Here is a 72089-nt window from a genome sequence, read left to right on the forward strand (position 1 = left end):
AAAATATGTCATATTGGATTGCACCCCCAATAGGTGGTTTAGTTACATTTTGTGCTTGAATTCGAAGTAAACTATTTTTTCCTTGTTACCAGAACTATTGAAACTACCATGACATGTTTAGTATCATATTGCAACTGTGTTGGCAAGCTATTAGCCTGCAATGTTTCAATAATATAAGTCACACTGCCCCCCCCCCCACCACAAAAAAATAAAATAAAATAAAGTAGTAAATATATGAATGAATAAATACATAAATTTTAAAAATAAATATCTTGGCCCCTAAACAAGTTGTAGCCAATATATGATCTCGGGGGAAATATACCCTAAACACGTGTGGCTAGTCTTTAAAAAAAGCCTTGGGGAAAAACATACCCTGAATATGTTTGACCCTGCGATTGACCATTAACCAGTCTTTCAAAACCACCCTTTTTCTTGAAAATCTGTGTTTTTTATATCCTTAGCAAGTCCACGCGTGGACAGCGTCCAAAACTGAAAAAACACCCCTTTAAACGCGTTTTTTGGTCACGCGTGTGTACATCAATATGTTTGACTGTCCCCCCCCCCCCCACCCAGGGATCGGGTGAAAGGTTTTCTTTTTTTGTCAACAGGAATTTGGCTGATTAGGTAGTAGGTTTTGAACAAATTACCGGACAGGAAATTGACCCCCCCCAAAAAAAAAAATTAAGGGTTAAATTTTAAGTTCAAAGACAGTATTTATCCATTTATTGTTGTTAAAAACGAATTCCTTGTCCAAAATAACATAGAAATTGACACAACATTGTTTTTTGGACGGCCACCTTTCAATTTTTTACTGCAATGCTAAGTTATAATGTGATAGGATGTCAAAATAAACAAAATGTGCCTTGCACACCATTTGATTTTTAGAGATTATAAATAATTCAAGGATCCTGGAAGTGTTGCTCTCCGGTCCACAGTAGTCAACAATTCCGCCATTAATCTCCTCTTCACCCTAAAAGGCCGCGGGGGGGGGGGGGGCTCCACTGCCTTTTCCGTGGTAATTCCGCTGCCCGAAATTTTTTGACCGTGCTGCTCACAGAGATTATACTTTCAAATCTCGAGCACCTTTTGAGACCAAATTAAAAGTTCAACTAGTGCATTGTTTTACATCAAAGGGCTATTGTTTCGGGCTGCTTTTCTTATGTTTGCTATCCTTGCTTCCACAGTACCTCAAAACAAGAATACAAGATACTTACATATCCTGTGATTCCGTTGATGTCCTTCAAAATTTTGAATTGATCCACAAGGCTGTTCGCAAGGCTTCCCTTCACTTGTGATTGTGGGCTTTCAAAAAATAGGTGTAAAATAAATTGAATATACAAAATAAGATTTGAAAATTTGCCAAAAATATCACTAACATGTACTGAAAGTATGATCAGAAGTACAATAGAATAAAGAGGTAAGTCATATTAAGAGGTAGAGATAATGAACTGTATCCCCATTTAAACAATATGTTTAAACTTGAAAAATTGGGCTGGTTTGGACTTTTTGAGACTACATGTAAGTGGGTGGGCCTTCCAATCTCGTCTGCCAAAATCACAATCATGCTGATATCCGGCACCTGCATTTCATACGTGAACTACAAGTGGCAACAAACAAGTTATTAAACAAATTTAACCATGCAAATTTCTACACAGAAATCTCCATATAAACAAGTCCACCCAAATAAAAAGTTGATTGGAATAAATAGAGAAAGATTAAACAAGCATAATACTGAAAGTTTAATCAAAATCAGATGCAAAATAAGAAAATTTCAAAGTTTTACTTAATTTCACAAAACAATTACCTACATTATATGCACATCCTGGTAGATATACAAATTAGGCAACTGATGATGTAGGCCACTCACTATTTCTTTTGCGTTTTGTTACATGCAATATGGAATATTTTAATTTTCTCCTCATTGTCATGATAAACAAAGTTTTATTCCTTCCTGAACAAGTGGAACTGCCAGTGTTTTAACGTTTTGTGGCTCAACCAAAAGGGGCCTTATTGTAAAATCTGTGAAAATTGAAATATTACATTATTCATACAATAAAACAAAAAAGAAATAGTGACATCATCAACTCTCTCATTTGCATATCACTGAGTTGTGCTGTTTTGTGAAAAATAAGCAAAACTAAAATGTCATTATTTCCTTATTTTACAACAGATTTTGATGAAATTTTCAGTTTTATTCTTGTTTGATTTTTTTCTATTGAATCTGGGGATTTTTTCTGGGATGTACTAGCCCTTTAATTTCACTTGGTGCATTTCAGGATAATTAAGCAAAAGTCTGGGGTGCCGGATGAACTGCTATTTCTAATCACTTGAGTGAGGTTATTTCATGTTGATGGCAAGGCATGAGTGAAGGTTCCCTTCTTTTTAATCTGAGCTTCAAACAGGTGAGAAAAAAAAGAATTTTGAGCGTGCAGCAATCTATAGGGGACGTAATGACTGATCGAAGAGATATGCAGAGGAAATAGGCGCAAATTACTTCCACCAATGCTCTTCAATTAGATGGCTAACCAACACTTGGTTTGGTTGAGTTGAATTCTCTCGCTGTTGTTTAGAACCCGTCCTCGAGTTAATGCCTCCAGCAAGCCCCTTCCGTTTCTACCTTTCAAAATGATGCTTTCAACATCCTGAATAGAAATCAATTTCATAAATCTATTATGATTATCATCATTTTGATTGATATAGCTCAGCCAAACAGCCCTCTATGACCCATATAACATCAATGGGGCAAGATCTATAAACAAGTATGGTCAGTTCCCCCATATCTGCGCGTTCTCCCAAGTCTGCGCACCCACCTATCTGCACGATTCTAGTAAAAGATACACAACAATCATGAACTTTACACATGCAATACATAGACAGGTATTCATAAAAAATTCCTGAATCGTGTGCAAAGTGAATGAGTGCGCAGACATGTGGTTATACCATTTTTTTTCAATCTGAAAATGACTGCCCGAGGTTTTTTCAAGGAAATTCTATATTTTCTTTCATTTTTCAATGAGAAATTGGGTACACTTACTCTTTATAATATCAGGAACATTACTAACCAAAATATTTTGTGAAATAAGAAAAAATGTATGTTAAATCTTAACTCAAATTGTTAGGTGCACAGACTTGGGGCCCTCCATCATGTTTTACCGTAGGCTTAACCATTAAAACAATTTAAAAATAGTCAAAGCAATCAATCAATTGAATCATGTACATGGAATGATTTAGCTACAAACGGTATACATGTAGATCTAACACCCCACATTCATATATATAGTCTTAATTAAAAATACTTACAAATTCATAGGGGCATCTGACCCTCTTTCTTGGTTTTGGTGTCATTTTATCTTGCAAAACTGGATCCTCATCCTCACTCAGCGCCATAGGCCTCTGAAATTACAAAGTACAAAAATCACTTTAAAAGATATTTTACAGCTAAAGTGAGATCCATGCCATTTTCACCAAATTATGACAAGTAACAAAATATATTGCCACATATTTAAGTTTTCTACTTTATTCATGCCATCTTTAACTGTAACTCTAACGTTAGAGTAAAACAAATTTATCAAGAGATGTTGCAAATGCAATTCGGGAGCGAACGGCCGCGGCAACTTCTGGGTTGCACATCGCATGCGGTGCAATTCAGCAGCACGCATTGACTTTAATTTGAAAGTCAAATGAAAGGCGGGGGATGTCGAATGATGGGCGTAAAACATGGCGATTCATTTCAAGATTTTATTACCTATTGAGATAGAATTATAAAATGACCATTGCAATGAATTAAAAATAGACAAATATATTTAACAAATATTGCTGCAAACATCATTTTCTGAAAAGAAATTTTAGAACAAAAAATATTGCCTAAAAGCCTAACTTGATCTAGAAAAAACATCCAACTTAGGCGGCACATGTCGAATTTTGGCGAATCTTTAATGCTTGAAATTGAATCCTTGATTGTTTCTACACTTGACTAGTATCACAGTTTCAATCTAAGTAAGATTGGAACTGAGTGGCAGTGATAGAATTAGAAACAATTAAGGCTTCATCTTCAAGCACAGAGTCTATCCCCCAAAACAAGAGAAAATATCCCAAGCATTACCCACATTATTTCACCACACAAGGGATACTAATAGGCTTGGTCACATTTGCTCTACGGCGGCCGTACGGCGAGTCAAAAACAGCCGTTTTATTCATTTTTATTCAAAACACCTACCGGTATATTTAGCTGGTACAAAAATGTTAGAACGCCTGTTTTCGACTCGCCGTACGGCCGCCTTAGAACAAATGTGACCATGGTATAACTCAGAACAAAGTTATTCATAACCTTGTACACCGGAATAAGTGGTTCGTTCAACCATGCGGTAGGTAGAATACCACACCGCTGAATTCGTATCGCCGACCAGATGGGGACTGAGAAGGCCAGGTACCGGTACGGCGCCTGTATACGCGGTAGCCAATCAATCGCACACGCACCACTCGCACTCAGTCATGCACTGTCGATCCAACTCACTGCTCTCTAACGTTAGATCTGTAGCTAAAGCAAGCTTACTTAATTCCACATTCGACCACACTCGGATCCATCACAATCTACTTTACACTTAATAAAAATACTTCCAAAAATCACACTTACCCTCAAAATTTTTGACGGCTGACGTGACTCGAACCCCCAATCGCAAAGCAATTCCTTGACACTCTCCATTTAGGATATCAAAAGTTTGCGTAAAACTTTTATGACAGCTGATTGGCTGTCTCAAGTCACGTGGTAAATTTATGTACACAACTGTTGTGAAACGGGGTGCTTGGCGGGAATTGACGTGAAATCGTAACCTCTTATTGAAGAAAACTCTTTACGCAACCAATATTTAACGTAACTCGGGTAAGATTACGCAGGGCCGTTCGTACACAGCGGTCTAACAGTTTATCAGCACAGTACTTATTTTAGTCGGGTTGAATCAAGTCCGACTTTCCAGAAAATCAAAGTGAAATTGCTTTTTGTATGTTGCACAATGTAATTTGTTTACTCTCCGAAATTTTGAAACGTTTGCATGCAAGGTAATAATATACTGTAATCATCCTACCCCCGGATTAGGCCTCCTGTACATTGCAAAACTGTACGAGGCTGCATGCGCGTATTTGATACGCAGAATTGGCTGTCAACAATTTTTTGATCGCATGTAAGAAAGTACTTATCAATATGATCGATGGTTGCCTACAATGGAAATCTAAATCATCAATTGGACCAATGCGTAAATCATTTTTAAACATTATCAATAAAAAGTCGTTTCATGATACTCCTGGGTTATTGTGAAGTTGGTTACATGGACGTTTAAGGCCACGGGGAAAAAGGAGTTCAGCCCTATTATAAATTTCTTTAACATTATTACTATGTGTAGATCTATAAGGTGAAGAAATAAATTATCAGCAATCAGCATCAAACTAATTAGGAAACTATACTTGAAAAATGCAGTCGTGTTTTTTTTTCGAATAACTTATAGTGCTTGCCTTAGTGTCTCAGATGCATCAGACTCTGTGTTAGCTAGGGCGGAAATTTCTGACGTCAACTTGAATACCAAATTATATCAATGTTAAATTTGTTAATCAGAACCTAGAACGATATGCCTAAACCTGATAGTATTTTTGAAATTCATCCCTTCCAAATCATTAGAAAATAAAAGTCATATTTTTGTATCGAAATGTTATGACCAAAGCAAAAATAATTTTGGATGTACCCTTCTGATCGTTGGTCTGTAGGCCTATAGTTGGAAGATAAAAATGCGCTATATATAAGACTTTTTATGTATATTTGACAGTTCTGGTTTTCTGGCAATGAACTGGCCGAAATTATGGTTAGTCTTATTTCAGGCCTTTTGATTGAGCTGGGCAAGTACCTGATTAACATATCAGATCTTAATGTACTGTTCATTGTGACTGGCCAGTGAGGTCATGACCTCAGGAGGGGTATTAGAACCTGACTGCTACTGTGGCGTTACACTGATACACTCAGTGAGCCAGTACTGCCAGCAAACGCCAACGCCGAGCCCCAGGCGGCGGAAAATAACCTGGCCAACTCAGGTAACCTGAGAGGGTAGTGGGACCCTGATGGAGGAAATGCCATCTAAAGGCGGAGGAATCATAATTGATCAACGGCATCCACAACTCACCAACATGCAACTGTGGCCAGCATGGTGAGTCAAGGCCACACCCCCTCAAGACTATGGCAGCACAAAGAGAGAAATGGCTCTCAGTCCCCAGCAGCTCTGGATTGCCCAGCTACGGGAGCGGCTGTGGTAAGGATGGAGCAGAGGGTGCTAAGAATCTCTGGGCTAGGACAGGCTCCTTAAAGGATGTGACCATCTGTACATATAATGTACGTTCCCTTTTAGGAGAGGATAGGCTATATGAGCTGGAAAAAGAACTAGGCAACATCACATGGGACATAGTCGGATTGTGTGAGGTTAGACGCCGTGGGGAACATCTACAACAACTAAAAAGTGGTCATTTGCTGTACACAAGGGGAAAGGAGGAAAGTAGCATAGGAGGGGTGCGTTTCCTTATTCACAAGACCATAGCACCCAATGTCATTAGCTACAAGAGCACTTCAGACAGAGTATCCCAGATTATCCTAAAAATCTCCAAGAAACAAACCATGAAAATCATCCAAGTATACCTTCCAACTTCTAGCCATGCGGACAGTCAAGGAAACTCCCGCTTTTGCGAGAGCGACAGAATCTCGATTAACAGGGATTTGTGGTCGCATGACGCAATCTTTTCGGATCTCACCGAATAGCTTTCCTGTACAAAGTGAATGGGGTTTTTTGACATACCCTCACTAAAAAATTCATATAAAAAAAGCACCACGGTGGCGGATTTTTATTTTCAAATATGTTAAAGAAAACTAAATTTCTCATCTATATTCCAAAAAATAGAATTCGCCACCGTGGTGCTTAGACGCTATTGAAGAAAGAAGACACATTTATGCTGAAAAAATGCAAGCAAAAGTTCTCGTAAGAGGAGGTTAGTCTCTGCGTTCAGCCTTTGTGCCGCGATACTCCGTTGCATGTTGTAGCCGAACGCGTGGTGTGTGTGTGTGTGTACAAATTGTACAAAGTGTGCATAGAGCTATGGTACTACCATGGACATTCCATGATCATGCTGAAAGTTATTTTGGGTACGGCATTACGTAATATATGATAAGAAAGACTTGGAAAATATATTCGTTCCTATGGTAATAACCTCTAACCAGCTCTCCGGCGGTTTAGTGCTATGGAAAATGGTTATGCAGTTCTCGATAATGTTCATAATCTAAACCATTGATCTCACACCTGTTCACTGCTAGCATGGATCATGTCGAATGGAGAATGGTCATGATTATAATGACATCATGATATTCTCATCTGGGCTGGACGTTTGAGGGAAGTTTGGACATGGATCGAGCTGACAGGCAGACGTTTATAATGCACTTGATTTGGTGACCGGTATGTAGCCCCAATACTTTGCAATATGTATGTTTTGAAGGTGAATACAGTATACTTTCTTCCAATTTGTTGGCTTCGTTTTAGGACTGACCTGTATTCGGCATGTTTTGAAATTGCATATCGACGTAATAATTTCCATGATTTCCGCCGGCACTGGTAGTGGAAATAATATTATAATGAATTGATTATGGATTGTGCATCAGATCATACCCTTATAAAAATCGCCAATGGTATTTGAATGGTGCCGAATGGTAGTTGAATGGTAATCTGAATGGTAAATGGTACGCGAATGGTATTTAAGTGGTGTTTCAATGGTAAGTTCTTAATGGTAATTGGTAGTTTATTTAATGGTAAATGGTATACCATATACCGAATGGTGTTTCAGTGGTATGTGACTAATGATATGATTGGTATGATGAATGGTATACCATTTACCCAATGGTGTCTCAGTGGTATTCAATGGTGTCTCAGTGGTATGTGCTTGTAATGGTATGATTGGTATGATGAATAGTATACCATACATCCAATGGTGTCTCAGTGGTATACAATGGTGTCTCAGTGGTATTCAATGGTGTCTCAGTAGTATGTGCCTGTAATGGTATGATTGGTATGATCAATGGTATACCATACACCAATGGTGTCTCAGTGGTATACAATGGTGCTCAGTAGTATATGCCTCTAATGGTATGACTGGTATAATGGATGGTATACCATGCACCAATGGTGTCTCAGTGGTATACAATGGTGTCTCAGTGGTATTCAATGGTGTCTCAGTAGTATGTGTCTTTGATGGTATGACTGCATGGTATACCATGACATACCCAATGGTGTCTCAGTGGTATACAATGGTGTCTCAGTGGTATTCAATGGTGTCTCAGTGGTATGTGCTTGTAATGGTATGATTGGTATGATGAATAGTATACCATACATCCAATGGTGTCTCAGTGGTATACAATGGTATCTCAGTGGTATTCAATAGTGTCTCAGTAGTATATGCCTCTAATGGTATGACCGGTATAATGAATGGTATACCATGCACCAATGGTGTCTTAGTGGTATACAATGGTGTCTCAGTGGTATTCAATGGTGTCTCAGTAGTATGTGTCTCTATAATGGTATGACTGGTATGATGAATTGTATACCATATACCCAATGGTGTCTCAGTGGTGTCAAATGGTGTCTGAGTAGTATGTGCCTCTAATGGTATGACTGCATGGTATACCATTATATACCCAATGGTGTCTCAGTGGTATACAATGGTGTCTCAGTGGTATTCAATGGTGTCTCAGTGGTATTCAATGGTGTCTCAGTAGTATGTGCCTCTATAATGGTATGATTGGTATCAATATGGTGTCTTAGTAGTATGTGCCTAGTGGTATATAATATAATCATGTTGGATAATTGTAAAGCTATAGTGGCTTAGTGGTGTTTGCCTAATGAATGCCATTTGTGTTAATGCTGAATGATATGCCCAATTGCATTACCCATTAACATAATTCCGAAGATTTAAAGAAAATATATCAAAGATTAAAAGGTATTTAGAGTTAATTAAATATTTGACCTGTGACTTTTATGCGAGCAGCTTCCCCAAATCAAGTGTAATCGCTCATGATTGTAAACATGGTCTCTTGCATTCTTTTGAATTGTCTTTGTCCTTATTAAGTAAAAGGTATATATGTGTTTAAATATTATTGATCCAGTGGTTATGATACAATATTATAAATTTGTTATATTTTACTATTGTACATAAATTTAAATCTGATGCAATGGGTGCATGCAAAAATAAAATCAATCGGTCAATGAAATCTTTTTTGATAAAAAGGGTTTTAATTTTTAATTAATAAGTTTTATTCTATTTTTATAATCATTTTGCTTGTTTATGGCCGCTCTTTATAAAAAGAACTATATATTTAGTGTTCCAAGAAGATATTTGCAATCAATCCCAAAATTCGATCAGATGCAAATTTACAGGTGATGATACATTAAGTTTATCTAGAACATATCAATTTGGATTTTTTTATGGATCAGTTGCAAGTTTGCATTGAAAAGTATGACTCTCATGATTTTGGAGTCTGAAATTGATTTGCGTTCGATTGCTTCGATTGCAAGTTTCTTGCAATGCCCCATATTTTGCTAAAAATGAATTCACTGTTGGTTGTCTTGGTCCCCCAACCTCTATCAAATTCCCATCCGCAAACCCTGATTTGGTCTGTCTGCAACGTCAAAAGCCCCATCTGACCCATTTGTACGCTATTATAGCTGCTTCCAATCATGAATTATTTCACCCTTTTTTTACAAATGATATTTCCAAAATTCTAATTCTATTTTAGGCTCTAAATATTCTTTCCCACTTGTGGACGGCGTTTATAAAGAGGAGAGCTATTCTATAGGGCGGCATTACTTGATTGAAATGATTTATCCACATGGTCTTGCTCCCTCACCCCTATCAAAATTCCCTGCCGCCATACAAGGTATAGTACAATGTAACAGAAAAGAAATCTACTGAATGAAATCTCAATTTCAATCATTACAAAAGCAAATTAAAAGGGAAGAGGAGTGAGTAAAAAATATATATATAAAGGGGAAAAAACAAGAAAAGAAAAAAGGCAAAGAAGAAAAGAAAGATTAACAGAAAAGAAAAAAAGACAACGAAAATAAAAAAGAAAATAACATAGAGAACAGGAAAAAAAGTGAAGGGATCGAAAACTTTTTTCATAGATTCCAAGATCCAAGGAAAACAGTGGCATGCACTCACGCCATCCTGGTTTCCAACCCAGAACCAATCGAGAGGAAAAAGAAGACACCCCTGATTTGGTTTTAATTCACCCCCCCCCCACCCATATCGGGATGTGTATTTATCTTGGCGAAGAAGTCCCCTCCCCCCATATTTTGTCATAATTTACCCCCCCCCCATATGCTTTGGCGAGAGGGGCCGCTTGGCTGCTTGCCAGGTAGCTCTATTATACGTGTTGTTCTCGCACTACGCACGCGCGAACGTCTATATAACCGCCAAGTGCAATATTTGAAAAAAGAAAACTCGATCTACCGGTACTACCGTTTTGCTGTTGATAAGTCCGTCGATAATTCATCAAAAACTAAAGGAACACGGGTCAGATTCGGACAGCGACTTCAAAGTCATTTGTAGAAGGCTATAACAGTAAGTTCTATAACAATTTTCTTTGATTTATTTCTCAAATTGTCTCAAAATGTTAGATGTCGTTGTACTGCCACGACATGCACGACCACTGCACTGCCACCGTCACTGCCCCGTTGGCGCTGGCCGCTGCTCTACGGGCCGGGACGTGGCTTTGACGATAGGGAGTGCTTATGGTTTATGCTTTGTATTGGCAGAGTTAAGATCGGCGAGCATTGAACAGTAATTCGCTCATATTGCCTGATGTTTATTGTCAATGTTTTACAAAAACCATCTCTGAATACATTGAATTCGTGAATGAATGATTTGTTAATGCTGTCAAGACTGTCAAAGTTTTAATTGTGAATAAATAGACCATTACTGCACACGTTAATTTACTGAAATTGAAAACTTGCCGACAAATATTGCTTTGAAATTAGGCCTATAATTTGTTGTTGTTGTTGATAGATGTTGGTAAATGAGATAAAATGGAGGTGAAACATGGTAAGGGTCCTAAAGTTTAAAAAATGATAAAGGCTACGCAGGTCTATAATAATAATAATAATTGGCATTTATATAGCGCTTTATCAATCTACGACTGTTCAAAGCGCTTTACAATTATTATTACCCGGTCACTGGATTCATAGCATTCCAAGCAGCCTGTTAGGCGCAAACTGTTAGGCGCAAACTTGCTAAACCAACCACAATGACGGTTGTTTCCTACCGGTACCCAATTAGCACCTGGGTGAGAGTGGCAAAGTGAGATTGACGCCTTTGCTACTTTGCTGTACACACCATGACCGGATATCGTTATCGATATTGTATAACTTTGCTACACTGTACACACCACTCATTGCACATACTATTTCAATGGTAAAATGTGCACTTTGTGTGTGGAACTGTGACTGGACGGAGTGACAAACGATTCCTATTCAATTTTTCTACAGAGGCTGCAATAAATATGCAGAGAAAACTGGCGCTAATGCAGTTTTGCACCGGCCGATTACCAGCATACCTCATCACCAAAACTTGTTCCCAAATGTCATGACAGGTCTCTCAGTCACATTTCGATGTTAATATACCCACCGTTTTTCAAAATATTGGGAATGGCTGTATTTAGTCTTCGATCTCGACGTCGTTGATCTAATCCGTAGACATCACTTCGCGGATCTCTCGGATTCGCCGTAATATTTATATGGACTGAAGTTAGCAACCAAATCATGCTAACATGTGGCAAACAAACTGCCAGCATGCCGCATGCGAATCTTTTGATCGCATAACTTCGGTCCATATCAACATGACGGCGAATCCAAGCGATCCGCAATATTTTGAAAAGTGGTGGGCATATTGTGTATTGATCTCAAAATGTGTGTAGACAATTCTGGTGGGGAGTTTTGCTTGAAGTTGCATGCACAACGAACAATTGTCCATAGACTGTGTACAACGGATAGATCGTCTCCGCACAGCGATTCGAAGACCGCTTGGTCAATAGCGCAGATCACGTCATGACCACGTGGTCCCAAAAATAATTCCTTTGGACTGCGTGCGGAAGTATCGATAACGATATCCGGTCATGTTGTGTACACGGTAAATGGTCTTGGTTCGTGATCGGATCGCTCCGGTATCGATCGAAAATTATCGAAACTGCAATTTCATGCATATTCACGCGACGCTCCGAAACCCGGAAGCCAATTGACTTTATGCACGTTGCGATAGACTCTACAAATTCCAAGGAACACGATGACATATAGACGCTAATTTGTAAGATTTTGACGGAAAAGCAAGAAGTATTCAAAATTCGCTTACCTGTGCGGTATCGGTGAGAAAATAGATCCTCCGAGAATACCTTTCATAATTCATATAAAATATAGGAAAATTGAAATTCTAGGTCGATTTTGGTACGAGGTGATAGGGAATTGCACACTTGTTTTGGTGGAATTCTGTGTGGGGAAACAAAAGGCTTGCACTGCGCATGCTTACTATATTTTCATTCATAAATTGGTTCTCGGCAGTGGCTGGATGACGTCATGTAATAAGCAAAAATGTACACGACCGCTACGTTCACGCTCCGCTATCCGTTGTACACAATTGTTCACTGTGAGTTCGCTGGTGTGAAACTGCATTAGTGCCGGAGGGTATTCTTAGATCCTTTCATGGGGCTAGGCATATCAATTTTTAAAGTAAATTTTATCCTCTTTTAAAGTTAAGTTTGTCCTGTGATCACATTTTATCTGTTTTTATTTATTTACTGATCAAAACTTGCCTAAAAAACGTCTGGAGTTCATCCACTGGCATATGATTGTCCATGAACGGATCCATGATTTCTCAAAGGGGGTAGTGGGGCACATTTTCCCAAGGAAACTTTAAATAACAAGCAAACCAAAAAGGAGATCCTCTTGTATGAGACAATATTTTTAATATAAATATTTGCTGTAACTTTCGAAGGGGGGGAGAACACTTGTGTAAGAAAGCCACATTTTTATCAAACACATCAACTATTGCTCTCAAGGTGGGGGCACAGGTCAAATGTGCCCACTTGGATCTGCTTCTGCGATTGTCAATACCAGAAAAATGGAATTTATGTCCTCGATTACCCTCTTGAAAATTGCTGCTCTAGAAATTTGATTTCAGATGACATAGCTATTACTAGTATAAAGCATGCACAGTTATAATACAGCCTTGTCTGAACTACGCTGAAATACTATCACATTTCGTTATCTTTATCCTAAATTCTGGGCTGGTAATCAGAGGTCCATGAAAAATATCTTTAACATTAAAGTTCTAAGATCATTATTTTTCTATTACTATATTAGTATTCTATTTTTGTTTGTATCTGCACATAAATGCAGATTTTACAACACTTAAATTGATTTTATTTCATTTTCAAAGTTTGGACGACGGATACACTGGATGATAAGGTAGATGATCCAGCCTTATCTTGGAATGACACGACGGGTGTTGAACACAGAAAACGTACCGTGTACAAGAAACAATTGGAGTTTATGAAAGGTAGGTGTGTAAAAATTTTCTTCAGTAGAAAAAAATGCAAAGCTTCATGAGATAAAACAGATTGTATTCCTGCAGTGGCATAGCTGAAAAAAAACCTTGTCAGGAATGGTAAAAAATCCTTAGAAAGGACAAATGTCATCCCTATTTAGAGGAGCACACGTCTTTTCTGACACCCCCCCGAAAAAATCAGTATGTTGGCTGAGGGGGAAGGGTGGACACTTTTTCCCCAGGTATTCATTTGTTGTGGTATTTGTCATCATTGGGGCAACCTCCCATTATATAATAGGTTATTGTCTACCCATCTATGGTTAAACATAAATTTATTTATCATATTTTACAAAATGTTTTGTTGATATTTGTTAATTGGTATCATTCAATTGAATGGTAGAGTATACTGCAAATTTCTCACTATATAAACAAATATATGAACTTCTAAAGAAAGCTTACACACATGACAAGCATTCATATTTTGAACCCTTAGCTAATATACTGTCCTTTGCATTGTTTTCATCCAATATTTCTTATTACAGCTTCAAGGAATTAATCCTGCCGGGTACCCATTCACTTCATCTGGGTCTAGTGATGCACAGTGTGGATGAAATTCGGGCTGAAGGAAAACACACCATGGCTAGGACTCAAATTCACGACCCTCTGTTTGAAAGGTGAGAGTCAGAACTACTAGACCACGACGTTCCCAGCTGATGTCATATCCCCACTTGTTCTTTTGTATTTTATTACAAGAAGTCGCGCTAATTTACATTTTGTCCTCCGAGAATTATAAAAAATGGAGTGAAAATTTATTTCAAAGACATGTCCACCCTAACAAAAAAGTTGATTTGATTAAAAAGAGAAAAATCAAACATAAAAATCGGATGAAAAATAAGAAAGGTATGACATTTTTAAGTTTCGCTCAATTTCACTTAATAGTTACATGCACATCCAGGTCGGTATGCAAATGAGGGAACTGATGACATCACTCATTCACTTTTCTTTGTTTTTTAAATATGAAATATTATAATTTTCTCCTCATTGTCCTATGAAATAAAGTTTTATTTTTATTTTTTATTGTCAAATCTGTAAAAAAATTGAAATATTGTACAATTCAAACAATGAAAACCAAAACAAAAAGTGAGGGTCTTATTTTGCATCCGATTTAGATGAAATATTTTGCATGATGCTTGCCTGATTTTCTCTGTTGATTCAAAACAATCTTTTCTGTGGTGGACTAGACCTTTAATGTGAAGATACATGTATGCATTGCTGGAAATAATGATATGATACTTGGGACATATCATACACACATGTATGAAAATATGAAATAATTATTTCATTTTATAGAATAAGCCTAACAAATATTCCTGACGATCGTGTGTACATTGGGTTAATTTTTTACCAAAATGTTGTTAAATTTCAAATTCAATAACTTTGTTATTATCAGTTTTTAATGAAATTTTCAGCATGATCCTTTTCTGATTCATTCTCTCCCTACCAAAATCTCCCCTTTTCTCATGCTTTCTTCCTATGGTCCCCTTCATTCTTCTTATAACTATGTTATATGTAAAGTGTAACCGGTCGTCCAACCAATTTGATTGAAGGGCTAGAGGTACTCGAGACTGAAAGCTATGTGATATAATTCAAAGTGTACATCAGACAAACAAAAAACACTGAAAATCTCATCCAAATTTGTTTAGGATTAACAAAGTTTTGACGAATTAAAGTTGTTTTTTTTGCTAAAACTGTTCTCTGCAAGTCCTCATGAATATACAAGATCACAATTTATATATTTTTGGTATTATATGAATTTAAATTTTGTCCAAGCTCGGTTGTAAAAAATTACGATTGACTACTGATTTACTGTGTAAGACAATATAACACAACAAAAATAGACAGAAAAGAAATAAGTGGGTATCTTGTACATATTATTTTCTATATATTTTGCAAAAAAGGTCTCTATTTTTCTTCTGTTTTTTAGTTTTCCAAATTGAATAATTTTCTTTCCTTATTTTCCTTATATTTTTTTTCTATGTGTGATATATTATTTATTTATTAATGTATCATTATTGTATTTATGATAAACTTTTGGCGTGTTTCTACAGTAAATCATTAAAAACGGTTTATCTTTTCCGGACTCGAATTACGATTGACTACTAATTTACTGTGTAAGACAATAATCTTTCTCACACATATTTAACACAACAAAAATAGACAGAAAAGAAATAAGTTGGTATCTTGTATAGATTATTTTCTATATATTTTGCAAAAAAGGTCTCTATTTTTCTTCTGTTTTTTAGTGTTCCAAATTGAATAATTTTCTTTCCTTATTTTCATTATATTTTTTTTCTATGTGTGATATATTATTTATTTCTTAATGTATCATTATTGTATTTATGATAAACTTTTGGCGTGTTTCTACAGTAAATCATTAAAAACAGTTTATCTTTTCCGGACTTGAATAACCTTATCGTTCTTAAACCAACCTGTTTCTACAGACTGAATAATCTGATTAACTTGCATTTCGCGTCGCAAATACGGTGGAAATCGGAAAATTCAACCTATAACCTCACATTGCATTTTGGTATGTCAAAAATTGCATCTCGTTAGGAAAATTTTCAAAATTCATGGTAGATCTCACTCATTGTAGCAGGTACACGTTTCACGATCAGCTGGCGAGATAAAAAACGGCCAGAATATATGTTTACTGTGAGATCGCACTTCTTGGTTCAAGCACTTAAGCCAGACACGTATGCTATTTTGCCCCGTGTTTTTACAGAAAAGTTAAACGGATTAACATGGCAATAACCACCTCTCAGAGAGATTGTTATGAGAAACCGTATTTTGCGCGATGCAATTTATCAATAAACCGCATCGCGTCTGTTTCTACAGGAAAGTTATCAGGGATTCTGGATACTTAGGCGGGTAATACCTTTTAACAATTCTATGTAGAAACATGCCATTGATATATCTTTTTAGGTGAAAAGAAAAAGGAGACCAATTTGGGAGTACTATTTTCCCCCCTTTTGGGGATATTTCATTTCTTCTAGGTGTGGTACCCTTTATTCATTTGGCCATGTGAAGGCTATCACACATTTTGAGTTTAATCTTCGAAATTTGGTGTTCATTAGTTTGTTGTCCAAACTCTGTCTTACATGTAAATTTGTTTATAGGAAGATTAACATAATATTTATGTGGAGTGCAATCATTGATCTCTTGTGGAGTCGCACAGTCACATGTATTCATAATATGGTGCTTTTATGCCATACCTGTCAATACTCTTTTGTACTTGAACTTATTAGTAAAAAAATGTTTATTAATGTCGTTGACAGCAATTACACACAACAGATTTAACATCAAGTTTATTGTATTACAAGTATCAGGTTTGTATGCAGAACAGTGGTTTTGCCAAGTACTCAATCCATGTAAAAAGCAATATGAGAGAACAGGTTTATTCTTGGAAATGTTAGCCTTCATTTGTTGTGTTTTTCAATCAAACTCTGTCTTGATGCATGTTTACTTTTAGATAACAAGATTGACAGAGTATAGATATCAACGAGTAGCTAAGTCATATATATTAATAACTTATGTGCTTTAATTATAAAGTCTATACTTGTGAATACTCTGTGCCATTTATGCTGTACTTAAACTTCTTATAGTAAAAACATTTTATTGACGTTCTTGAAATAAGTAACTGTTTTCATTTTTTTTCTTGTGTATACTTATTCCATTCTTAAGCCTACCACTAACCCCAGAGATATGCTGTTCACCAATGGTCTACCATTCACTGTACTTTATTGGCCTACTATACATTGCACATCGTTGTTCTACTGTCTACCATTCAGTGTAAACCATTGGTCTACCATTGAACTTGTGGTCTATAGTGTATGACCAATGGTGTTATTTGAATGGTTGACTAATAGTATAGTGTGTATGACAGTGTTGTATGGTAAATGGTAGGTCAATGGTGTACGGTGTATGGTAAGCCAATGGTGTATGGTAAGCCTATGGTGTACGGTGAATAGTAGTTCAATGGTGTATGGTAGGCCAATGGTGTACTGTAAATGGTAGGTCAATGGTATACGGTGTATGGTAGAATGGTGTAAAGTGAATGGTCAATCAATGGTGAATGGTGTGTGGTGTACGACGAATGGTAGTTGAATGGTGTATGGTGAGCGGTGAATGGTGTACGACGAATGGTACTTGAATGGTGTATGGTGAGCAGTGAATGGTACACGAATGGTGTACGGCGAATGGTACGCGAATGGTGTACAGTGAATGGTGAACGATGAATGGTACGCGGATGGTGAATTGTACACGAATGGTGAATGGTACACGAATGGTGAATGGTACACGAATGGTGTATGTTGAATGGTAGGCGAATGGTGTATGGTGAATGGTGTAAGGTAATTGGTAGGCCAATGGTGTCCAGTGAATGGTGGCTGAATGGTAAATGGTAGGCCAGTGAATGGTGGCTGAATGGTGAATGGTGGTCAATGGTAAACCTGTCTATAGTGGCCATATGGTAGATCAATGGTGAATGGTGTTTGATCAATGGTATATGAATGGTAAATGGTGCTCATGAATATGGTAATAGTAAGGTCCGAATTATTTAAATTAGTTTGAATGGTATACCATTGAGGCTTGAATGGTATACCATTGGTGTATGGTGGGTGCTGTGCGAATGGTATTCCAATGGTATATCAATGGTGTATGATAAATGGTAGTCAATGGTATACCATTCAATTTTTTTTATAAGGGTAAGCTGAATGCTGAGGTGGAATCAACATGAAAGTTGGATATTACGGATATGACGGTGGATCCAAAAATATGGTCTTATTACGGTACATTTAACGTCAGGATTAAGGGTAAGTGATGAACGAAAATCAAATTGAATGCTTGACAATAAATAAGAGAGAGAAAGAGAGAGAGGGGGAGAGAGAGGCACATGTTCTAAAGATAACAATGTCCCGAAGAATGCACGGTTGTATCATGGAGCTAACAGCTCTATGGTTGTATACACGCGTACACATTTTCACCGCTCTTACCGAGTGTTCGCACACATACATAAGGGTCTGAAAGCAGCCGAGAAAGACTACACAGGGCGAAGGTTTTCAGCGGTGATTCACGCTTCGGTGAACGCAACTATCTCGAAAAAGGGACGTTTCAAACGATCTCGGAAAAGCGGGAGTTTCCCTGACTGGCGGACGAAGAGGTTGATATGGTCTATGAGGAAATTGCTAAACTACTTGATGAAGACAAAGCAAATTTTACTATAGTTAGGGGAGATTTCAATGCTAATGTTGGTAAAAGGGAAGATAATAGTGAGATGATGCTAGGTAAATTTGGAATAGGCACTAGGAATGATAGGGGAGATCGTCTACTGGAATTTGCTTCAAGCAGAGGTCTTAAGGTAATGAACTCTTTCTTCAAGAAAAAGGAACATCGAAAATGGACTTGGCAAAGCCCAAATGGCACTACCAGGAACGAAATCGATTTTATTCTCACAAACAGACCGGACATCATTACAGACGTTTCCGTGCTAAATCGTTTCAATACTGGAAGTGACCACAGGCTTGTGAGAGCTAAAATGCATGCCAATTTCAAGCTAGAAAGAAGTAAACTAATAAGGAAGAAGAATGCCAGCCTAAATGTGGACAAACTTAAACAACGTAAGGATGAGTTTCAACTACAGCTAAGGAACAGATTATAAGTGCTTCAGGATGAAGTAAACCAGGAAGATATAAATGATATCTATAATAAATTTTCTCACACTGTCCAAACTTGTGCTCTTGAGATAGCAGGTAAAAGGGAAAATCAAACAACTGACAAGATCACAAAGGAGACACTCGATCTGATGGGAAAAAGGAGACAGATGAAGGTATCAACACAGAAGGATAGCATAGAGTATACAGAATTGTGTAAAACAATAAGAAAACGTATGAAAAGTGAAATTCGCAGCTTCAACATAAAGAAAGTCCAAGAGACCATAACAAATAATAGCAGCTATAAAGCAACCAAACGTAAACTCTCCAGTGGGAAATCACAACTGATAGCTATTAAAGGGGAGGATGGAAGTGTTATTTATGACAGAGACCAGATAATTAATCATGTGAAGATTTTCTTTCAACACTTGTACTCCAGCAAGGTCCATGTTGATGCACCAATCATTGCTCTAGATGCAGATGAGGACATAACTCCAGTAGGAGTAGATGAGGTTGCTAAAGCCTTACAAGAAATGAAGCGTGGTAAAGCACCAGGCAGCGATGAGGTGCTGGTGGATGTCCTTAAAGATGGAGGCGATGTCATCTTAGAACAGCTGGCCAAGCTGTTTACACTCTGTTTAGTAAAAACACAAACACCAGACAGCTGGAACAATGCAATCATAATCCTCATCCACAAGAAAGGAGACATAAAGGATATTAAAAACTATAGGCCAATTAGCTTACTTTCAAACACCTACAAATTATTTACAAAAGTTCTAACAAACAGAATCACTGGAACTCTAGATTTTAATCAACCGAGGGAACAAGCCGGATTCAGAAGTGGTTTCTCTACTACAGACCATCTCCACACACTAAACCAATTATTAGAGAAGACTTGCGAATACAGACAACCCTTGTGTGTGGCATTTGTAGACTTTGCACAAGCTTTTGATAGTGTAGAATTTCAGGCAGTAATAACAGCCTTACAGGTACAAGGTGTGCACCATAGCTACATTAAACTAATTCAGGAAATGTATAGCCAAGCAACTGCAACCATTTACCTGCACAAAGACAGTGATGAATTCCCCATTAACAGAGGAGTGCGACAGGGAGATACTATTTCACCCAAACTGTTCAACGCTGCACTGGAGGAAATAATACATAAAATATACTGGGAAAGTACAGGGCTAAACATTGATGGCGAGTGTCTCCATCACCTAAGGTTTGCTGATGATATCATTCTAATCACTGATGATGGCCTCAAGCTAGAAAATATGCGTAACGATCTCATCACTGTAAGTAACAAAGTAGGGCTGAAGATCAACATGAAAAAGACAAAAGTAATGTTCAACAAATTTGCTACGGAGCAAAGAATCATAATGGATAATTCTGAAATCGAGAGAGTAGATCATTATATCTACCTTGGGCAACATGTCAGAATGGATCATGAACAACTGGAAGAAGTTAAAAGGAGGACAAGAGCTGGATGGATCGCTTTTGGGAATTTCAATGACATTATGAAGAGCAATATGCCAATTTGCCTTAAAAGAAAAGTCTTTAATCAATGTGTTATACCGGCAATGACCTATGGTTCCGAAACCTGGTCTGTAACAAAGAAAATGGAACAGAAATTAAAAACCACTCAACACAGTATGGAACGTATAATGCTAGGGATATCAAAACGCGATAGGAAAACCATACAATGGATTAGGAACCAGACTAAAGTAATAGACATAATCAAAGCAATTAAATCGATGAAATGGAGATGGGCTGGCCACCTTGCAAGATCACATGATAATAGGTGGACCAAACGCATCACAGAATGGAGACCATGGCTAGGATCACGAAATCGGGGTAGACAGAAATTGAGATGGAGTGACGAGCTCACAAAATTCATTGGTATAAATTGGATTGCGTCAGCACAAGACAAGCACCTTTGGCACCAACTTGAGGAGGCCTTCGCCCTGCAGTGGGCTGAACATGGCTGATATGATGATGATGATGAATTGTGACTATTGTCAGTGAATTAAAACAAAATCTATCGAGGGATTGATTTTTAATGATTTTTTGATGAGCTATGAAATAACACGTGAGTGAATGGGGGTCTGTAATACTCAGGTGAGTCCCTTTCTGTATCGTTCTTTTCAGTTACCTATATGCCAGCGATAAGCGCCGAGACCGGATGAGGTCACTAGCGACATGATCGGATTTTTTTTTTACTTGTGATGAAAGTCATGATTCAAGAAGCAATTATTTACTGTTTCTCCAAAATTACAGGTAATCAAATTCGCTTTTAAAACAATCATCATCATCACATAAATATTAAAAAGTTCAAAGCTATTTCACTTCGGTAAAGTTTGGCGTTAGTGCATTGTTATTTCGGGTAATCTTCGATCACAAATCACCTTTATCTATACCATACGTCTATCAGCGAGACTGGTGGGTGCAGTATATGGGTGTAGACACGGACTCTCGCATATTAGCTAACTTGCACCTCGATGGTATTTCGAGGTGTACGCTCGTATTGTACACCCTATTTGTACCGGGATTTCTTAGTGTGTAGGGTAAATTTAATCAGATTTCTCATCATTTTATAGGATTATTTAGATCATTACCCCCCTCCCCAACCCTCGTAAGCCATTTTTTTCTTTCTTTTAAGATAGTTCCCCTTTCGAAAAAAGGTGCCCCTTTTCCAGTGCCCCTTCCCCCCCAAAAAAAAAAATTTTAACGTCAATCCGCCACTCTTGATTAATAGGATTATGACTTAATTTGCATCTTGATTCATATTTCAGTCATGTCTTATTTAAAGCGCAATTCAAAATACGTCATAGCAAAGAATATCAATACTGAATATCCAGGCATAAATATTGATTTAAATTATTCAAGAGAAAATACATTTTCTGGTCATAAAAATATGACACGCCATGTTGCTGAGCTTAACGGACGTGTTTTGTCCGAGCTCTCTACTTATCTCCCGAACTCATTTGAATTATCATCGACATTGAGCCTTTCTTTCCTCGTATTTGACTTTCAATCTTCATTTTGATATTAAACATGATGAAAGCATAGAGCTATGATGAAAGTTAGCAGAGCACCAGTTACATAAGGACTCAAACCGCAAATAAATCCACCAAATCTGTCAGGAAAACTACCTCGCTGAGTGACCTGTCGGCGGATACTTCTGCGAACTCTGAAAATGCCACGTACACTCCTGACCGCGCCCCAATTAATGTCCGGTGAGCGGACCTTTCCCCGCGGACCTAGTTGCGATGCTAACTAGCATGAAAGAAGCGGCTGACAGGAGCACGGAGAAGCTAAATGCTAAGCTTGACCTAGTGATTGGTGAGATGTCAACACTAAAACGCGACCTATTGCAAATCAAGAACACAGTTTCTGAACTTTAAGTCTGTGTGCATCACACTTCAGAGAGAATTAATGACGTTGAAGAAAAAGAATTGCCAGAAATGATTCAGCATGTTGACCAGGTGAAGAGAGATTTAGAAGAAAAGCTATTACAATACGAGATACACGACCGGAAATTGAACCTCCTCTTTTATGGTGTTCCGAAAGCTGTCAACGAGGACGTCTACAAGGTGTGCTACGGTGTCATGTCTTTACTGCATGACGTAACCCCGGATGAAACCCTCCACACGATCCCCCTTGTCAACGCCCACAGGTAGCTACCACGCCGGAAGACCGCCGCAGCCGTAGGCGCTGAAGGTAGGGAGCAGAGGGACGCCCCAGACCCCATCATTGCCCGATTTGGCCGGATGAACGACCGGGAGAGAGTTCTGCGTGCATCGCAGCGGCCGCGACCCACCCCGTCGGCTGACGCCTATTCGACACCTCGCATCACCGTCCGCACCGACTTACCGCCGGCGATGAAGCGGGAACGCGGCAGGCTGGCGTCAATCGCGTATCACCTACGGAAGGAGAAAAACATGTCCACGCGAATCATCGTCAATGGAACGTGAGTAATCCTACAGACGTGACCCGGCGCAAGGGACACCGGACCACTGCATCCCTGGACCGAATCGAAGTAGCTCTTTCCCCGATTTCAATGTCTTCTTAAAAAACGGAACCGCAAGGCAAACTGCCATCATTCATTTTCTATTAATTCACCATGATTTGCCTTTGAACATGACACTGACATTCAAAACTTTCTTATTGCAATTCATGAATTATGCTGACTTATAAATTTTGCATGTTAAATTCGGGTGTCGAATACTGTACTCGCATATTACTCGCATACTAGTTCATTCTGCAGCGATTCAATCACTTGCCGATATAAATATCGTTTGGAAGTAATATGCCATGTAATGAACTAAGAACCAACAATTATTTGGAAAATGAAAATCTTGTTTCATTCATTCAAATAAGTATGTTTTTATCATTATGGTGTTGCAAGTATATAGTGCGACCCTCTCATTTTGCATTTTTAGTAACGGAGAACATTGATATCATTGTCTGGGTACCTTTTAATTGATATTTTGCCAGCTACGTACGGCATGCATGGTGCTATGCATACGCATGATCTGGATTCCACGATTTCAGTGTCTTCTTATAAAATGGAACCGCAAGATAAACTGCCATCATTACTTTCTATTAATTTACCATGATTTGCCTTTGAGCACGACACTGACATTCAAAACTTTCTTATTGCAATTCAAGAATTATGCAGACTTACAAATTTTGCATGTTAAACTCGGGTGTCGAATATACTATTCTCGCATACTTATGTTCATCCTGCAGTGATTCTTGATGATATAAATATCGTTTGGCCATGTAAGAACCAACATTTGTTTTTAAAGTGAAAATCTTGTTTCATTCATATAAGTATGTTTTTTATTCATTCTGGTGTTTGCAAGTGTAGTGCGGCCGTCTCATTTTGCATTTTCAGTAATGAAGAACATTGATATCATTATCGGGGTACCGTTAAATTGACATTTTTGCCAGCTACGGCATGGTGCTACGCAAACCCATGATCTGGGTAAGTTTAAATTGGTATTTTTTGCCAGCTAGTTTGGTGCTACGCGTACCCATGATCTGGATTCCATGATTTCAGTGTCTTCTTATAAAATGGAACCGCAAGATAAACTGCCATCATTCACTTTCTATTAATTTACCATGATTTGCCTTTGAGCATGACACTGACATTCAAAACTTTCTTATTGCAATTCAAGAATTATGCAGACTTACAAATTTTGCATGTTAAACTCGGGTGTCGAATACTATACTCGCACTATACTCGCATACTTATGTTCGTCCTGCAGTGATTCAATCACTTGATAATGGCCATGCGTTTTGAGTTGGGCCCATTTCCGTTACAACTCAAATTTTCTTCGAAAATCGCACCATTTTATAAAATTGTATTTTTTTTCTTATGTTTGACATCCTTTACCCATAAAAGTATATATATTCTGAAAGGAAAATGTCTGAGGAATTCAAAAATGCAATCAGAAAAGGCATAGGGTAATGTCATAAAAAGTTAAAGGTCAAAATATGTGGAAAACTGTGAAAAAAACATACTTCCCAATAAATCTGAGAATCAGATAAACTTTACACCCTATAGGGAAATAACATGCATATTTCAACTCTTTAGAGTGAGACCTTTCCAGTGATATATAACTTGTTGGGGATAACTCTACCAAAATAACTGGGCGCAATCGTCTTTTGAGACCAAATTTCACATCACAATTTTTGCGGGTTAATATGTATCAATGCTTGATTTACCCCTAAAATATTAATCAGTCTTGCCTTTAGTTGCATAAATACACTTGCAAACACTAACCAGTATATTATAATATATTTACTGTGGTTATTATGAATAAAAAATGATTTTCATTTGACTCAAATTGTGGGATTCGTCACCTCTTGGCTCAAAGACCGGTGGACCACAGGTTGACAACTGAGAGTCAGGTTTAACATATAGGAAAAATGTGAATGCACAATGAAAAGTTCTCATTACTGCTTGAGCTTATTTAAAATTAGTGTAAACAAAAACAACTGACAAGTTATAAATTTTTCATTAATTAAGATTGCATAAAAGGTGTATTTATATCTATTATGTTACCAGAGTAATCTGAAGATTCTGACACAAAGTTATCACTATCAGTCTACGCTGTCAATATTGAAACCATGAGGTCATAATTATTAAAACAATAGATTGATTTATCTCTGAAGCCTTTAATTAGTTTGTGCTTTTCTATTTGAAATTTATGCAGCTTCTAAATTTTATTCAAGGTGTAACCCACAACTGTATTTTATCTCTCCTCATTTCCTATACATCAGACAGTCAGAATATCAATCATGTTAATTTCATGTTTTTACATCAATTAATTATATTAATTAGCTTAATTAGGTATCCTTTAAACTGAAAAGTTCAAATTTGACCCACTTATGATTGAAGAATAAGCTAGTGAGCCCCAAAACTATTACATATTTAAGTACTGTGATGTTACACATTTAGTTTCTTAATGAAATTAAAATTTATGCTCCCCTCGTCATGCTCCCCTCGTCTACCACCATGCAAAAATGGCCAATTGATGTTACATAATTGCTAATTACTGGTAAACGAAGTAATCTCAAGTATTTCTTTTTCTTTTAAGTAATTGGTATAAAGATTCCCTTTAATATGATACCAAATATACCCATGTAGCACATGTATTTCAAGTTTTATACCATTAATTATTACTGTGCTTGTCGTGCAAATGTAACGATACCACCTATTTGCGGGCCCAACTTAAAACGCATGGCCTAATATAAATATCGTTCGGCCATGTACGAACCAACAGTTATTTCTAAAGTGAAAATCTTGTTTCATTCATATAAGTATGTTTTTTTATTCATTATGGTATTTGCAAGTATATAGTGTGGCCCTCTCATTTTGCATTTTGCATTTTCAGTAATGGAGAACATTGATATCATTATCAGGGTGCCGTTAAATTGACATTTTTGCCAGCTACGGCATGGTGCTACGCATACCCATGATCTGGGTAAGTTTAAATTGGTATTTTTTGCCAGCTAGTTTGGTGCTACGCGTACCCATGATCTGGATTCCACGATTTCAGTGTCTTCTTATAAAATGCAACTGCAAGATAAACTGCCATCATTCCCTTTCTATTAATTTACCATGATTTGCCTTTGAGCATGACACTGACATTCAAAACTTTCTTATTGCAATTCAAGAATTTGCAGACTTACAAATTTTGCATGCTAAAATCGGGTGTCGAATACTATACTCGTACTATACTCTCATACTTATGTTCATTCTGCAGTGCTTTAATTACTTGCTGATATAAATATCGTTTGAGTGTAATATGCCATGTAAGAACCAACAATTATTTGGAAAGTGAAAATCGTGCTTCATTCATATAAGTATGTTTTTATCATTCCGGTGTTTGCGGCCGTCTCATTTTGCATTTTCAGTAATGGAGAACATTGATATCATTAACTGGGTACCTTTAAATTGATATTTTTTGCCAGCTAGGGCATGGTGCTACACATACCCAGGAATATGACTTTTGAAATCGCTATTCAAAAATGAGATCTGTAACTGATTGTAAATACAAATATGACATAAGTATAGTGCCTCATAATATGCAACGAACAACTCTGAATAATCTTTCCTCTTTTCCATATTTTATTGACTACAGTTCATGAATGTATGTTGTCCGTGAATGGATACTGGTATTATGTTGCATGCATTGAAGCATACCGTGTAATGCAGAAATTTTTGTGTCTCAAACACCAGTTGGTGTGACCCATTCGCAATGATTGAACGAGCGATTGGTTTATCCTTTTTTTAAACCCAAATAATGGATGTTTTTGTGCTTCATGTATGTTATCCGTGAATGGATTTGGGTATACACGTTATATTGCATGTTTTGAATCAGTATACCGATTAAAGCAGCCTGTTTATTTACTCAATCTCTTTCAACTTTCATCATCATCATCATCATATCAGCCATGTTCAGCCCACTGCAGGGCGAAGGCCTCCTCAAGTTGGTGCCAAAGGTGCTTGTCTTGTGCTGACGCAATCCAATTTATACCAATGAATTTTGTGAGCTCGTCACTCCATCTCAATTTCTGTCTACCCCGATTTCGTGATCCTAGCCATGGTCTCCATTCTGTGATGCGTTTGGTCCACCTATTATCATGTGATCTTGCAAGGTGGCCAGCCCATCTCCATTTCATTGATTTAATTGCTTTGATTATGTCTATTACTTTAGTCTGGTTCCTAATCCATTGTATGGTTTTCCTATCACGTTTTGATATCCCTAGCATTATACGTTCCATACTGTGTTGAGTGGTTTTTAATTTCTGTTCCATTTTCTTTGTTACAGACCAGGTTTCGGAACCATAGGTCATTGCCGGTATAACACATTGATTAAAGACTTTTCTTTTAAGGCAAATTGGCATATTGCTCTTCATAATGTCATTGAAATTCCCAAAAGCGATCCATCCAGCTCTTGTCCTCCTTTTAACTTCTTCCAGTTGTTCATGATCCATTCTGACATGTTGCCCAAGGTAGATATAATGATCTACTCTCTCGATTTCAGAATTATCCATTATGATTCTTTGCTCCGTAGCAAATTTGTTGAACATTACTTTTGTCTTTTTCATGTTGATCTTCAGCCCTACTTTGTTACTTTCAGTGTTGAGATCGTTAAGCATATTTTCTAGCTTGAGGCCATCATCAGTGATTAGAATGATATCATCGGCAAACCTTAGGTGATGGCGACACTCGCCATCAATGTTTAGCCCTGTACTTTCCCAGTCTATTTTACGTATTATTTCCTCCAGTGCAGCGTTGAACAGTTTGGGTGAAATAGTATCTCCCTGTCGCACTCCTCTGTTAATGGGGAATTTATCACTGTCTTTGTGCAGTTGAATGGTTGCAGTTGCTTGGCTATACATTTCCTGAATTAGTTTAATGTAGCTATGGTGCACACCTTGTACCTGTAAGGCTGTTATTACTGCCTGAAATTCTACACTATCAAAAGCTTGTGCAAAGTCTACAAATGCCACACACACAAGGGTTGTCTGTATTCGCAAGTCTTCTCTAATAATTGGTTTAGTGTGTGGAGATGGTCTGTAGTAGAGAAACCACTTCTGAATCCGGCTTGTTCCCTCGGTTGATTAAAATCTAGAGTTCCAGTGATTCTGTTTGTTAGAACTTTTGTAAATAATTTGTAGGTGTTTGAAAGTAAGCTAATTGGCCTATAGTTTTTAATATCCTTTATGTCTCCTTTCTTGTGGATGAGGATTATGATTGCATTGTTCCAGCTGTCTGGTGTTTGTGTTTTTACTAAACAGAGTGTAAACAGCTTGGCAAGCTGTTCTAAGATGACATCGCCTCCATCTTTAAGGACATCCACCAGCACCTCATCGCTGCCTGGTGCTTTACCACGCTTCATTTCTTGTAAGGCTTTAGCAACCTCATCTACTCCTACTGGAGTTATGTCCTCATCTGCATCTAGAGCAATGATTGGTGCATCAACATGGACCTTGCTGGAGTACAAGTGTTGAAAGAAAATCTTCACATGATTAATTATCTGGTCTCTGTCATGAATAACACTTCCATCCTCCCCTTTAATAGCTATCAGTTGTGATTTCCCACTGGAGAGTTTACGTTTGGTTGCTTTATAGCTGCTATTATTTGTTATGGTCTCTTGGACTTTCTTTATGTTGAAGCTGCGAATTTCACTTTTCATACGTTTTCTTATTGTTTTACACAATTCTGTATACTCTATGCTATCCTTCTGTGTTGATACCTTCATCTGTCTCCTTTTTCCCATCAGATCGAGTGTCTCCTTTGTGATCTTGTCAGTTGTTTGATTTTCCCTTTTACCTGCTATCTCAAGAGCACAAGTTTGGACAGTGTGAGAAAATTTATTGTAGATATCATTTATATCTTCCTGGTTTACTTCATCCTGAAGCACTTGGAATCTGTTCCTTAGCCGTAGTTGAAACTCATCCTTACGTTGTTTAAGTTTGTCCACATTTAGGCTGGCATTCTTCTTCCTTATTAGTTTACTTCTTTCTAGCTTGAAATTGACATGCATTTTAGCTCTCACAAGCCTGTGGTCACTTCCAGTATTGAAACGATTTAGCACGGAAACGTCTGTAATGATGTCCGGTCTGTTTGTGAGAATAAAATCGATTTCGTTCCTGGTAGTGCCATTTGGGCTTTGCCAAGTCCATTTTCGATGTTCCTTTTTCTTGAAGAAATTCCAGTAGACGATCTCCCCTATCATTCCTAGTGCCTATTCCAAATTTACCTAGCATCATCTCACTATTATCTTCCCTTTTACCAACTTTAGCATTGAAATCTCCCATAACTATAGTAAAATTTGCTTTGTCTTCAACTTTACACTAACTTATTTAAATGCTGCTATAGATCAGCTATTCGGATGTTAATTTAAGGATCTTACACTTTTCAAAGTAGTAAGGTATTATGTAATCATGCTTGAAAGCATGATGTGTTTATCCGTCTGTTCCCTTTTTTTGTTTCCACTCGCATTCCTGCTCGTTCAAACCACTTTTATCGCGCCATGTTTTTTTTTATGGCCGACCCAATCATTGTATGAATCAGTATGAACGGTTACACTGAGGATTGCTTTTTTTCAAATCCTCAACATGGATTGACCTTTCTTTCGCGTTTAAATGACTGTAATATACCACATCTGCTTCATTTTTGTTATCTCTAAATTGGACTATGTAACCCAAATTTTGCTTCTCTTGTATGCAATTTATATCGTTCACGGTAAGCTATGTTAGCTTCATCTGTGGCAATCTTATTTTGATGTTCATCCATTATTTAATGTACTGTATCCTTACTATAATTTGGCTAATCGTGTGTGTCCTTCCGTTTGTTTGAAGCAGCTTTTCTCCGTGGTTTTCCACTCAATCGAGCTGGAATTTTTTTCTAAAGGCATGGTTAAATTGTTCACAAATTGTCATGAGGGGGGTTGTTTGTGGTATTTTGGTCGCATTATTTAAAGTTTTTTTTTACAATTCGTAACTTTTTGGCATTCCTTTTCGCAGCCCTGAGTATAGCTTCGAAGTTTTCCCAGTCCATTTTACCTTTATCGGGTCAGCGAAATACAATTAAAGCACGGCATACAATACGTACTTGCTCATGCGCTGGCTGCATACATATGTGCATGTGTGAGCGGTGCTGAAACGTAAACAACATACCGTAATCGGCCGATGTCCTCAGTGGTTACCGTACAAAATGTGGGCAGTTGTCACAAAGAGGTTATTCTGACTTGGCTTTTTGAAAACAAGTGTTGACTGGGGGTTTGCTTGGGGGTGAGGGTCTACATCTAATGTTTCTGCCCAGTTTCATGAACACATCCTTTGTATTTAATCCTATATTTTAACAGATTGGGCTCCCTGCTACTCAACGCTCCAAAATCAAAATGTGCCAGTGCCATGTACACAGTTCAGTGCATGGTTAGTATTTTGACGTAAAATGTATTATTTATATTGCATGACTGATGCCGCAGTAAATCTAAATTCCAACATATGATGAAGTTGCTTGGTTGAGTCAGATAATCAACTCAGTGCTAAGTTCCAAAACCCAAAATTAAAATTGTCTTACATAGATTTGCTATCAACCGTTTTATTTAAAGGCAAATTTGATCAGATTTTCTTCTGCAAATTGGCAACACTGGCATTTTTTCCTTTTTTGCTACGAAAATTTTGTTTGACATGTATTCTACAAAACTCTGTTGTACTTGTGTAGATGTTTATTAAAAATGTAGATATGAAAATAACAGTGTAAAAATGGTTTATCGCTTCAACAGCCAATAACAGACATACGGGACCTTTTTAGGCATTATATGTTATAACATGCCATCTCAAATATTATGATCTTTTCATCTGTATACTGTTGGACCATATCTTGCCTTTAATTAACATGATTATATTTTATACATTGTGTGTTATATTTTTATGAAAAAAGACATAACATACACGTATCAATATTGTTATTTATTTGAATGAAATTAAATATTTTATTATAATTAGTGAAGATGCCCATATAACTTTTAAAAGACACAATAATTCCATCAGATATACATTTACAGTGTACTTTCTAAGATTTTTATCAATTATTTCAATGCATAACTATTTGATCCACCAGTAAAAAAAAGATATCTAAAACCTCTAGAAAAACATTTAAAAAGCCCATCTAAGCCATACAAATCTTATCTTTTTATCACAATTAACATCTAAATCCTTTTCTCTCTCTCTATCTCGCTCTTTTCTATTCTTTAATTTCTTTATCTCTCTCTTCATCTCTCTCTCTGATTTTCCCACTGTCTCTCACATTCATTTTCCCAACTGCCCAAGTCTCTCATTTTCCCCACTCTCTCTCTCTCATTCATTTTTCCCACTGTCTGTCTATCTCTTTCTCTCATTTATTTTCCCCGTGTGGGTCTCTTTCATTTCCCCCTCTGTTTCTCTGTCATTCATTTTCCCCTCTGTCTCTCATTTTCCCATTCTCTGTCTCTCATTTTCCTGACTGTCTGTCTGACTCATTTTTCTCACCACTGTTTCTGTCTCACTCATTTTATCACCCCCCCCCTTTCTCTCTTCTTTTCGACATCCTGCCATACTTATATATGACTGAGCAACCTTTAATTTAAACAGTACAAACAACCGCAGTCTAATGTACATTGTAAGGTACATGTGCAATGTACTTACATATTTATTTCTGACCCAGTACACGTAATCATAACATTTCTATATCACAATAATTGCATCTTGACTGCTAACTGAATACACCGTGTTCTAATACATTTTCCATTTTATAGTTAGATTTGGATTTCACTCTGTAATGATTATTGAAGTTCTTCCTCCAGTTCAACCCAAGATGCTTAACTTAATTGAACCTCCTATCTATATTGAAAGAGAAGTCTGCTATGAATCAGTTGTCTAAGTATATTTCATCAATAAACTGCTCGGCTTTCAGTGTGAATAGGCAGTCTAGCTGTACATACAAGAATGTCACCCACTCCCCCTCCCCCCCCGCACACTTTGACAAAGAAAAATAACTCCTACCCCTTGTGCTGCCACGGGTAATTGCTGCTAGTACATAATAAATTACGTAGTATGCATTGGTATACCGTAACCCTCCTGGCTGCAGCATCAGTTCAATGCCTTGCTTAAGCCCCAGTCACATATAGACACGGATCCTCACGGATCAACACGGCAATGCCGGCATGATCCGGGGAGGTCCGGGATAGTTTTGCCCCGGATGACTGTAAACACGGCATTATCACGGCAGCTTCACACGGATCTACACGGACTATGCCTGCAGAGCACGTCGTCAACACGTCAGCAACACGGACCTACACGTCAGCTACACGGTCCAACACGTCAGCTACACGGACCAACACGTCAGCAACACGGACCAACACGTCAGCGACAAGGACCAACACGTCAGCAACACGGACCTACACGTCAGCAACACGGACCAACACGTCAGCTACACGGATCAACACGTCAGCTACACGGACCAACACGTCAGCTCAAGGATCAACACGGCAGCTATATTGACCAGCACGGCAAATTAAATCTGCTCATAATAATGAGCTGATATATTTATTCATTTTTTCTCATCCTTGTCGCAACATTATTTTATGTTTTTAAAAGAGATATCAAAACTCAAAACTTCCAATTTGTGATTGAAAAGCTTTTTTTTTTGCTTGTCAATCTTTTTTCGGGTACGAAATCCTTTATTTGTGATTGAAAACAGTTTTTTATCAAATAAAAAAAACTTTGGCTTGTCATTTTTGGGCGGACAATTTTGCCCCCCCCCCTTGTGGAGAAAATCCTAGTTACGCCACTGATTCGATATCACTTTATTGAAATCACAATAAAGGAAAGAAATTTTCCAATTCAATTGAAAACATAATAAAACTTAAGATAGGCCCAGGTCATGACACATAACTGTCGATGAAGGGCAGTAGTATAAAACTTAATGTAAAATTTCGATGTAACAGGTACATAAAATATACATATAACATATTCAAACAATCAAATGTGAAATAATAATAACAGACAAAGTTGGGGGTAAATATTAGAAAAAAAGAGAAAAAAATATTCATACATGCACTAAGTTTACAAATATTACGTTGGGGCCAATCTCCAAAGCGTAAGAAAATATCCTGAATCATTTAATCATCCATTTAAATAAATTAAGCATGTTTGTGTCAACTGTATAACAACTACTGAAAAGTTCAAAAAGTAAATAGCGTTGTAATGATTTGATGGGAAAAAAGAACACGGACTGCCAAGGATAATCCAGGCAGTCACACGGACCTACACGGCAGCTACACGGACCTACACGGACCATCCCGGATGTCTTTGCCAGCCCGGCAGTCCACGGATGACGCCGGATGTTTTTGACAGTCAAAAACTGCCGTGTTGGCCTTCCGGACGTTCAAGGACCAACACGGACCACCCCGGACCTCCAAGGATGCCCAAGGCGCCAACACGGATCTTTCCCCGGACCACCCCGGATCAGATCCGGGATGGTCCGGGGTGGTCCGGGCTCTATATGTGACTGGGGCTTTACCGGTTTATACATGATCCTTCACTTTATCGCGTTTTTATTTTCTTTAATTTACAAGCAGAATGACCCCGCTCTGAAGGAGAGTGGGACCTTTGGAATGGGTGGGCTTGTGGGGGGAGGGTGGATGATTAGGATCAGAGGAGGTTTGGGGGGATCGGACGTGTAGTGAGAGGGTTGTGAGCGTTTGAATATTGCGGTCACTGATGCTATGGTGGTCCTCTGGTTGGCGGTGCGACACGGATGTGTGGTGTCGCATGTGAGCGGCTTTCCCTGTGATGGAGTATAAAAATACCCCCCAATTGCCTTTTTCACTCTTTCTTATGGTGATACAGACTCTTTATCCATACTACATTCTTTAAAAATCTTTGTTACATGCTCTCCTGTGGAGGGAATTCATGATCTATATGTGATGAAAGAGCTATTTTAAGTGAAACATGTAGAAAAGTAATGGGAAAGTTGTTTGCATGTGGCATCATGCACTTTTGTCGCATTGCCAACTTGGGGATCTGCATTACGGTAGTGATCTAAACTTCGGGTGCTCGTAGCTCTCTTATTGTTTGTTCGTTTTTTTCTCAGGCTTTCGTGATCTATTTCTTAGATTTCTGTTTTCGCACAGTGTATCTTGTTTCAATGGTTTCATTTTCCTTTCAAAGGTTCACGAACTTGTGTACATGCATGATTCTATTATATAACCCCCTTTTTTCGTCTCGATCTACAACTCTACATTATTGTTCACCAAATGCGTCTTATAATACTATTGTATTTGTTCTCTACAATTTATAATCATGCTTCACCTGTGGCAGTCTTAAACTTATTCATGTTAATTTACTATTCTAATATACATGTAGGCTACTATTTACATAACAATTAAAAATGTCACCACTAGCTGTTGATACCCTCTATGTTGCTTTTCACACTATTTTAATGCCTTGCAAACTTGCCCAAACCGGAATCTATTGTCTCATGTTGCTAGGGCTGGCACAGGACTTATAATTGCATGTCTTCATATATAATTATGGGGAAATGCATTCGTGCGAATTGGGTACGATGCATTCCGTGTTCTTCTGATTTAACGTTTTTTACATAAATAGGATGGCTGTTGAAAGGGTTTCTTGTCTTATAAACTTTCAGGTCTTTTTCAAGCTGACCCTTTCTACCACATTCCCCCTTCCTTCCTTCCCCTCCATCCTCTCCATTCCCTCACCCCTCGCAAACACCCACCTGATTGCATGCCACTTTACCTTAGGCTCCCAGGGTTCCCCGGTCACTGTTTCCTTCATGCATTGCTTCCTAACAGTTGTCGATGGTATTCATTTTTCCCTCGCATAGTTGAAGCTCTGGCATTAACGTATGTTGTTAACGTTCGCTATGGATCAACTTGTTTTTAGTACAAATAATTTTTTGCACCTGTTCTAACCGTATTCTGTATCTTTGCATGTTGTCTTTTTTACATCTTTATCTTCCATTTCTTACCTACATGTATGTCGTTATGTTATGTGTCATCACTGGGCAATTGTTAATACATCAAGGCAACTTAGAGAATGTCAGCAATAACGTTTGTATTTTTCATTTTTTCCCTATATTTGTGACGGTATTTCCCCCCTTCTTTAAATGAACGACTCTTATAGTTTCCCTTTCATGACAGTAGATGATGACAGTTTCTCCGAAAGCTTGCTAAGTACCCATCCCCCCTCTGATTGGAATAATGCTTTTTTTTTAGACCATATCATTAGAGAAATTGGCAATTATGTGCAAGAAGTCAATCACATCTATGATATTAATGACTCTGCCACCCAAATCCCTTCGTCTTCTTATTTAACAGAAAATCATGTCAAAAATTACATAGACTCACAGAGGAAAAATGACATGTTTCTTTCTCCACTTAAATATTAAAAGTGCTCACAGCAATTTTGACAAGTTTCGTTCCTTCCTTGAAAACGTAAATCTCCCTAAGACCTCTATTATTGGTTTGAGCGAAACCTGGTTTAGTGAAATACCTAATTACTTATACTCACTCCCCGATTATAATATTGTCACAAAAAATAGATTATTGAAAAGGGGTGGCGGTGTTGCGCTTTTAATACCAAACTGCTTTCATTTCTCCATTTTAGAAGACATATCTTATATCGATAACACAATCGAAACTCTGTTTGTTGAAGTTCATATCCCCAGACGTAAAAACATGATAGTTGGTGTTATATATAGACCCCCTCAATCCAATTGTAATAATTTCAATTCACAAATTCAAAATATTTTGTCAAAACCTTTTATAGCTAATAAAGATTGTCTAATAATGGGAGACTTTAATATTAACCTTCTTACATGTACCAACGAAAGGGCAACTCAAGATTTCTTAGATGTATTCTTGTCTTCATCGCTTCTTCCTGTTATCACCAAACCCACTAGAATAGCGGATACTTCTGCAACTCTTATTGACAACATTTTTATGAATTTCCATCCTTTGCTTCGAACTGGACTTATAGTTACTGATATTTCTGATCATTATCCAATCTTTGTTAATTTACCATTTGAACCATTTTTTCAAAAATCCTCTAATCAACCTAAAAAGTATATATTCACCGATGAAAACATCATCACCCTACAAAATAATTTAACTCCTACTGATTGGTCCACCATATAGTCTCATGAAGATATGAACGCCTCTTATGGTTCTTTCATGACTACTTTTACCTCCTGTATCGACAATACCATCCCTCGGGTCAAACCAAAGAAATTTAATCGTAAAAAAACTCCGATATCTCCGTGGATTAATAAATCGTTATTGCGATCGATTAACAGGAAAAATAATTTATACTACAGATATATATGCGATCAATCTGATTCTAAACCTGACATAAAGCAGAAATATGTCAAATATAAGAATACTTTAACAACTTTATTACGTGTGGCGAAGAAGCAGTTCTACGCACATCAGTTAGCTTTATATAAAAACGATACGAAAAATACCTGAAAAGTAATAAACAAAGCACTTAAAAAATTTAAAAAGACAACTCAAATATCTCAATTAAATATTGATGGTAAAATTATTGACGATCCCCACGCTATGGCGGAATCTTTCAATTCTTATTTTTCTTGTATTGGTGAAAATCTTGCCCGAACGATTCTTAACTCATCTAAACAGTTTCATGATTTCCTAACAAATCCTAACCCCAACTGCTTTTTTTCAAGCCTACTAGTGCTCATGAAATTATCACTATAGTAAGTAAACTGAATTCCCATGAAAGTCCTGGGTGTAATGGGATAAATAATTACCTTTTGAAAAATGTCATACACCAAATCGTTGACCCCTTAGTTTATATTTTCAATTTGTCCCTTTCTAATGGTCAAGTACCCAAAGACATGAAAGTTGCTAAAGTCATACCAGTCTTCAAAAAAGGTGACAATGACTTAGTAACTAATTATAGGCCAATTTCATTATTAACTTTACTATCAAAGATCCTTGAAAAATCGTATATACTCGTATAATTACTTTTTTAAATAAACATAATGTTCTGAATAAAGAACAATTTGGGTTCTGTGAGAAACATAGCACATCTCATGCTCTCTTAGCATTTACTGATAAAATTGCAAGGGCAATTGACGCTTCTCACCGGGGACATCCCGATAGACCGCGGGTCCGATAGTCCGCGGGTCCGATAGACCGCGGGTCCGTTAGACCGCGGGTCCGTTAGACCGCGGGTCCGATAGACCGCGGGTCCGATAGTCCGCAGTGCGTGTAAAATTATGATCAGATACATGTATATCAAATGTCATCGAGAGGTCCAAAGGTCAAATGATACAAGACCATGGGGTTCTATCAGGTGCGGATCCATGGGGGCGAGGGGGAACTGCCTCTCCCACCCCCCCCCCCCCCCCCCGCTCAAAAAAAGAGGGGGAGAGGGGAAAAGGAGAGAATAAAAAGAGAGAGGAAGATGGGAAAAGAAGATAATAGAAAAGAGAGTAAGAGGGGGAAAGGAAAGATAAGGAAAAAGGGAGAAGAACAGGGGGAAAGAAGAGAAAAAAGAGAGGAGGGAAAAGGAAGACAAGAAAAGAAAGGAGAAAGGAAAAGGAGGAAAAAGAAGAAGAAAAAAAAAGAGAAAGGAAGAGAAGAATATTTAAATAGAGAGGAAGATGGGAGGAAAGATAAGAAAAAAGAGAGATAGAGGAAGAGGGGAAAAGAAGAGAATAAAGAGAGAGAGAGTCTGGAAGGGGGAGGGAGAGAAGAAAAAAAGATTAAAAGAGAAAAAAGGGGAAAGGAAAGAAAAAGAAAGAGGGATAAGTAATGGGGGAAAGAGAAAAAAGAGGAAGAGGGAAAAGAAAGAAAAGAAAAGAAAGGAAAAGGGGGAAAAGAAGAAGAAAAAAATAGGAAGAGAATAATATTAAAAAGAGAGAAAGATGGGAAGAAAGATAAGAAAGAGAGAGATGGAAATGAATGTCGAATGTCCCATTGGGGGATTTGAAATCTCATCTTTTTTTAGGTTGGAATATCAAAAATGTTCAGTTTAATCGTTGAAATATGTATCTTCTTAATGGCTAACTTTTCGACCAGGCCATAATATGTAACATTTCTGCTCGCGCTTCGCGCTCGTGGTAATTATCTAGTTACATACGCGTCCTGTTCAGGTTCACAAACATTGCCCAGAATGTTAAATTTTCAGGACAATATACATGAAATTTGATTTTTAGCTTGCATATGGCTTATGAGATTTAACACATTTATGTTGCTTATAAAGTAAATCTAGGAAATTACTGTCAGGACATGGGCGTTTGCCCCTTCCCCCAACAAAAAAGAGAGAATCAACGCTTAGAAAAAATAGAGAGAAATGAAAGGGATATTAGGATGAAATATACTATCATTTTCCAAATATTACGTCAAAATCTATAATACTATCACAACCTTGTATTTTTGTAATAAAAGTGTCAACATATTTGCTTGCTCGCTTCGCTCACTGCCAACTTCTTATCAATTTTATGCGATACGCCATATCGAGCCCCCTCGAAATTGTTGGCTCATTACGGCACTTGGACAAATCAACTTTGAGCGGCCGATCGGGGAAAATATGGGTGAAAAAATGGCCCCTCCCCCAATGGCGGAAGCTGGGACCGCCCCTGACTTAGGCTTTTAAGATAAAATACAGGAAAAAAATCAGATCGCGCATCGGGTTCTCATTATTTATTTAGGCCTTGTGAGATACCTCAATGTGTTTTTCAAGAATAAAATCTCAGATTTTCTTTAACGTCTACCCCCCATTTCATCTATTTTTATATCTTGGTGCCCTCGATCGCCCCCCCCCCCTGCACCCATGCTGAATAAATACGCCACTGATGAGGATAATTAGTCGAGATTGCATATTCCCTAGAGGTTATCATTAATAATATTGAAGGGTATACTAAAACAACAGTACAGAAACTACAGCTCCGGTTCACAATATTCTGGTAGGGCTTAATCTGGTGAGAAGTTAAACCAAATTGAAACCCCCCAAATCACTCGTGCTTCGCGCTCCCACTGATATTACATCATGGGCGGAAATCCCAGGGGGGAAAGGGGGGGGGGGAACGTGTCCCACCTACTCAAAATAGTCGGGGGGCACAATATAAAATGTCCCCCTACTATTTTGGTCTTTTATAATCATAGAAATACATTATTCTAAATCGAAATAAAACATGTATTTTGGGACGAGATGACCTTAATTTGGCGATGATAACCCTTTTTTTTGCTTGTTATATTTTCCCGCCCCTTCTCCCCATAGGCGGATCCAGGGGGCCGAGCTCCCCCCCCCCCTTGGCGGAGCAAAAAAAGAAAAAAAAAGGAAAGAAAGAAGAAAAAAGGAGGAAAAAGAGAGGAGAAAAGGAAGAGGACGACGAAGGCATGAAATAAGATGAGGGGAAGACTTGGAAAATAAAAAGAATCTTTCGCGCAACTATATAAAACTTTCGCTCGCGCTTCGCGCTCGCATTGCCTATTAGGTGATTTACATATCTTGCTCAAAATGTAGTTCGAATATCAAGTTTGGAAGTCAATATACAACACATATATATTTCACCTCGGAAATCGAACTTTCATTATTTTGTGTAATTTAAAAATTGGTTTTTGAAAAGTGCTCTGTAAAAATGTCAATTTTATGGTTTGAATGTTAACATTTGCTGCTTGCGCTACGCGCTCGCAAATTTTGATTTATCATGTACCTATATTTTCGTGTATTCCATAAAGTTTTCAAAATATCCCTTTTCTTGTCTGATTGTTAAGACGCATCAGCTAGCGTGCTGCACGCTCGCATTTTGATTGGTGAGTTATATAAATGTTTCAATATAGTTTATACAACAAACTACTTAAAATCCCCTTTTCATGACAGTTTATCAAAAATTATAGGTCGCGACTTGCGCTCGCATTAATGGTTACAAATATATTAACTGATGCATCCTATTCATAATCACAAAAGTGAAATATCCAGTTTTTATGCCATGATATCATCAGATTTTGTGCCCTCAATAGGCATTAATAAATATGATATCAATTTAATAATTAAATTGTCCCTTTGTTTCATCTCACGCTTAGCAAGATTAATAGGAAGATAGTCATCATTTTCATATGATGGCATGTCGAAAGGATGTCCCGGTCCTATGTCAAAACTCAAAGTCATAATAATATCAGCTCTTTTTTAAGTGCGATCCATATCCACCTTACAATTTTTTTACAAAGTGCTAGAAATATAAAGCTGAAATTGACTCTCTTTTTTTCAGATCGGACTATCAAAGTTTCATGATTTTCATGATTAAAGTTGTATTTAGAATGCCTAGATTCTAGGTCTAAATATGAAACACGCTCGAGCATGTTTATTCAGATACCCAACTTGTTCTCTAATTTAAATCATTATCCAGTTTCAGATCACAATATCAAAAATTTTCTGCTCGCGCTTTGTGCTCGCATTATTAATGTAGGAAGACCCCATATTACTCATCCTTTTGATGATTTACAAAACATGAACAGAGTGGCCCCCTTTTACGTCTAAATCTCATTTTTTTTTAGGATTTACAAATCATGAATAGAGTGTCTCGTTCAGTAAATATCATGGAACTAAATCTAGAAATTTTCCGCTCGCGCTTCGCGCTTGATTTATTTGTTTTCTCATATACCTATTCTGCTTGAGTTAATAAAAAAGTGCTTAGAATTTCCTTTCTTTGGGTGAAAATTTCGAAGAGATTCAGCTCGCGCTTCGCGCTCGCATTATTTGATTGTCAAATCAAATTTAACAGCTATCTTTTTCATCAGTTCATTTCCCCTCGCGCTTTGCGTTCGTCGTAATTATTAAGTTGCATACATGTCTTTTTCAGGATAACAAACATTGCCCAGAATCAGTTCAACTTTAAAACTTCCCAAAAAATTAGCTCGCGCTTCGCGCTCGCATCATATAAATGAGGATTATGATATTATGTATCAATTTATGAGAATAAAGCCAAGAAGTGACTAATAAGGACTACCCCTTCAAAGAAACAAACAAAAATTATCTTCGAGCTGCCGATCGGGGAAAATATGGATGAAAACAAATTTCCGCCCACCCCCCCCCCCCCTATTGGCAAAGGCTGGAACCGCCCCTGTGTCCCCCTACCTTTTGGTATTTATGTATTCATGGATTTTTTTCAAGAACACATTAAAAAGTGGTCTTTATTTCTTTTTTAATGTGATTATAAGATAATTTAAGTTAGTCTGACCGGTAGGGAGTAGGCGCCATTTTTCGAAAAGTACACAATGGCGCCAAACATCAGGTCAAATTTGCTCCCCCTCCCTCCCCTTGAAATCCTGGATCCGCGCCTGCATGGGTTCTATAACAATAACCCATTAGGGCAATCACCCCCTGACAACTACTTCAAGGAAAATATTATCCCCATATTTTTTACCGCCGGGGACTGTTACCCCCCCCCCCCCAGAAATTTACTCTCCAGACAATTGTCCCAGATAATTATGAAAATAATAATTGTGAAAATGCCTTAACGTGACGACATGGCGTGGTACTTTATCTTACCATGTCTTAATTAATCATTGGCGGCCGAAGGCAAAACATTTAGGGGGATCCACCTGAAACTTTGGGATGGACACAGGTAAAAAATTGACAAGCAAATCAACCAAAATTTTAGGAGGGACCACCAAAATATTTTGACAAGGAAAAAAAAGAAGGTTATCAACCAAAATTAGGGGGGGGGCAAAAATATTTTCGGGTGGTCTACCTCAATTTAGGGAGAGGGGACGCAGAAAAGATATTGACGACCAAAAAAAAAGTTCTCAACTAAAAATTTAGGGGGGAAAGCCCCCCCCCCCCCACTTCCGCCGCCTAAGTAATTAATAAGCTTATTATTTCGACATAGCGATATATTCTATCTTGTCAAGTCCATATGTCCACATGGCGAGATATGAAGTGTACAAGTCCCGGCAAGAATCCCGTTGAATCGCCATGTTCTCGTCATGTTGACTGTTGACACATAACTTTTTATAAGTGGACTGACTTGGCAGGATAACGTATCTCGCCATGCGGACATAATAAGCTTATTTAGTCGATATGGCAAGATAAAGTGTCTCGCCATGTCGTCAAGTCGATCATGGCATTTTAGAGGCTCCGTATGGCGTCTAGAGGGTATATTTCCGGGGGGGGGGGGGGGGTAACAGTCCCCGACGATAAAAATATGGGGATAATATTTTCCTTGAAGTAGATGTCAGGGGGCGATTGTCCAGTGGGTCATCGTTATAAAACCCCATGGACTCGTATCATTGACCTTTTGACCTCTTTATGACATGAATTTCACTATATTGTCATGATGATAATTTTACACACACCGCGGACTATCGGACCCGCGGTCTATCGGACCCGCGGTCTAACGGACCCGCGGTCTATCGGACCCGCGGTCTATCGGGCTGTAACCTTCTCACCATACTGTAGGCATTTTTTAGATCTTTCCAAGGCCTTCGATACTATAAACCATAATACATTATTACGTAAATTGTCACACTACGGAATTCGAGGGAGACCTTTAGAGTGGCTTAGTAGTTATTTAACTAATCGTCAACAATTTTTTTGTCAATGGTGTATCTTCTTGTAGTAAAGTTGTCTCTTCCGGTGTTCCGCAAGGGGATTATTAGGTCCACTTCTTTTCCTCATATATATCAATGACATTCGAAACTCTTCTAATTTCTTGGAATTCATCCTCTTCGCCGTCGACTCTAATACTGTTTATTCCCACCCTGATCCCACTGAATTGATCGACAAAGTAAATGAAGAACTTTTTCATGTTTCAGAGTGGATAAAAGCCAATAAGCTATCCTTAAATTTGCAAAAAACAAAAAGTATGCTCTTTAGTACTACCCTGAATAATTTTACCAAACCTGTTATATTTGATGGTATTGTTATTGAAGAGGTTACATCGACCAAATTTCTTGGAGTCACAATAGATAACAAACTTTCCTGGAATATACACATTGATAATGTATGTAAAACTACTGCCCGTAACATAGGTGTTATTATGCAACTTAAACATGTCCTTCCACAAACCAATTTACTAATGCTCTATTTCACACTAATTTCACCTTACATCAACTACGGAATACTTGCTTGGGGCAATGCTTGCTCTTCATTACTTAACAGATTATATTTACTTCAAAAAAGATACTTAGAATAATATTTAATGCTGAACCCCGATCTCACACAAGTGACTTATTTCGAGGAAACAAACTCTTAAAGATATATGAGTTATATCAGTTACAACTAGGCCTCTTCATGTATAATTTACATACGAAAAACCTTCCGTCCATATTTTCTCTTATGTTTGTTTCGAATAACTCGATCCATTCATATCCTACCCGACAGGCTAGCTGCATTCACTTGCCATTAAAGCGTACTCTTTTTGCTCAAAAGACATTTGTTTATACAGGACCCAAACTGTGGAACTCGCTACCGAACGATATTAAAAAATCTCTCAGTGTTCTCTCATTTAAATGTAAATTGAAAAAGTTCTTACTTCAAAGGTATTAAACTACTCACACATGCACAGGCTTACATGACAACACTGTCATCTCAAATGCTGTTGCTTCTGTCAATAGGTACACTGTAAGCTGACCTCTTATTTCTTGTCTTATCTTACTAGCCCTATATGTGATTATATGTAATTGTATTGTTGTGTTTTTGTCTTCATGTTACGTCATGTCTGTTCTACTTGTCCCTCTCCCATGTATATCTCGTCTGTCTGTCTGTCTGTCTGTCTTTCTCTCTCTTCCTCCTTCTGTTCTTAGTATCAGGTGCACAATTATTATTATATTATTATTATTCTATTATTATTATTCTATTGCTATATAAGTAGTAATATATATATTGTTTCCTTTTTCCCTTTTTTTCAAACTGTACACGTATTTCCTATAGCAAGAATGTCCGTTCTTATTGATTTATTTCCTGTTTAAGGATAACTTATGATTATTACATACTGTTATTTTAGGGAACTTGCCTTGTAACAAGCTTTTCTTTTTTTGCATGTTCCCCCCATATCCAAATTTGTTCATTATTATTATATGCTTTATCGTTCAGTAACATCAATTGTGTAATTTGTATGTATTAGTTATATTATATACTTTGTGATATCATGGATATGGAAATAAAATGAAATGAAATGAAAATATTGTTCGTGGCATATTTTCCCCCTTTATTTTTTTTCTTTCGGACTCACGCGGTAGTATTATTTTTCATGGATTTTTATAATATTTTGGACAAAATAATTTTCAATAGCTCCACGTCCTTAAACCGGCCCCCAGAACTCATTCCAGAAGTAACCCGGGGGGGGGGGGCAGTCAAGTGTATTGCTGTACACATGCGTGACCAAATTACTTCTAAATACCCCTTAAACCAGTGGCATAGCTACAGGGGCACGTGCCCCCTGAGATTTGTTGTGCCCCCCTCCCCAGATGCCACATTGAAAAAAAATTGGCGAAGCAAAAAAAAAAGGAGAAAGAAGGGGAAAGATAGAAGGAAATAAATAATAGAAAAATAAGAGGAGGAAGACGACTGAATAAAATAATGTTGGGGGACAACAAACATCTTTCATGTTACTAAATAAATTTTTCGCACGCGCTTCGCGCTCGAATTGCCTGTTCGATGAGATTCATATCTTGCTCAATAGGCTGATATGGAGCTTAAAATATCAAGTTTTGAAGTCAATATACAAGACATATTTCTGCTCGGACTTCGAGATTTCATTATTTATTTCCCATTTACAAATTAAGTGTACTCTGTAAAATGTCCGTTTTTATGATCTGCATATCAACATTTTAAGCTCACGCTACGTGGTCGCATTATATGATTTGCCAAGTTCCTATATCTTCGTGTATTCCATATGTGCCTGAAAGTTCTCAAAATATCAATATTCAGATGTGACTGTCAAAACATAGGCCTATAAGTTAGCGCTGCACGCTCGCATTTAGGTTGGTGAGTACTCAATTATATACAGTGCGTTAAAAAAAACGGGACAGATTTGATAAGCCTATACATCAGGGGTTTTCAAACTACGGCCCGCGGGCAGGATCCGGCCCGCAGAGCTTCTCAATCCGGCCAGCGAGACTCTGCTGGGATTTTTTAATCACTTTTAAGTCACAATATGAAACATAGCTCAATATGATTGCACTGTGTATCCACTTAGACGTAACCGTAATAAAAGTAATGGCAGTTAAATTAGTTTGACTTTTAAACAAAGTTTAGTGGAGTCTTTATTGTCTGTTCGATCTACTTTCTTAATAGATGACCAGCGCTGTTCACCATGTTTGGATCTACATACAGGTGTGGAAAGTACATTTTCCATAATGAACATTTCAAAGAACTAACTCAATAGGGGCCAAATGGCTTTCAAAAGGGGGTCTGGTCATGCAAAAAATCACAATCATCGGGTCAGTTTTACGTATTTGTACATGGTTTTTAAAAAGAGTGGGGGCTGTCAGCCCCCCTTCCACGGCCCCTGCTTGCCCCATCTTCTACAACAGACATGGTCTATTATTCATTTTACTTTGACTACAAAAAATATTGATACTTCAAGACATTATCTGTCTCCCCAATACCAGGTATGTATAGGTACAATCTAGATTCGTTTTAATATGTTTTAAAGTTCTACAATTTGTTATCATTAATATTGACTTTTGCTGTATTTTGAAATCTTTTCTAATTTTGCCTGAGTTCCATATGAAACTTTTATAAATTTGTAGATTAAATGTTCCCAAAATAAGGGCAAGATTGCGCAAGAGGGCATATAGGCCCCGACCGCAAGGGTCATTACGCTTCGCGCACAATTTTTTTTTCTAAGTATCCACTTCACCCTGGCCCTTTCAGGTTTACTTGGAGTTTCATCTGGCCCTTCAAAGAAAAAGTTTGAGAACCCCTGCTATACATTTTAATAATAATAATGGTGGCTTCTTTTATAGCGCACAGGTCCACCTTTCGGTGCTCATGGCACTTCAAGGAAAATTAACACAACACACAACAATAATAGAAAAAAAAAAGAATAGAAATTGAATTCTCCTAAATAAACACACTATCAGACTGTTAATGGGAGATCAAATAAGTTTTCAACTGGGATTTGAATGTTTCTGTTGATGAACTTTGGCGTAATAGTGTGGTACGGTATGTCACCGACACAGCTCCCGTAGGACTAGCGTGCCAAAATTGATTTTTTTGGTTGTTTTGGCTTCAATAGGGTCCCCTTAGACCAAAAACGATGGGGTTCAAATTTTCAGACCCCTCCTTCCCTTTGTGGGGGGTCCTTTTTGGCGCCATATTGGCCTGTACAAAGCCCAATAGGATAATCCATTGTTTTCAACCTTATTTCTCACTTTTCTTCACCAATTATATTTTTAAGTTGTCTGAGGTGACTGAGAATGAATACTTGATGATGTTGTGATGTCAATGTTTTTTTAAATTTTACCATATGGGGGCGGACTTTATGAAAAATGCCCCAAAATTGTAAAATATTGCCCCCAAAATATTATTTTTCCCTTTTTTGGCACTAAAATTAGGACAAAAGGATTACAAAATGAAATGAATATGTCTTTTTATACAATCCAACAACAGAGGAATATACCACATGTAATGTATATCATTATTTTTGGTCAATTGATGTAAAAATCATCCCCATTTCATGATTTTTTGCAGTGAAAACCTTACTACAACACTAGAGGGCGCCATAACTTATGATAAGCACTTCCCTAAAAAAATCAAATTCTAGGCACTGTAATTTTATCAATAAATTTGAAAGCTGACACATTTCAAGAGCAATTATTTCCAATGCCGATTCATAGTATGGGCATCTAATTTGTTTGATTCTACCCACCCCCCTCCGGGGGGGCAAAATAGCTACCTTAGGCTAAAATAAAAAAATCCTGGATTCTTTTTTTTTGGTACTTAAGTGACCTTTATTTGGTTTCTATTCAAAGATTTTTAAGGGTGAAGAAGTATATCGGGAAAAGTTACAAGGACCCAGAAATCCATGATGGCTTCCAAAAATGGAGTTTAAAATGGCTGTTGATACTTTAAATGGACATAGCACATTTTATATACCTGAGATAGATGGAATCGGTGTCTAGACCATGGTTTCAACGATCAAAATTGGGACAAGGATACCGTTTCCTTTTTTTATTTATTTAACTTTTGGAGGCAATCTTGGACTCAACATACCGGGACAGTCGGTGGTCCGGTATGTTAAAAAATCCAAGATGGCTTCCAAAAATGGAGTTTGAAATTGCTGTTGCTGCTTGAAAAACCGATATAGTTTGTTCAATATCCGGGAATATGAATGTGTGTGACTACCATGGAAAAGTGAGTCTAATGATAGAATAAGTTACAAGGAGAGTCGTTGGTCGAGTGTGTTAAACAATAGGGTATAAAATAGCCACTGTTATTTACAAGTGGACATGTAATATCCATCAATAATATGGTTTGATGTCTAAACCATGATTTCTAAAGTCAGAAAATTAGTTACAACCGTTCGGGTGTTGTGGCCCAGTGGATTGGTCTTTTGACTTTGAAAGGGTCGTGGGTTCGAATCCCAGCCATGGCATAGTTTCATTCTGCAAGAAATTTATCAACATTGTGCTGCACTCAACCCAGGTGAGGTAAATGGGTACCCGGTAGGAAGAAATTCCCTGAATGCGCGAAGAAATTCCTTGAATGCTAGAGCGCCTACATAGGCAGCCCATCTAGGGGTAATAATAATGGCAAGGCCCGTTGGTAGAACAGTTTTTAGAACTGAAGTGGCTTCCCTAGGTTAATATACCTATATTATTAATATTATCATATCATAACAAGGACAGTCATTGGTCTATGTCAGAAAATCCAAGATGGCGTGAAGAAATCTGAGTCTAAAGTGAATGATGTTACTTAAAAATGGACATAGTTCATTTAAAATTCACCAAGGACATATGATTTTGGTGTCCACTCAATGGTTTCATGATTATAGTGATACTTTCGACTAGTTACAAAGATAATTATGCACTTGTCCATTTTGCCTAAAAATCTAAGAAAGTTTTCAAAATGGCATCTAAAATGATTCCTAAAACTCATTAATAATGGTCAGAGTTCATACAATATTAATATGTGAGGAATAATTTGGATGTCTACATGGTGGTATAAAGGGTCAGATAATACATTCAACAAATAACAAGGATATTTAGTTTTCCATTTTGTCTAAAATCCATGGTAGATTTTAAAAATTCATCAAATGGGTGCTATTACAAACTCATGAATCAATATGATAACTTATCCCATATATTTAAGTGTATATACATTTAATATTTCTCACATGTTGGTATTGTTTGAATAATTTCTCCACTTGTAAGTAACAATAGTCATTTTGGAACCCATTTTTAAAGCCAACTTGGATTTTAAGGCAAAATGGATAACTGCATAGTCATTGTAGCCAGTCCTTAATGAATATTTTTAATTTCAACTCTTGAAATACTAGTGTAGACACCAAAATAATATCCCCAGGTTAATGTTTAATGTCCTATATCCACTTTTAAGTAAAAGCAGTCATTTAAGCAATCTTGGATTTTTGATAAACTTGACATCCGACTGTTCTTTCAACTTGAAACAATACTTGATCCTTAAAACTCTAGTGTAGACACCAAAATCAAATCCACAATGTGCATTTTTAATGAACTATGTCTACTTTTAAGAACCACAGTCAATTTAGACCCTGCATTTTGGAGGCCATATCGCATTTTTTGACATACCAGACCACTGACAGCCCTTATTTACTTATCCCAATGTCTTATTTGACCCTTGAAACCATTGGTTTAGACACCAAACTGGGGGCCGTTTCATAAAGCTGTTCGTAAGGTGGTGATCTTTTCTTACGCGCTAAACCATCGCCTATGGTGTATACCATTTACCAAAAGAAAGGATCACCAGTCGTTCTTAAAGTCGTTCTTATCTTACGAACAGCTTTATGAAACACCCACCTGATATCTCCCAGGCCGATATGAAATGAACTATGTCCGCTTTAAGTATCAGCAGCCATTTTAAGATCATTTTTTGGAATTCATCTTTGATTTTTGGACATACCAGACCACTGACTGTCCTTGTAACTTATTCTTATATATTACTTGACCCAAACCAGTGGTTTAAAATTAAAAATCGAAATCACATTTCCATGGACGATATGAAATCAGCTATGTCTGCTTTAAGTTTAGCAGCCATTTCAGAATAAATTTTTTGAAGCCATCATGGATTTTTGGACCCACCAGACCATTCACTGTCCAATTTACTACTTCACCCTTAAAATCATTGAATCAAATTGCGGATTTTTAGCACACGGTAGCCTTTTTGATGCCATCTTATATTTTCCAGGTATCCTGGGGTCATTATATTCACTCTATCCTGTGTCAACAAATTATTTTAACTCCTAGACCATGGAGTATGAAACTGATTAGGATTCTAGGGTGGATAATGAGTGAGTCGTATTCATTAATTTTAAGTGAATGGTGGCCATCTTTGATACTATCTTGAAAATAACAACTTTCCCTGATGCAGATTTTGGTAGATTTTTAGTACATTATTCCTGGGATCAATTAGTACTAAAAACTGTTGAAAAACAATGTAAGTTCGGAAGTTCTCTAAACACCACATGTTATTTCAATAATGATTATGTGCATGTGTGCGTGTGTGGGGGGGGGCTAAAAATATATTTTATGTGTTTCTTTCTGTCTATCAGTAATTGGAAATTAGCCGAGAAGTATATAATTGACAATTCGAATTGAAGCCCTTTAATCGTAAATTGTACTCTAGAACGAGTGGCCTAATGGTGAAAGTTGTATGCCAGTCAGTTGGGGGGGGGGGAGTAGGGGATATGGTTGGTAGGATGCTCGTCTAACTTAAAGCCTTCAGATATAGGCATTCTAGCTGTCTAGGGATGATAAAATACCATAAAACAATCCATTTTTTAACCGGGCGCAAAATTACTAATACTCCTGATTTTAGTGGGTCTTGATATAGGTGACCCTCCCCTCAGGCAGTGGGTGAGGGTGGGGAAAATTGGAACCCTATCATTTCCTGATAGATTGGACCCAAGTGAATAATAATAAAAAAACAATTTTGGCACGAAAATCCTGCAGGAGCTGTGTCATGATATACCGTACCACACTAATATCATCATCATAAGTTATGGCGCCCTCTGGTGTTGTAGTTAGGTTTTCACTGCATAAAATCCTGAAATGGGGGTGACTTTTACATTAATTTACCAAGAACAATCATATAAATTACATGTGATGTATTCTTTTGTTATTGGAATGTACAACAAGACATATAAACTTCATTTTGTAATCTTTTTGTCCCAATTCTAGTGCCAAAAAGGGGGAAAATTATATTTTTGGGGTAATATTTTACAATTTTGGGGCATTTTTCGCAAAATCCGCCCCCCGTATGGTAAAAGTGAAAATATATTGACATCACAACATCATCAAATATTCATTCTTGTACACCTCAGACAACTTAGAAATAAAATTGGCGAGGGAAAGTGAGAAATAAGGTTGAAAACAATGGATTATCCTATTGGGCTTTGTACAGGCCAATATGGCGCCAAAAAGGACCCCCCCACAAAGGGAAGAAGGGGTCTGAAAATTTGAACCCCATCGTTTTTGGTCTAAGGGGACCCTATTGAAGCCAAAACAACCAAAAAATCAATTTTGGCACGCTAGTCCTACGGGATGACACACCATACCCCACTATAATTGGATAGGCAATTGATTCCATAGCTTTAATCCTATAACAGGCTGGGTGTGAACGGAGACTCACATGAAGGCTGATATTTTGAGATAGGGCTGCGGGGATATGTGGGGGAAGAGAGAATAAATTGAATGATGTATTAGTAATAGAATTTTGAAGGTGATTCTTTTATCGACAGGCAGCCAATGTAAGGACTAGAGGAATGGCGAAATTTAGTCATACTTTTTAGTGTACGTTAGGAGACGGGCAGCAAAGTTTGGTAGACGTTGAAGTTTTGTCAATCTTTTTGTGGGAGGTTACAAAACAATGAGTTTGAAAAATCTAGAAGGGAGGAAATCAAAGCATAAATAAGTATCTCGGCTGCAGGTTTAGACAGTGACTTTTTGATGAAACTAAAATTACGTAGTTGATATCTGACATTTTGTTGGACTTGAGTGATATGATTGCGAAAAGTCATTTCCTGATTAAATATAACCCCAAGATTACGTGCTGTTTTAGACGGAGTGATACAAGAATTACCAAGATGCACGTGACATGACTGATAGTCAATTTTCCTAAGCATAAACTTCGATCCTAGTATTCAAAAATTCTTATTTATCATCATTCAGTTTCAGGCAATTAGATACAAGCCATGTCTTAAGGTCTTGTAGACATGTTTCAAGTTTTGTGACAGCAGAGGAAAGTGACGACATTGAAGGTTGAAAAGACAAGTAGAGTTGTATGTTATCGGCATAACAATAGTATTTTATGCCATGTTTACGAAATATCTTGTTGATTGGTTGCATACAGAGGGAATAAAACAGTTTCAAATATTTTTTTCATATTTTTTGTTTCAAATTATGATGTCTATATTTTAGCGTTAATAGGAGCTCTAAAGTCTTATCTTTCAAATGCTATTCAAAAATTAGTTTCGTTCATGCTTGAACGAACACAGATTGTTTTTTTTCTGGGGTTAAAAAGGGGGCTTGCGCCAACCGAAGCTATGGGAAAGCGTGTATTTGTTTTTGAAATCGTTTCATTGTGTGCTGCAAAGGTTATAGTGCCTTTGAACAGTGGCATGCAGATGGGCGGGGACTCGGGGTGCCCCCCCCCCTTCAATAAAAAAGAAGAAAAGTGGAAAGGGAATAAAAAAAGATACAAAGTGAAATATGATTCTTTTTTTTTAATATTATGTCAAAATCTATCACAAAATTTGATATTTCAACGAAAAAAGTGAAAATTTTTGCTTGCTCGATTCGCTCGCTCACAACTTTTTAGTACATTTTATCCGATCTGCTGTATCTAGCTCCCTCAAAATTGACTCAATACACCATTGCAATTGAATATCAAATGTTTTCAGCTCGCTTGCATTATTGATCTGTATGATTAAATAAAATGTATTCACAATGCCCGGATTCTTGGTCTAGATCTAAAACATGCGCACGCACGTTTATTAAGATAGCCTGTATGTTCTTTATTTATGTGATTATGTAAATCTGTCAGATTCCATACCCCTTTCATAAACCCTATTATACGGCTAATAGCAGCATAATTTGGTCGTAAAATCGGAGGAGGACCAGAATTATCCGCATTATTTTGATGCTGCAATTATCCGCATAATAGCAGCATCGGGACCAGATTTTTACTTTATGAACGCATTTCGAAAGTAATGCGGATAATTGCCATGGTGCGGTCACAAGGTCATCCTTTCCAACGCAACCGCATCGGAGGGGGTGTGTGCGGTTGCCATAACGATTATACGCCTTTTTCAGGACGGGCGCTCGTAAAAAAGTGCGGATTATTTTCGGAATTTGTGAACGCATTTTTTGTCTCACCTGCATAGCAGAGTGAGACTATAGGCGCCACTTTTCCGAAGGCTGCGGCGACGGCGGCGTCAACATCAAATCTTAACCTGAGGTTAAGTTTTTGAAATGACATCATAACTTAAAAAGTATATGGACCTAGTACATGAAACTTGGCCATAAGGTTAATCAAGTATTACTGAACATCCTAAAAGAGTTTCATGTCACATGACTAAGGTCAAAGGTCATTTAGGGTCAATGAACTTAGACCATGTTGGAGGAATCAACATCAAAATCTTAACCTGAGGTTAAGTTTTTGAAATGACGTCATAACTTAGTAAGTATGTTGACCTAGTTCATGAAACTTAGACATAAGTTTAATCAAGTATCACTGAACATCTTGCATGAGTTTTATGTCACATGACCAAGGTCAAAGGTCATTTAGGGTCAATGAACTTTGGCCGAATTGGGGGTATCTGTTGAATTCCCATCATAACTTTGAATGTTTATGGATCTGATTCATGAAACTTGGACATATTAGTAATCAAGCATCACTGAACATTTTGTGCAAGTTTCAGGTCTCATGTTTAAGGTCAAAGGTCATTTAGGGTCAATGAACTTTGGCCGAATCGGTGGTTTCTGTTGAATTACCAAATAACTTTGAAAGTTTATTGGTCTAGTTCATTAAACTTAGACATTAGAGTAATCAAGTAATCAGACTGTTAATGGGAGATCAAATAAGTTTTCAACTGGGATTTGAATGTTTCTGTTGATGAAATTTGGCGTAATTGGATAGGCAATTGATTCCATAGCTTTAATCCTATAACAGAGAATGAATGGTCCCCCATTTGTGTTTCGTTCTGGGTGTGAGCGGAGACTCACATGAAGGCTGATATTTTGAGATAGGGCTGCGGGGATATGTGGGGGAAGAGAGAATAAATTGAATGATGTATTAGTAATAGAATTTTGAAGGTGATTCTTTTATCGACAGGGAGCCAATGTAAGGACTAGAGGAATGGCGAAATTTAGTCATACTTTTTAGTGTACGTTAGGAGACGGGCAGCAAAGTTTGGTAGACGTTGAAGTTTTGTCAAATCTTTTTGTGGGAGGTACTGAACATTTTGTGCAAGTTTCAGGTCTCATGTTTAAGGTCAAAGGTCATTTAGGGTCAATGAACTTTGGCTGAATTGGTGGTATCTGTTGAATTACCAAATAACTTTGAAAGTTTATTGGTCTGGTTCATTAAACTTAGACATTAGAGTAATCAAGTATCACTGAACATCCTGTGCGCATTTCAGGTCACATGACCAAGGTCAAAGGTCAATGAACTTTGGCCGAATTGGGTGTATCTGTTGAATTGCCATCATAACTTTGAAAGTTTATGGATCTGATTTATAAAACTTGAACATAAGAGTAATCAAGTATCACTGAACTTCCTGTGCGAGTTTCGGTTCACATGATTAAGTTCAAAGGTCATGTAAGGTCAATGAACTTTGGCCATGTTGGTTTTTTTTGTTGAATAATCATCATATCTCTGTAAGTTTATTGGTCTAGTTCATAAAAAAGTGGACATAAGAGTAACCATGTATCACTGAACATCTTGTGCGAGTTAGAGTAGTTTTCAAAGTCAGCACTGCTGCTATATTGAACTGCGTGATGCAGGTGAGACGGCCAGAGGCATTCCACTTGTTGAATTATCCGCATTACTCTTAGGCGGCTAATTGGAGGATGGGTTTATGATAAGAAAGTAAATAACTGAAGAAACCTGCCACAGTGCTGTTCGTCGTCATATTTTGTCCAGATTAGATTACTGTAACAGCCTAATAACATCTGTTCCCCAAGTGTATTTGAAGCGCCCACAAAGTTTACAAAACTGGGCAGCCCGTATTATATTTAGGGTGGACCGACGTCATGATTCTGGCCCTTTACTCTGTAAAGAAGAGAATTGTCTTTAAATTACTTTTTTTTGTCTTCAAAGCCTTTAATAACCAGATGCCAAAATATACCAAAGATAGCCTTTCTGCCCATAGACCAACCTGCCCTAATCTCCCTTCATCTAAAGACCCATATTTGCCATGTTTGCTTGCCATACCCAAAACTCGTACAAAAACAGGTGATCGCACATTAACATGCCCATTTTCATTAAATCATCAAACTCTTCAGATCAATTTAAGAAACTTCTAAAAACATACCTCTTTTCCGATTAATTTCTTTTGCATGTATTTGTATTGTAATTATATTGTACTTTTGTTTTAAATCGTTTGTAAATGCTGTGATATAGTTAACTATGGAGAGCGTACTAAATGCTAGTTATTATTATTATTATTATTTTAGATATGCTAAAAATCATCAAGTTTCAGATCAGAATATCATTAATTGTCTGCTCGCGCTTCACGCTCGCATTATTAATGATACCCAATTAACCACATAGAGTGTCCGCTTTTAGGTCTAAAATCTCAATTTTCCTCCGCTCACGCTGTGCGATCACATCAATTGCTTAGTCACATACCTATCCAATTTATGATTACAAAAAGTGCTTAGAATGTCAATTTTTAGGGCGGAATGTCAAAAAGTTTTAGCTCGCGCTTCGCGTTCCCATTATTGAAATATGTACCGTATTTGTGTGTAGCTGTAAACAGTCCTTTACAGGTCCCTTTCCGATCATGTTAGAACATTAAAGTTTTTGCTCGCGCTTGGCGTTCGCAGTAATTATCTATTTACATACGCATCTTATTCAGGATCACAAACATTGCCCAGATTTTTACATTTTAAGGACAAAATACATGAAAGATAAAAAAAAAGATCGCTCGCGCTTCGCGCTCCCACTTATTGAAATATGCACCATATTCGTGGGTAGCTGTATATAAACAGTCCTTTACAGGTCCCTAATAAGGTCATTTCATATTTCTGTTTTTTTATAAGAATAAAGCTAAGAAGTGACCTCCTATTGGCGAAAGTCGGGTCAGCCCTTGTGACACATACACACACAGAAAAAAATGTTGTCCCCCTGAAAAAGCAAGGACCCCCTGTGCCCCCCCCCCCGAAGATTCTTCATTCACTTATTATGAGTGAGTAAAAACAATTTACAAACAAGTAAAAACAAGAAAGGAAGCCAAAAAGTCACTGGACTGAATAAAACAAAATGACAATTCTAAAACGTTCAGTATCCGCTTTTTAAATTGATTCCTCTATCACAGAAAAGATACGAGGAATAACAAAGTTCTTTGTGTTTTAAATAATGCTTAAATTTCAATATTTTTTTGAAGTAAAGACGGGTTTTCAGGCTGGCTGTTGGACTTTCACACGTGAATCTTGAATGATCATTATGTTGATGATTGCAATTCATTTCATTTCGTTTATTTCCATTTTCAACAATTACAGTTTCTTTTGTACATTTTGACATGTAAATAACAAAACATATTTCAAGTTTTCCTGAACGAAAATTATATTCAAGATTGTTACATATCAGGTTGGAAATGGAGGAGACTGCTAAAAAGCGGAGCTTGTAGAGTGCAGCCTTCTAATGAATATTCTTGCAGTTTAGCATATAAAAACCAAAATAACAACTTGAGCATGAACCAGTTAAATTAAAAGGAAAATAGGGGGAATTAAAATAGAAAAGGAAATGAGAAAAGAAAGATTAAAAGTCTCCAGAATCCAGCCCCAGTACTCACAGACGGACCTCGCCGATCAACAGGAAAACAAAAGAGGTGGAAAAATGTACGTGACATGATAAACATTTTTGATTAAAAAAATACAAGAGTTTGAGTGATGAAGAGTTAAATTCAATGGTTATCTTGGAGAAATCTTTTGAACTTATATGTGAAAGAATTAAGGCATGGTGATTCTTTGATGTTATTATTAATAGTTCCCCAGAGTTTAAGGCCTTCAAAAGTAAAAATTGATTTTGCAAGGATGGTCAGGGGTAGTTGTAAATGGAATTCATCTGATTGACGTGTGGGATATTTGTGAAGAGTTTTGTTTTTGTTAAATGAAGAATTAAATATGGGTGGTAACTTATTATTGTTTAACTGATACATGAATTGACCTAAGTTATATTGGTACAGTGTTTTTATTTTTAGAATGTTATTGTTAAAAAAACAACTATGTGTGAGATCTCCAGGACAAGTTGAAAATAACACGCAGCGCCTTCTTTTGTAAAAGCAATATTCTATCTAGGTAGGTTGAGTGTGTATTTCTCGAAACAATTGCTCCATAATTTAAATATGGTAAAAGTAATGTTGAATAAAGCACTTTTAGGGAGGAAGTTGGAAGAAAAAACTTAACTTTGTTGATAACACCAATATTGCGTGAAATTGTACGACATATAGAGTCAATGTGTGTTTTCCAAGATAATTTGTTGTCTATTATGAAACCTAAAATTTTTGTTGTAGTAACAACTTCAATGTCTGTATTGTCCAATTTAACATTAAAGAGAAATTCCAGTAGTTGCAGTAAACACTGATTTCATGAGAAAGTCTGTAAAACAATTAACGCTTAATTGTCAGTATATCATTCAAGATTCAAGAAGTTCATTTTCATTTCCATAACAAATATATATCAAATACAAATACAAATCAAAGTACGAATACAAAATCATTTTAACTTAGCATAATTATATAACAGAAGCTTGTATGAATAATAAAAAAGCGTATATGGAAATGAGGGGATCCACTAATAAGCATTGCTTGTAGAGCGTGGATCCAATATAGCAAGTTGAATAAATAATTTATATTAAGCAATTGACATGATTGAGACAAGGCAAAGCAATAACAAAATAAGTAATTATGGAAATTCATTCGATTGTAAGAATATACAATATCATAATATGGGAAAGTAAAATGTGATAAATATAATAGGAAAACTATTTTAGAGAAAGAAAGGAAATGACAGCAAAAAAATGGAAGGTGACAGAAATACGGGACGACATGCATTATCAAAGACAGATACTCACACAGACACACGAAACAAAGAAAAAAAGGATGGAGGAGAGAGAGAGAGAGGGGGGGGGGCATGAGGGGGGGGGGGAGAACAAGGTTTGAACATGGATCAACGAGAGCGCTAGTATGAAAGCACAGATTTGGGATTGATACCCGGGTAATAAAGGAAAATTTAGAGTTAGATACAAGACAGATACAAGATAATCAGGACCTACAAACAAATCAATTTCGTTTGTAGGATAGTAACACAAATACTTTTAATTTTCTCTTGAAGGAGTTGATGGAGGGGACCTGTTGAATATCATTGTGGAGAGAGTTCCAAGATTTGGGGGCTGTAAAAATGAAAGTACTTTGAGCAAAAATAGTTTTTAGCATTGGCAGATGAAAGTGATCGCCATGTCTGGTAGGATATGTATGATAACTGTTATTTTGAAGAAACATATCGTGGAATACGGAGGGAATCGTGTCGTTTTTACAGTTGTACATAAACTGTCCTAGTTGAAATAAATACAAGTCTTGGATTTAAACAAATTATATTCGAGGAATAGCGGGTCAGTGTGAGAACGGGGATGTGAAAATGAAATAATACGAAGAGCTTTCTTTCGTATAGTAGTAATATTCTGTTTAGTAAATTTTGGTGTGTATTGCCCAAACCAGGATTCCGTAGTTGAGATATGGTAATATAAGAGAAAAAAATAGAGTTAGTAGAGAGGTAACAGGAATAAATGCTTTTAACCTATTTATGATGCCTATGTTACGAGAGATGGTTTTGCAAATATTGTCAATGTGGCATTTCCAGGAGAGTTTGTTATCTACATGGACACCCAGGAATTTAATTGACGAGACACTTTCCAGCTGAATATCTCCAATACATATATCAAGAGGCAACGAATCTATAGTATTACTGAATACCATGTATTTGATTTTTGAAGATTGATTGATAATTTGTTAGCTCTAATCCTACTTAAAACTTTAGTTAATTCACAATTTATTATTTCAGCAAGAATAAGCGGATTCTTGTGAGAAAAAAATAAATTTGTGTCATCAGCAAAAATAATGAAAGATAGAATACTGGATGCTCTGCTAAAGTCATTTATATACAAAATAAAGAGGAGTGGTCCCAGGATCCCCAACACAGGTAAGCGCACGTGGAACAGTGTATAATTATTGCTTTGAATGTCGGGCCCGACGCTCTACCCGAATCCTGTGCTTATTTGCTGATTCCTCAGCAATTACACAATTTCTTCCAGAATCCTTTGTCACATACGTTTGTCAGGAAAGAAATTTAATCATAGATGTGTTTCAGTTAGAGCTCAAACATGTGTTTAGAATATTTACTAGGTCCAGGTTAGGGTAGGCCCCCGGGGGGGGGGGGCACTCGACCAAAAAAGTGGTGGGGGGTGTGCCGCGGGCGAGACAAAAAACGGGGGCGGGCTTATTGTAAAAAGAAGGGTCCTCGGAACGGGCTTCGGAACGACAAATGTTTGTGAAAACGGGGGTCCTTGGAACGGATCGCCAGCGTGTGAGTGCGTATGCATCCCTACATGCCCTATGGAACCATAGAGCTATTAATAGCTCTATGATGGAACGGTCATGCATGCATGATACAGCTAGCGCGGCATCCGCCGGGTGAGCTCTGCGGTCGCTTTTCACCAAAATCGCAGCTCATTGTAGCAGATCGATGCGATAGCAAGGTTTCCACTTTGGCGAGTTGGAGTTGCGAGTCATACGCGAGCTGCGCGAGCTCTAACTCGCCATAGCTCGCACAAGCTCGCGTGAAATTTACATTTTTTCCTGGAATTTGCTTCAGTGACAAAAGACTCAACATCGAGTTCACTACGCTCGCTGTACGAGTGAACCGTGCGCGAAACGAGTCAGGCCGAGCTTAGTATGAGTTGCGCTTTAAGTCGTATAAAACGACTTAAAGCGAGCTATGAACGAGATATCAAGATTTTGTTACGAGTGATAAGAGTTTCATACGACCAAAGGACGAGATATGCACATTTTTGGCACTCAAAGATGGATGCCGGCGGCGTTGGCGTCAACACCAAATCTTAACCGAAGGTTAAGTTTTTGAAATTAAATGGCATCATAACTTAGAAAGTATATGGACCTAGTTCATAAAACTTGACCATAAGGTTTATCAAGCATTACTGAACATCCTTCTTGAGTTTCAGGTCACAAGACCAAGGTCAGAGGTCATTTGCGGTCAATGAACTTAGACCATGTTTACTGAGGGAATCAACATCAAAATCTTAACCTAGTCTACGGTTCAGTTTTTGAAATGTCATCATAACTTAGAAAATATATGAACCTAGTTCATGAAACGTAGACATAATGTTATTAAAGAATATAAACATCCTGCTTGAGTTTCAAGTCACATGACTAAGGTCAAAGATCAATTAGGGTCAATGGACTTTGGCTAATTGGGGTATTTGTTAAATTAACATTATAACTTTGAACGTTTATGAATCTGATTCATGAAACTTGAACATAAGAGTAATCAGGTATCACTAAACATCCTGTGCGAATTTCAGGTCACATGTCCAAGGTTAAAGGTCAATGAAATTCAGTGATGTTCGTGTGATCTGTTGAATTACCATCATAACTTAGAAAGTTTATAGATCTGATTCATAAAACTTGGATATAAGAGTAATCAAGTATTACTGAACATCCTGTGAGAGTTTCAGGTCACACGACGAAGGTCAAAGGTCATTTAAGGTCAACGAACTTTGGCCATGTTGGGGGTATTTGTGGAATTACCATCATAACTTTGAAAGCTTATGGATATGATTCATCAACTTGGATATTAGAGTAGTCAAGTATCACCGAACATCTCATGCCAGTTTCAGGTCACATGACCAAAGTCAAAGGTCATTTAAGGTTATTGAACTTTGACCATTTTGGAGATTAATACTATATTGCTGTCATAACTTTCAAAGTTTAGATACAGTTTATAAAATGTGGATATAGGGTAATCAAGTATCACTGACAACTGAAGTCTTAGGTCACATGATAAAGGTCAAATGTCATTTATTGTCAGTGAACGTAGTATTGTATCATTGTATGAATGGTGTTTTGTGAATAATTATTTTATCTGTTTATAGTAGTTTTCAAAGTCAGCACTGCTACTATATTGGATAGCGTGATGCAGGTTAGACTGCCAGAGGCGCTCCAGTTGGACCTTGTCTAGTTTGGTGTCTTGTTCTTTTATATTGGCTCTGCTCGTCATTGAACTTTTCTTCCGTTTCAATTGTCTCTTCCTGCACTTCTTCTACCCTTGTTTGAATGTCATCTTCATTCGCTGTTTCCCTACCTGAATGGCCACAACTCTTGGATCTTTTGGATCGAGGTATAATTCTCTCCTTATCATGTTGTTTAAAGTTGTAATAATGCAGTGGTAACAGCCTTTTTAAAAGTAATTGTACATTGCGTGGGTCAGTTAAAATGTTCTCTTTAAAATAAACTCCCTCCTCAGTTTTAATAAATATCAATTGTTATTAATATCAATGATTAGATCATCTAATTTTCTTTAAAATGATACCCTACATGATATGATTATGGTTCACATGGAGGTGCAGTGCCTTGAAATGTGGGGCAAGGTCAAAATTCAAAATTAAGTTGCAAAGTGACACACTAATGAAAGTCACTGTTCCTTTTTCCGTGGTGATGAGTGAGTTTTTTAAGCGGTTTCTTTTGAGTTTGATCGGTAATCCCGCCTCGGCTTTAGTAAATATCAATGTTAAATTAATATCAATGAATAGTTCATTTAATTTTCTTTAAAATGATACTTTCCATGATGTGATTTTGGCTCACATGGAGGTGCAGTGCTTTGAACTGTGGGGCAAGGTCAAAAATTCAAAATTTGCAAAATGACATAATATTGAAAGTCACTGTTCTTTTCATCCATGATGATGAGTGAGATTCTCAGCAATTGTTTTCATGCACCTTAACAGCAACATTCAAATGGAATCAATCATACCTCTGCGCAAGCAAACACACAACAAACAAACATAAACCACAAGAAAACATTATGAAATGAAAAAGCAGGGCCGATTGATTTTCATCTGTATTGACACAGACAAAAGAATCATGTTCTGTATTGACCCTCCATGATTATTTCTGCTCGTTTTGCAGCTTTTTACTTCAAACTTCATCCAACACTTCAATTTTGCTCTTTTTTATGACATGATCATAACAAGCATGGGATCATAAAGGGAATCAAATGATCTTTTGAAAGATATCAAATATGCATTGTGTAAAATTTGGAGTCGGGAGAAATTAATGGCCAAACTCAGATTTCCAAACTTTTTTGCTCGTTTTGCAGCTTTTCAATTCAAACTTCATCCAACACTTTTGAATCCTGCTCTTTTCGTGATGACATGATCATAACAAGCATTGTAAAGAAAATCGAATGACCTTTTAAATGATGTTAAATATGCAATGTGTAAATTTTTGAGTTGGGAGAAATTAATGGCCAAACTCAGATTTCCAAACTTTTTTTTAGGGGTTTATATGTGGGGAAAATATAGATCACTGGACATTTATCATCCGGTCGGCATGCCTCTGAGCCCTTGCCACGCACTCGGAATAAACTCATTCGAAACTCGCTGTAACTCGGGGTGCTCGATCTAAAGTCGCGCTAATCTCGTGGGCACCTCCACTTGACTCGTAAAACGATCGCAATGCTCGTATCTCGCTCTTGAAAACTCGGAACGCACTCGCGTATACTCAGATGTGGCGAGTTATTACGAGTTATTGTGAGTTTATCTCGAGCTTCTTACGAGTTATTACGAGTACTGCGAGTATACAACGAGTTTAGGTGAGTTCAGCACGAGTTACAGCGAGTTAGCAAAATTTTTGAACATGTTCAAAAATTTTGAAACTGCTCACGACTTCAAGGAGAGTTGTCCCGTGCTTGAACGAGCTCCGCCGAGTCATGCCGAGTTGTCGCGAGTTATCCCGAGTTTCATGGTGAGCTTTATGCGAGTTATCGCGAGTGCCTCATTTTGGCAACTCGCTAGAACTCGCCATAACTCGCGATGTTAACTCGCCAAAGTGGAAACCTTGCTTAACGAAAAATATTGCTTAACGAAAAATATGCGAAGCTTTGGAGCGGATTTCTCTCTTCTTTTTTTTTTCTCGATAAGAAGAAAATGGTATGCCTTGGAGCGGCTTTCTTTGTTCTTTTTCTCAACAAGACAAAAATGCTATGCCTCGGAACGGAAATGTGAGTGAAAAAATGGGGGTCCCCTCCGCGGCACATACCCACTATGCATTATATACTGAGTGCCCCCCCCCCCGGGGTAGGCCTGTAGACAAGCATATACATATATCTTGAATATTTCAAAACCAAGCGTTGGAAACGTTTGATACACCCCCCCCCCCTTAGAGTACAAGTATACCAGGTTTATGTCATATTTTATACAGGTGTTAGAAATATTTCTTATTAGGCGAAGCATTTTCATACAGGTGTCGTAAATAACCAAACGTGATCTAACATTGATGAATGTAGATGTACAGATACCCAGAAAGTGTCTTTTATTAATAAGAATGTGTTGCTTTATGCACTCATCTGTTATTGAAATTCTTTGACTTACTTTATAGAAATTACACAGCTAGTCCTAGGAACGGTAGGGTATATTAGGAGGTTAATTTCAGTAATTCAGGGAGAACCACCTCAGCTAGAATAGATATAGGCAGACGAAGTGAAAACTGAGGGACTACGTCGGTGACGAGATAACGACCCCAGCTGCCATCGGTTCTCCACCGACATGATTCGTCAAAATTCATGTCATCATTAGGGGCTCGATCTCGTCCACTAATTCGTTGAAGCCACATCTCTCTTATCTGGGGCTGCTCATCAAGGGGCAACACTGTCTGCGGAGGCCGAGGCCAAGTGGAAGAGACATCGCAAGCTGCAGAGGCCAGGAACTGGACCGACCACCAGGGCCGAGTGGGGCATGTCAGGCCAGATGAGATGATGGGGCTCAAGTCAACAATCACCTTTTAAGTTAAGTTATATTTCGTTATCACTGTTCATGTATATTTTCATGTACAATTCATTGTGACACAATCAGGAGGAAACATCATAATGATTTAAGAGAGTTGATTAAATCTTTTAATAACTGCAATACTCAGTTTTACGTATTCCTTATTTGCTGTCAAGCAGCAGTAGGTAAATAATTTTAAAAAAGTCACTCCCCACGTGACAACGTTTTATTTATACAGACACTTTGTGGTAATTTAATTGGATTCTGTACGAACTCATTTTGATATCGTTACAAAAACTAGCATATACCTTTAAATGGCAATTGTTTTAAAGAATTGCTAAAAAGCATGCATTTCGTTTTGTACATTAATTGACAATTTGTTAGCCATAATCTATTGTACCAATTTAACCAACTCAGTGTTCAGTGCTCTAATTAAAAATATCGCGGTTAGGATGAGAGTAGAGTACATTTGAATCATCTGCAAAAAGGACATAAGATAATATCTCGGAGGAGTTCTGGATGTCATTTATATAGATTATAAATAAGAGAGGGCCCAGGAGGCTACCTTGGGGAACACCCCAGTTAACATTTTGTAGAGAAGAATTTTGTTCACGTATGCTTACGAATTGTTTACGATTTATGAGGTAGTTTCTAAACCACTCCATGGCCTTCCCACGAACTCCGTAATTTTCAAGTGTGTAGAGCAGTATTTCACGATTTATAGTGTGAAAGGCCTTGGAGAGATCCAGAAAACACCTATTGTATGTTCAAAGTTGTCAATATCTTTGTGATTTTGTCAATAAATGAGAGAGTAAGTCCCCCTTGAACAAACATCAATAATTTCCGAACCAATGCGAGTTTTTGATATATTTTTACATGAGCTTGTAGGTAATTTTATAATCTACCCTCTGAGTAAATATTATGGACGTAATTTACGTCATGCTTCAGTGAGCACCATCAGAAGGCAAAAATGTCACTTTTCAAAAGTCACAAGCAAAATATCATGACTTTGATTCCATTTTATTGGAACTGATTCCACATTCTCATCCTGAAAAATAGTCAGGAGGCTTCTAAAAGGTACTTTCTAAAAGACGATACAACTTTTTTGGCTAAATTTCACGGTTGAATAAATCCAAATTTGCTATAATTGGATTTTTTACACATTCTTATCAATAACAAGTGGAATGCCTCTGGTCGTCTCACCTGCATCACGCGGTTCAATATGATATAGCAGCAGTGCTGACTTTGAATACTACTCTAACTCGCACAAGATGTTCAGTGATACATGGTTACTCTTATGTCCACTTATTATGAACTAGACCAATAAACTTACAGAGATATGATGGTTATTCAACAAAAAAACCCAACATGGCCAAAGTTCATTGACCTTACATGACCTTCGACCTTGATCATGTGACCTGAAACTCGAACAGGATGTTCAGTGATACTTGATTACTCTAATGTCTAATGATTACAAGTTTCATGAATCAGATCCATAAACTTTCAAAGTTATGATGGTAATTCAACAGATACACCCAATTCGGCCAAAGTTCATTGACCTTTGACCTTGGCCATGTGACCTGAAACGCGCACAGGATGTTCAGTGATACTTGATTACTCTAATGTCCAAGTTTAATGAACTAGACCAATAAACTTTCAAAGTTATGGTAATTCAACAGATGCCCCGATTCGGCCAAAGTTCATTGACCCTAAATGACCTTTGACCTTAATCATGAGACCTGAAACTTGCACAAAATTTTTATTGATGCTTGATTACTATTATGACCAAGTTTCATGAATCAGATCCATAAAATTTCAAAGTTATGATGGGAATTCAACAGATATCCCCAATTCGGCCAAAGTTCATTGACCCTAAATGACCTTTGACCTTGGTCATGTGACGTGAAACTCATGCAGGATGTTCAGTGATACTTGATTAACCTTATGTACAAGTTTCATGAACTAGGTCTATATATTTTCCAAGTTATGATGACATTTCAAAAACTTAACCTCAGGTTAAGATTTCGATGTTGATTCCTCCAACATGGTCTAAGTTCATTGACCCTAAATGACCTTTGACCTTGGTCATGTGACATGAAACTCTAATTGGATGTTCAGTAATACTTGATTAACTTTATGGCTAAGTTTTATTAACTAGGTCCATATACTTTCTAAGTTATGACGTCATTTCAAAAACTTAACCTCAGGTTAAGATTTGATGTTGACGCCGCCGCCGCCGTCGGAAAAGTGGCGCCTAAAGTCTCACTTTGCTTCGCAGGTGAGACAAAAATGATAGAATATGGTGACAGTTATTTTGGGGAAGAGTATTTTCAACAATATTCATCGTTTCACGGTTCAAAAAACATTTATTGAAAACAAAAAAAAAACGATTTTCAATTATCATAGGCAAGTATTGTTTAATTTTGGTAACTGAAACTGATCGTTTATGAACTCTTTCGTTATGTTCATGAGCAATTAACATGCTTCAATGATTCGAAGGCATTTAATTAAACATTCACGCTTGAATGAACATGTGGAATGTTATTAGCTCTTTTTTACGTTATTGGAAAAAAAATGCAATTTGTAACTATGGATATCTGTCACAAACCTCCTCACATGGTTCTTTTGATTTGGTTATTATGAAAATCCCGATGTTTAATGCATCAGTGAGCACACAATATTCGAAAATTATGCAAATGAGAAGAAAGTTCAAGGCCTTGGCCCCACTCTGTGCCGTATCGAATTGTTATTTTGGTGTGCGCTTTTTGGATAGCGTTACTCTGAAGCCATGTGCGAAGTTTCATGAAATAACTGTTGGTAGAAGTAACAAAAGCCGTCCATGAAACAAACCCTCATTTCAGATGTGTTAACATGTTGACTCCCTCTCTCATAGACTTGTGTACATTATGGGTGCATATGTTTAAGAATAAGTAACCCCTTATTCAATATGGTGGAACTTTTTTCAAGGTGGTTTTTAGCAATATCATTTGGCAGTAATGTTTATCAACATATGGGCAAAATTCCGTGCAAAAATAAAATCGATTTGTTTATTTATGGATGAGTGAGCAGGCATCAAAGTGGGAAAATGGGTATTTTCAACGTCACAGACTCTTTTTAAAGGGTAATAAGGTGAATATTTGGGGCAAATTCGGTTTCAAATGTGACTTTAATTACTGTTCTGATCATCCATCGTTTCTATAACCACACGCTTTCCGAACTTTTAACAGTTTCATGGTTGAGCGAGCACATTCGAAAACTTAGAATGAATACTCTTTTTACTGCATAAATGTATTTTCCTAACAATTTCCCATGATCAGTTTTATTTATGGACAAATCAGTGGTGGATCCAGAATTTTAAATGGGGGAGGGGCCTATAATCGGGGGAGCCACCAACATTTTCAAATTTTTATATGACCTAACAAGTTGTAGAAGATACTACCTAAAACCCCTGTGATGATACGTCACAATACAGGGGCCGCGGAACGGTTTACAAAATGTGGGGGAGGGGCTGAGCCAAAAGTGGGGGGGGGGGGGGCTGACCATGAAAAAAATCATTACAATCATATGGTCATTTTACATTTTTGTACATGCTTTTGGAAAAAAGTGGGGGCCCCCAGCCCCCCCCCCCCCCCGCACCCCGCGGCCCCTGCAATATTGTGCTCACTCAACTATGAACATACGATATCAGAATTGTGTGTGGAGTGACTAAATGATGGATAGTAAAACAGCATTAACACCATAAAATTTACCTAGAAAAAAACTTTTGCCCAACTTTGTATTTGCCCAATCTGAAAAAGACTCTTGTGACTTTCAAAAATTGTCATTTTTAATTCAATCTTTAATTACTCATGCATGCCGATCAATCTCATTCTTTCTTCAGGAGTTGCTTAATAAATGTAAATAACCACCTACGAAATATCATATCTTTAAATGATTTCGTTCAAAAGTTACAGCAATTTGATTTAGGGGGAAATTACTTTTTTGTTGTGTATATTTATTAAAAAAAAAAATAATTTTGTGTAGATCACCCTTTCCATGACTTTAGACAAAGTAGCTATCGGTCTATAGTTACATACATTAATTTTTTCTCCTTTTTGTGCACTGTTATTGTTTTTGATATTTTCATATTTTAAGGCACGACGCCATTACTTAAAGAAAGGTTGAATATGTATACTAATGGATCAACAATATATTCTATAACATTCTTTAATAAAATGTCAGTACCATCGTGACCACATTTTTTTGTTTTTTAAGTTGTACACTATATCTATTATTTCATTTCTATTAAGGCGGGTTAAGTTGAGCATAGTTGAGCCACCACACCCAGGCCAAAAACGAAAGAGTCGGACACCTCTGGTGGTGTCATGAATTGATGACCCATTACATAACCCTTTACCCAACCATATTTTCAACTTTGAAACAAGAAGTACTTTTTAGACGGAAAATATCAAAATTTCAGCCAGAAAAAGTAAAAAAGGGTGTAAAATAGAGGAGTGCTTTTACCCACACACGTCTTCAAATATAATAAAGAAATAACAATATTGTTAGTCCAGGTATGGATCTTCATTCATATCATAGTCTTTTAAATGATGGATACATAAGATTATGTGGATGTGAAAATATCGCATTAAGTTCGGACTGCGGTACTTTGAGCCAGCCAACATGGGGCAAGTTCAGCCATGGTTCTTTTGGTAATAAGAATGAAAATTTAAAAAAGTTGAAAAGCCATTGATATGCAGGCAGAAAGGTGTAAATTCACATGACAGTTCTTTCACTTTTAGAGGATGTCAGTATTTATAGAGAACCAGCAAGTGAAAAGACTTGAAATAAAAAAAAATTGACATGCTGCTTCTTCCCTCATACATTTTGTACATAGTTTTTGTGGCTCAACTTACCCCAGTAGGTGGCACAACTTACCCCACATATGGGGCAAGTTGAGTCATTTGACATCGCTTTTTTCAAAGGTCACAATGAATTTCAGTGTGGGGGTAGAAAGTTATATATAGGTGAAAAATATTTCCCAAGAATCAAATATAAAGGCAAGGTACTTATTTCTACAATATTATTAATCATATCAATTCTAACATGCAAATTGCAAAAAGTGTCACAAGTTACCCCGCTTTCCCCTACTGGTACTAAATATTAAAAAAGGGTTTTGTTGGTGAATGAAATCTATAAATTTCTTTTATGTTAATGGTATATTGTCTGCAAGACTTTTTCCAATTTCTATAAAGCATTGATTAAATATATCAGCTATACAAAAAGAATCGTGAATTCCAACATTGTTGTGCTTTATTATTTTTATAGTTCTTTTATGCTTTATTTATTTATGGCAGTGTTTATTGTTTTCCATGTTTTATTGATGTCGTGTTTGAAAAGAATTAATTAATATGCGAAATATTTTCGTTTTTCACTCCTCAATAACTTAATGTGGGTATTTCATATGAATCAGGGACAACTCGGACCACGGGCATCTCGGACCGCGGGCCGAGTTGTCCCACCCATTACGAGATTTTTTTTCACAAATTTGCGTCTATTTTCCGTCATTTCGAAATTTCTTGTAAAGATTTTCTAGATATATGGTCTGATGGTAATGTTCTTCACTTTCTATTACTTTTTTTTTCGCTGAAATAAAAAAGGGTAATTTTAGGCGTTTTTTCGACAGCTCGCGATTCCCATAGGCGCGCGTGTATTAACAGTGTCGGTGCTCGGCTTGTTCGCTTCTTGCGACCAGAGAGAAAAAGATGAAAAACTTGAACAAAATCGTGCAAATACACCAAGTTTTATCCTTGTGATGAGAAAATGGAGGTAATGGAATACAACAAAGTCCATCTTCTGCGATAAAAAGTAGCACTTTGAGGAGAAATGATCACAAAATCAAGTCAGTTATTGAGCGGGGCCGAGCCGAGCACCAACACAGGAGTAATACACGCGCGCCTATAAGAATCGCGAGCTGTCGAAAAAACGCTTAAAGTTACACTTTTTTTATTTCAGCAAAAAAAAGTAATAGAAAGTGAAGAACATTACCATCAGACCATATCTCTAGAAAATGTTTACAAGAAATTTCGAAATGACGGAAAAATAGACGCAAATTTGTGAAAAAAATTCTCGTAATGGGTGGGACAACTTGGCCCGCGGTCCGAGATGTCCCGTGGTCCGAGTTGTCCCGACCCCTTTTAAATGTAGTATATTACGATTAGACTTTTCTGAGCGATTATTTTATCGGTATAGTATAAGTTATTTTTGCGATTTATTGATCGTAATATTGATTTCGATATCCAAGGAAGTCTTGGACTCTTTTTATAATTATTACATTTACTGACCAATGGTACATGTCTATCTAAATGTGAAGTAAAAATTTTCATAAATATATTATATGCTGTATTTGTATCTTGAGTACTGAACGCCTCATACCAATCCGCGTCTTCACGACCATCTTTTAAGCTCTGTAAATTATTTGGTGTTAGTCGTCAGAATTTATGTTGCGGGGAATCTTTGTTTGCTAACCTAAACGGAGTTCTTGAACATATTTCAGATAAAATTATTCCAGACTTGGGTAAAGGAGAGACATTACAAAAAAATATTATCAATAAGGGTTGCAGATTTGTCAGTAACCATAGTGGGTTTTGTTATCAATGGTAAAAAGGATGAAGTAAGCATGATATCCAAAATTCGTGTAACTTATTGTGATTAGATTTAGATATGTCTATATTAAAGTCACCTACCAAATAACAATCTTAAAAAAAAAACAATCTTTATAATAAAAAAAACAGATTTTGTAGAAAATTTTGCAAGTATTAAATTATTTGTGTTGGAGTTATATAGAAGGTCTATAAAATACTGCGATCATTATGTTTTTAGAGTTTGGTACCCGAATGTCAATGATAAGAGACTCGGCAATTTCATTCATTGTGAGTAAAATATTCTAGCTGTTCATTGATATAGATACGCACCCCTCCTCCCCGTCTATTACCCCTATGGGATTCTACAAACGTTTAGCCAGGAAGTGAGAATAAACCATCAGATTCCTGAGATAACCATGTCTCAGTTACCGTGATTATGGACATTTTGGTTGGTGAGGATGAATCGGATAAAAGCCGTAAATTGTCGAAATTAGAGCTCAAGCTCCTTGTATTCATGTGCATTATGGAAAGTGTATGTGTAGATTTATCAAGACAATTAAATTTATTTATTGTAAAGTAATTCGAACTTGGATAATCCTTGTCGTTATTTTCATTTAAATCTGCAGCTAGATTCATCTCCATTGATACGAGATTTTCAAAAGAAGAATTATAGTTAGTATTTTGGGTTTCGTTGTTCGGCTTAAACAAATTGAAAAACTCATCATCATTCAACACTGAAAATGGGAAATTTTCAATCACTGGGAATTGAAAGAGAAAAACACGAAATGCAAAAAAAAAATTGCTTCTTGTAGAGACCGATGGGACCTCGTGCTCGTGAGTGTCAGTGAGGCACGGACCTGGAGAGAATAATAATTGGATAAAGAAAACCTGGTTATACACATTCCTATGAAGAAAAGAAGCACAAACACATGAAAAGTCATCAAGTAATTATTGGCAATGATATACGATGTCAATTGCATCGTAAATATTTTGTACTAAATAAGCAAAAAAGAGTTGGGTGAGCTCCCGTGAAAAAAACAAGCTGGGAAGCATCCCCTATATAAAGGGATGACACAAATTCAAATTATTCAGGGCATGCTTCCCGCCAGAAAACTGAATGAAGGTGGAAAGGCATTCGAATATAGTTACGGTGTTCCCATTCGTCTTTAGAATCATCAGACCTTTCTCACATTTTAATTCCCGAGCGAAGGTGGTATGTGGCCTTGGTGACCTGCCTATAAAAGCACTGCATCGATACGATGAGTGCATAACAATTATTGTATTATCATTATCTACGGTAGTGCTTATTATCAACGGAAGCTCCACCCCCCCCCCAAAAAAAAAAATACATGTTTTGTATTTTAAGCCTTTCATACATGAAATTCGTACCGTAATTGGAGTGGAATTTGAGTAATTTAAATTCGTAATCGTGATTAGCGTTAGTGATTCTAATATGGTTTCACACGTGTTAACAATTCGTCATTAGCCTTATTTTCCACGGGAATCATCTTTCAATTTACGATGTTTTTACCGTTTGATAGGGCAGTTACTCAAGTTGAGGAAGATGGTTGTTTGTTTTACGAAAGATAATGTTGAACTACCTACATATTGG

The 72089-nt window shown here is 37.2% G+C and overlaps 1 long non-coding RNA gene across 1 annotated transcript; it reads left to right on the forward strand.

The window, feature by feature from the left end:
• The first annotated feature begins 10594 nt into the window (after window positions 1-10594).
• On the forward strand, window positions 10595-14165 carry LOC121406460. Its single transcript, XR_005968815.1, has 3 exons — window positions 10595-10635; window positions 13501-13620; window positions 14151-14165. It is a non-coding gene; the product is annotated as an uncharacterized LOC121406460 (long non-coding RNA).
• The last annotated feature ends 57924 nt before the right edge of the window (window positions 14166-72089 follow it).

Source organism: Lytechinus variegatus, chromosome 1 (genome assembly GCF_018143015.1).
Source record: "Lytechinus variegatus isolate NC3 chromosome 1, Lvar_3.0, whole genome shotgun sequence".
Lineage (NCBI taxonomy): Eukaryota > Metazoa > Echinodermata > Echinoidea > Temnopleuroida > Toxopneustidae > Lytechinus > Lytechinus variegatus.